The sequence below is a fragment of the Cimex lectularius genome, unplaced genomic scaffold, assembly GCF_000648675.2.
Source record: "Cimex lectularius strain Harlan isolate CLEC.00 unplaced genomic scaffold, Clec_2.1 scaffold19, whole genome shotgun sequence".
Classification (NCBI taxonomy): Eukaryota; Metazoa; Arthropoda; class Insecta; order Hemiptera; family Cimicidae; genus Cimex; species Cimex lectularius.
This window is the reverse complement of record NW_019392664.1, coordinates 3,023,979-3,096,067: the sequence shown is the minus strand read 5'-3', so window position 1 is coordinate 3,096,067 and position 72,089 is coordinate 3,023,979. Positions and strand designations below refer to the sequence as shown.

The following is a 72,089-nucleotide window of genomic DNA, read 5'->3' as shown; positions in this document are numbered from 1 at the left end:
GTACCAGCAACTCCGGCGTTTTGATGAGGTGTAAAATCGACCCAGAAGAACTCCGAGGAATGCTGGAAGAGATTTTTTGTTTTTTGCGGGTTCAACAAAAGGACGCGGCACGTGCTGAGATGAACTAGGTTCCGTCATGAAAGCGATGTATATATGCATTATGCATTCTTAATCATCTTAAGTAATAAAGCTGATCAAATATAATAACAGGGTGAAAAATGTAACTAATAATGCGTTAATTAATTTAGTCCATTTCTCTTCCTTAAACGTAACGTTAACGTCTCCTCCTTAAAAATCCTTTTTTCCATTTATATCAATGATCTGCCCGACTCCATCCAGTGTAACTATCACCTATATGCCGATGATTCCCAAATATACATATCCTTCCACCCTTCCGATCTTCACTCGGCCATTCTCAAGATCCAAAAAGACCCAACGAATGGGCCCATAAAAATTCCCTGGTCCTCAATCCGTTCAAATCCACCGCCATAATTATCGGGTCCAGACAACTCCTCAATTCCCTCCCCAGCATCCCACCTCTCATGCTAAATAACCATCCCAGCCCCTTCTGCTCTTCGGTTAAAAACCTAGGAGTAGTCTTTGACCAAAACCTTTCCTGGCATTGTCACATTGCCCAAATTTTCCGCCATTCCATTGCCTCCCTCAGCCTGTTTCGTCGGTCCTGGCTTCTCTTACCTTTCTCCACCCGCAAACTCCTTGTATCTTCCCTTGTACTTCTCTTCTTTGATTGTAGCAGTGTGGCATAAGGTGGTCTCTCGGAGGGGGAACGCGCGATTGAAGCGTATTATGAATTGTTGCGTAAGATTTGTGTACGGCACCCCACGGGGATCCCGGGTGTCGGGGTTGTATTCCCAACTTTCCTGGCTATTCCCCTCCTTCCGTGCACAGTATTTCCTAGGTTGCTTTCTTTTCCAGTCCATCCACACTCGTCGTCCTCCTTACATCATCCAATCCCTCCAATTCAACTCCTCACATCTCACTCGTAAGACCCGCTCATCCCCAATCGACCTTATCCTTCCGCAACATACAACCCATACCTTCGAAAGATCCTTTCTGATCCGAGCCCCTAAACTCTGGAACTCCCTTCCCCTTTCTATTCGTCACGCTGCCTCCTTTTCCTCCTTTAAATCCCACCTGTATAATCACCTCCTCTCCCTCCAAGCAGAGACCTCACGTTAACATTTGTTATTTTTGTTTAATATTCTCGAAATTTTCTCTTCTGGCCTGCCTTACTGGTATACATTGTGCCAAGATTCTATCTTTTTTTACTTTTAACTTCATAGAAGGAACTTCCTTTATTTATTTCATGTAAATTATTCTTAGGGGACACCAGTCCCAGAATAAAGTTATTTTTCTTCTTCTTCTTAAAAGACTAATTCCCGTATTCGATTCTGAAAACCTAATTCCTAACCATCAATTTGGGTTTCGACCTCTCCATTCCACTGTTCAGCAATACTTCAGAGTAGTCGACACTATATCCTCGGCCCTAGAAAACAAATAATACTGCTCAGCCGTATTTCTGGCCGTTACGGAAGTATTCGACCGAGTGTGGCACCCCGGCCTCCTTTATAAGTTAAAACGTATCCTCCCTCATTTCTACTATCTTATCGTCAAATCCTTCCTCTCGGATATATGGTTTAAGTAAGAATCGGCACCGATTTTTCACCTATCACCCCAACCAAAGCTCGCGTTCCACAAGGAAGTATCCTAGGCCCAATCCTCTACACCATCTACACTGCTGACATACACACACATCCAAACACACAAATCACAACCTACGCGGACTACACACTCCAATCCTATCCTAGCAAAAGAAGTACTCCAATAACACCTGAACCTCATTACCAACTGGTGCAATCTGTGGCGGATCAGGTTTAACGAACAAAACAGCCAAAAAGTTACGTTTACGCTCAAACGTCAAACCTGTCCACCAGTGCATATTTACAACAAGGTAATACCACCATCGAACCAAGTCCGCTACCTTGGGCTTTACTTAGTAGTAGACTTACTTTAAACCTACTAACAAAATTAAAACGGCAAAAGTCAAAACTAAGCATACATAACAAACTAACCGCTTACAAAACACTCATCAGACCTATTTCGACCTACGGAGCTGTGAGGCTCGGCCAAATCATCCAATATCCAACGAATTCAATCTTTTCAATTTAAAGTTCTCCGCCGTATCCTCAATGCTCCCTTCTATGTCACTAATCAAACGATCCATAAAGATCTTAAAATGCCTTTCGTGAAAGATCTTATCCGAACACGCTTCTTCACTTTCCACTCTAAACTATCCCTCCACCCTAACCAACTAGCCCTACCTCTTTCCTCAACATCTCACCCTTACAATCCTCCTCGTGAACTTCTATCTAACCCACCGAATTAACTTCCCCCCCCCCGAAATAAATAAAATAGTGTTCCAGCACTGGTTGGTTTCTCTCCCCACTGCCTCCTGGTAAATAAATAAATAAAATAAAGTTCATAATTAGATATTGGTCTTTTAACTATTATTACATGTACTTTGTGGCAATTTATTTAATTTATTGTTATCTGTACAAAATAAATATACATTGAGCAAATATAATAGTTATTACAAATCTGTAAAACCTGGAGGTAGTTGGGAGAGAAATCAGCCAATGGTGCAAACTCTTTTTTTTTTTTTTTGAGTTTTAAAATAGGCGAGGACATCTCCTTTTAGACGACGTGGAGGATTATTACGGTGGGACGTTGAGAGTTTGAGGAAGTGGGTTAAGGTGGATTGATAGTGTTAAGTGAAAATGGAGGAAGCTTGTTCGGAACAGATCCTTCACGACAGGCTTTGAAGATATTTATAGTTCATTTGATCGGTGACGTAGAAGAGAGCGTTGAGGATTCGGCTTTGGATTGAAAGTATTGTTAATGGAAACGTTATCGACCAGCAACTATTCACAATCTATTTTGTGGGTTCGGGGATGTGGTCCAACGAATGTTGTGATTGAAACTATGCCAAGCTTTCGGTGTTTTATTTGACCTTCGTCAGGCTGTATAACTCTTTTAACAACAACTACAAAACATTTTTGTGTTTTGTGAACTGATTGAATTCGTCGGATGTTGAACGATTTGGTCGAGCCAAATTCGACCCAGTAAGTACAACTCGGTCTGATGAGTGTTTTGTAAACGATGTTTTTTATGTATGCTTAGCGTTGATTTTAGTTCCAGTAGTGAGTTGTCCATATCTTTTGTTTAAGTCTTGTAATCCTAATTTTGTATATTGGTTCCATGTAAGTCTCCTATCTAATGTAAAGCCCAAAGTAGCCGACTAGGTTAGATGGAGTTATTACCTTGTGGTGTACACTAATCGGTAGGTCTGACGTAGCGTAAATGTTCTTTGTTGGCCGGGTAGACCAGTCCGTAATGAAACTCAGATGCTGCTGAATTGCACCTTTGGGTAGGATAGGATTGGATACTATTCCAGTATCGTCTCGTTGTGAGTTGTTTTTGGATGTGAAGGTAAGTCAACAGTGTAGATGGTGTAGAGGAATGAACCTATAATAATTCCTTGCGGAACGCCAGGTTTTACTTGATTGTTGGGTGAAAAATCGATGACCATTCTCACCATAAGAGGTGTGAGAGAGGATACGTTTTAACTAGTAACGAGGCTGGGGTGCCACATTCGGTCGAATGCTTAAGTAACGCCCAAAAATACGGCTGAGTATTGTTTGTTTTCTAGAGCCGAGGATATCGTGTCGACTACTCTGAAGCACTGCTGAAGAGTGTAATGTAGAGGTCGAAACCCAAATTGATGGTTAGGAATTAAACTTCTAGAGTCGAATATGGGGTTTATTCTTTTAAGGAGGAGACGTTCAAATATTTTGAATACAATAGGAAGGCGGTTCTTATTGGTCTATAGGATGGAGCCCAGAAGGATTTGTGCGGTTTTAGTTCTGGGGTAATAATAAACTAGTTCCCACAGTAGGGGAAAGGTGGTGCGCAATATTGCATTGTAAATAGTTAATCTTTTTATGTAAGGTTTTGGTTGAAGTGAAAAAGTTAGTGTAACGAGTGGGATTCGAACCTACGACCTTCGGCTAAATAGGCCGCTGATGTTCCACTTGAGTTATCGTGACTTCGATCCACTCGGACAGCATCTCCCCATCTCAATCCCACCTTTTGAATTTTCCCTCCTTTTGCCATTTGGGAAGTTCGTTTCCGAATGGATCGAAGTCACGGTAGCTCATGTTTAGAGCAGCGGCGTATTTAGTCAAAGGTCGTGGGTTCGAATCCCGCTCGTGGCACAAACTTTTTCATTTCTATTAAACTTACATAAAAAGATTAATTAATTGAAAGAAGTAGTTTGGTCAATAGACCACTAAAGATAATGGAATTGTAAATAGTTGTAATATCACTATTGTAAAATTTAAAAAAAAATGGTTGACCCGTTTATCGATGTACTGGAAATATCTGGCCATATCGAATCTACTTTCCATTGTATCAATTTGAAAAGTAATGGGGTAATTTAAAATCTGAATTGTTAATAAGACCTTTTTCCTTGATCCATGCGGCATTAGATATGCAAGGGGCGTTGAAATGGGTTTTCAAGAATCTCATCATTCCATCCGCTAAGAGCCAATAAATAACACGTGTTGATAACAAATGATCTCTATTTCAGGAGGGCATACATATACTGTAAACCTCGGATCGGCGAGATATGATTTAATAAAGCGGCTCGTTGAGTTTTATTTGATGTTTAATGGATCCAGATCGTCTTAAGTAAAAAAGGCAATAAAAATGAGGCGATGCTGAGCTCATAGCTCTTATGCTCTGGATCCGTTAACGGGGCATAACTCGGAATCTGTTGAAGTAATGAAGTCGGCCGGCTTGGACAAATCGACGATTTCCAATCCGACCTCCGAAGAGGAGACTCATCGTAGATTTTACGACTTTTCGGCTCAGTTTAATCCTCCTTGTCACCACATACTGGCCTTATACAGTGGACGTAATTCCCTAGCCTTCCCAATAAAAACATAAGCACACTACTACCGGATTTCTTCGGGTCTTAAATATTCAAATTTATCTGTAATGGTTTATTTATAGTTTGGACATTAAGCCGTTTTATTTCTATCAACCGACAAATCTGACCCGCTCAAATTATTATTCTATCAAGCTTTATCCTTGAACGCTTTAAACAGATTTGTTTTCATGTTCCCCTTCCGTTTGTTAAAGGTTAATTTTAAATATCCGTTGTGAACTACATTATATTTTGATGAAAAATTAAAAAAAAATGCCATTTTTATAGAAGCCATTTTCACTATTGTACATTTATGCCATTTCGCACTTCAATGATTTCGATAATCAAAAATAAACCCGGACCATAATGCACAACACTAAATAAATATCATATCAAATCAACGCTTTGGTAAAGCGCAATTTTGCGTCTGCTGCTGTATTCATGATGTGGAATTTGAATTTTAAACTTGTCTTAGTGACATCTAGGAATTGTATTTATATTGAGTTGCTTAAATTTTGATGTACAGTTGTCTCTTTATCATAGTCCAACGAAACACACTCAAAGCTCTCTTTTGAAGTAAGACAACTTTATGAAGCTGTTTTTAGTTGAGATGTTGAGATAAAAAAGTGAGTGTCGCGAGCGGGATTCGAACCCACGATCTTCGGCTAGATAGGCCGTAGCTCTACCACTTGAGCTATCAATCTTCAAATGTCGTGTAATCTATTTGATTCTCGGCGACAAATGAAATGGCCACGGAGAGCTTTAGTGAAGGTATACTTCATCAAAACTTATTACATTTTTCTAGTTTCGTGGGCCGCTTGACCAATTAATATCTTTCAATTAATTAAGGTTTTTATTTGATATAAAAAAAGTCAGTGACACGAGCGGGATTCGAACCACGATCTTCGGCTAGATATCACTTGAGCTATCGTGTTTTCTGAAAACTAAAATATTATTGGATTGTTATTTCTCTTGCAATTTTATTGTGAAAATATATACATTTAATATAATTTCAGTGTATTGTTTCTCTTATTTATATGTCTTACTTTATTTATACGTTATATTGTACAACAACGTCTGTATGTCTTAATTGGCCACAACAATGTGTATATAAATAATAAAAATAATAAAATAACTATTCAGAAATCGTGAGATGCGGTCTGGTGTGATGAAGGTTTCAAAAAAACATTTTCTTTATCGTGCCAACATTTCGATCTTTATTGAGATCATCTTCAGGGCCTGAGATTTACAAACATTGTTTAAATTTAAGAAATACATGTAGGATGTGAAAAAAGTGAATTTATACAATGCAATATATATGTATATATATNTATATATATATATTTTTTTTGGATTTTGAAGGGGTGGGGAAGGAAGTCGGTATAGAAAAGACATTTTTGTATAAGGCCTCGGCTTCTTTGAGGTGAAAAGAGCCGGCGAAGGGAAAAAACTTTGGTATTGGTTCGGCCAGAAATAAAATAACATTACCAAATGAGTGCACAAATATGTATGTATATGTACAGTTGCAAGTTTAGATTGACCGTTATAGTATTCGGTTATACCGCGCTTGTCGTCAATGTTTGTAGTTGGTGAAGAATTTTTTTGAACAATTTGAAATTTTCTACAGGTACTAGCAATGTTTAACTGTCACGCTGAAAGATTAGATTATTGTATGTAGTAAAGTATTGGTATTTTTTCAACTTTTTCCTCCTGCTTTTTTTGCTCCTGCCGAATATATACAAAGTACTGTTCCGATAACAAATTCACGTTAAAGGAACGTACAGTAAAATCTCTACATTTCGTACCCAATATATCGTAAGAAAGTAAGAATGTAGTGGTCATGTCGAACTTATACGATCCAACTTATCCTCCATCCCTTTGAAGGTATTTTATATTGGAATTTAAATAAAATAGAAAATTTACTATATTTAGATGAAGTTTTTAAAATGAATTTATTTTGTTCTTATACTATTGGTTAGTAAGCAGCAATATGATATATTTTTCGATTAAGAGACTTTGGCCCGGGCGGGGGTCAGACTTTCCCTCAAGGTCTGCTCTCGGGTCACCCGGAACGGAGATACCCAGGAGTAATTGCTTGGATATGGGAAACGTGACCCGGCTCTGCCCAAACGGAAGGTCGTTTTTATCCGGAGATTGTTTTATCTCTCGTGTCATTATAAATTTAATGCGTCCATCCAATAAACAACCATCGCGTAGACAGAAATGCTGAAGTTTAAGCCATACATTTTTTTGTCATGGTCATTTCCAACAAAACCAGTTTTTAAGTGGAATTCTCTATTTTTTTTTTAAATTCTCCTATAAGTTAATTTGTTGATGAAAAAATATGGAATTGATTGAGAAAAGTACGTCGTTGCGAATACGAGTCGAAAAATTGTGCAAAGGGTCGTTAGGAAGCGATTGCCCAGAAAGGCACCCGGCGTATATCTGTGATCTTGGCGTTAATGTTTCTCGGTTCTCGTTAGTATGAACATTATCCCTGCGACAGTAGTGAAATGTAAACAAAACAGAATTAATTAATCGCTTGTATAACCGGCCACGCTATGTCGCTATTAGCTATTAACTTTTTATTCGAGAAATCGCCCCTACAGTTCAAACGCTGAAACTCCGGTGGATTTATTCAAAAGGGCGTTGTTTATCGTCCGATAGGGCTTTTATTGGCTACTTAACATGCTACAAATTTCTCGCCGGCCGATCCCGCTTTATCATAGCTGCCGGTGGCACAGACCGGGAGGGTCCGGTCTTTAACAAATTACAACGGCTTATCTCAACTTGGACTATTTCCTGTTTGAAAGATTAAGAGAATTGTCTGGAAGAGGCAAAGCGCCCAGTCTTCGGTGATATCTCCCCGATAAATTGACTCGATTTGTTTAGGATAAAAATTGTCTTTCTTCCCAGTGGCATGGGCTACGATTTTTCATTGAGATATCGTCATTTTTCACTTAGGCACACTTTAAGATTAAGTTAGCATATTTGCTTCCGTTCGGCCATTATCGCTTACAATCTGCAGCATATATTCAGTGAATCAACCTCTTACAGAACATTTAACATTTTAGGCTATAATTCAATTTTACAAAATTTATTGATGACTTTAAACTTTACTGTTGATTGGAAGTTTCCAATTTGATACTTTTAGACGATATAAATGAACTTATACTATAATCTTTTTAATTTTAATTGAATAAAGAATATCACACATTCAGAATTATTTATTATTACAGGTTATATCAGCTAAAAAAAGACTATTTGATTTCTTCGTGTTCCTTCGGATGCCAAGGACAATGGGTGCAACTCAATAATCGCGTGGAACATTAGTAAGCCAATTTCCCTTTCTAGGAAATAATCGATTGTTCCATTACAATCCATTATGACATCCAAAACTCTTACTCATATGTAATCAACTCCTTTGTCTTGTAATTTGTTGATTTCCGGTCAGTTTGGTCTGCCAATCCTAGCTGTTTTGTCTCTGTCAGACGCATTTCGGCTTCTCTTCACGGACACACCAATGAAGACGGCGAGAACGACCAAAACATCTAAGGTAGACAAGGATAGGAAGCGACCAAACTACAAGTTGCAGCCCACAAATGGAATTCCCATAATTTAATTCCATTGCGTTTTTGAAAATAGTTATTATTTAAGCGATTTTGAATGTAGAGAAAGCCGATAACTTTATTAAAGAAAGTGGTAATAAATTCCAAATCATAAAGTTTTATAGCCAGGACAAAAATAAACCATAGGTGTGTCACGTACGGAGGAAAAAAATATGGAATGAACAAATTACTTTTGTAAATAAGGATTTATTAGAATTCAAGAAAGAAACCAAAACAAATTATTTAAATATTCTTAATTTTGTTTCAAACAGAAGAAAAAATAGAATAAACAAATTCTTTTAAAATGAGGGTTTATTATGATTCACAAAGGAAACCAAAACAATTATTAAAATATTCTTTTGAAATAATAATATAAAATAAAATAAAATTCTTCCTTTTTCTAAAATACAAAATAAATTGAAAGTAACTAATTATTAATATACAAAAACAAACTATTATTGAAGGTAAATTAAAAGGGAAGGCTCACCTTACGAGGCCTGGAACGCTTTTTCTTATAACATAAAATTGCACTAATTAATTTGAAAAAAACACAGCTTGGCCCTTCTCAATATGGTCCTTTCAGTCTGACCTCTGATTCAAGACTCTTCTTGTTTTAACTCTTACTCCTTTGGCCCCTCCCTCTGTGCACCTTATTGGCTTGTTGTAAGGAGAGAATTGATATATCTTCGTTTATTTTCAATTATATATTTTTTTAGATTATTTTCCCTTTTTATCCAATAATTTGTAAGGTTCCATCAAATGGGAACGTTACAAAATTTCTAAGACTCCGGCGGCAGGACACGGCCAGTGTTGTATGTGCTGATAGGGCCATCTGCTATTCTTCTTCCAAATTAAAACTTTTAATATTAACTCTTAGATTATCATTTATTATTATTTTTTTTTTTTTTTATCGTTCCAAACTTCGCATGTTTTTATTATTTATATATTTTATTTTATTTACTTATTTGTTTATTTTAAAAATATATTGACTAATTTGCAGACTAATTAAGAACAAGTATAAAATGATTTACCTAAGTTGATTTAAAATTGAAAATCGGTTTCAAAATAATAATTATACCTTGCACTCGCAAAATTACAATAAATATTTGACATTTAAATTCTCTTGTTAGTTATTATGTGTCCTAAAATTTGTTATTGATAGGATTGTTCCGAATACGGTATTGTATGGGATGTTCCTCTTCAAAGCCAAGTCCATGTCTGCTCTGGTACGGGATAACGTGGGACGATCCTCTTCAAGGCCAAGTACATTTCAGCCATGGTACCGATTGAGGTGGGATGTTCCTCTTCAGAGCCAAGTCCTTTTCGACCATTGTAAAGAATGACGTGGGATGTTCCTCTTCAGAGCCAAGTCCATGTCTGCTCTGGTACAGGATAACGTGGGACGTTCCTCTTCAAGGCCAAGTCCATTTCAGCCATGGTACTGACCTCTGATTCAAGACTCTTCTTGTTTTAACTCTTACTCCTTTGGCCCCTCCCTCTGTGCACCTTATTGGCTTGTTGTAAGGAGAGAATTGATATATCTTCGTTTATTTTCAATTATATATTTTTTTAGATTATTTTCCCTTTTTATCCAATAATTTGTAAGGTTCCATCAAATGGGAACGTTACAGGTGTAATGAGCCTATGGTATTCTTCCACCAGGATTTGAACTCATTAAGGGTCCATTTTAAGATGTATCCTCTTTTGTAGCAGATGCCAAGCCACAGTAGGGTGCAGGACCTAGAGAGTTCATGTTGGCTCCCTCTTTGGCCAAAATGTCAACCTTTTCATTGTCCCTATGCTCCCGTGCCCAGGGACCCATACCTCTGTCTTTTTGGGGTTTAAACCCCCGTTTTTGGCTCAGAGCCTACTGCACCTCCCCCAGGCAATTTTGGCTCTCTGATTAGTTTTAGTCAAATGTGAATTCCATGTGAGCCGCTGGTCGCGTGTGATCCCTAGATATTTGGACTCCTTGGAAAATGAGATCAGGGTCCCTTTTATACTTGGAGTTTTTATTCTTCCTATTGTCCTCTTCCTTGTGAATGTTATCATTATGGTTTTGTGGGGGTGAGTAGATAGCTCCTCCGTTTTGCACCACCTGTCAACCAGGTTGAGGGCTCGTTGAATACGATCCTTCACGATGTCTCCATGACTACTACGGCAAGGTCATCCCCATAGCCTATACTGTAGAATCCTTCTTGTTCCAACATTTGTAGGAGTTTGTCTACCAGAGTTGTTCATAGTAGAGGTGAGAGAACACCCCCTTATGGGCATCTCCTGGCTGTCTTAGCCCGGATGATCGCACCACGCAAAATGGATGTGATTATTCTGTTCCTTAGCTCTTCTTTACCAATTGGCATATCTTTTCAAAGAATCCCTTGTTTTTAATTGCTCTACGTAGAGAGGCTAAGGTTGCATTGTTAAAAATTCCCTCTATATCCATAAAAAGTAAAAGCTATCGCCTTGTCATTAACCTAGCTCTGTGGATCTCCCTGGTTGGCCGCGAATTGACGCTCACTGAGAGGTTTCTTCTTCAATGCTGTCTCTCAAATGTGGTTCTCTACCAGACTATCTAATGCTTTTAACATGAATGATGTGAGATTGATGTGTACGAGTTGGGCTTGTTGTCGATAAGTTGTCATACTTTTGGTATTTACACCACTCGTTTCTCTCACCATGTTTTAGGCTAGGCAGGCTCTGAATTTTCTTACTAAGAAAAGCATGAGAATCTCTTGATCTTTTTGTAGTAGCGCTGGGTAGATTCCACATTCCTTGTATGGCTAAACTTCTCAAGTGTCCAGCTTATGACTTTAGGTTTTATTGTAGCTGCCACCTCCTTTCGCTCTTCTTTTTTTTTTGTTTTGTTTTGAATGCTCAAGGATCTCTTTTGGATTATGTATACTCCTGGGATGTGATTGTCAATCAGTAGAGACAGTGTTTCTTCTTCCGTGTGTATGAAGCTTCCATTTGTCTTCGTATAGATGCTTACCTGCCTCCCTGTATCATCCTTGGGTAAGGTCTTGTGTATGTGTATGCAATTGAAATGTTTCTGTGATTTCCTCACAAAATATCCGCCACGAGTCCCGTTTAGCTTTTCGGATTTCTTTCTTGTACTGGGTCAAAGCATTTCTGTATGTATCCCACCCATTGTGGGCCTTGGATCGGTTGAATAAAGTCCTTACTCGAGCAGCTCAGTTATTCTACGGGTCTGTTACACCAGATTGATGCGTATTTAGCCTTATTTTGTCCAAGCAATTTTCTTTCTCACGGTTCTTTTGAAAAATCCAATTGGTGTTCCTCGGGTTCCTGTATGTTGTTTCTATGAGTTAGGAAGTGTTCAAATCAAATGTGATGTGACTATAATCAGAGTTTGATGGTTCCTTGGATAAATTCCAGTTTAAGATGTATTTGTCAACCCATTGGGAAGAAATTGTCAGATTTAATCTTGCCTACATCGGATGATGAAGGTGGGTTTCGAGCCTATGTTAGCAATGTTTAATCCTTCACCAGTTATGTAATCTGATAAGGACGCACGGTGGTTGTTGATGTCACTACTTCCCAATGTATTATGTTGGGCATTTGCATCGCATCCCATAACTAGTTTCAGTACCTCGCGAAGTCGTCCATCAACATGGATGGACAAAAACACTCGGGAACTGTTGCCTACTACGAGGTCTAGTTAAATCCCGTTTAAAGTTGTACAAGTATGCTTTGAAGATAAATGAAGGATTAAATAGTGCAATCCGGGGATTAGACCGTGATCCGGGGTGAGGCTCCAAGGCCGTGCGATCGTTCCGCTCCTCTTCCTTCCAATTACAGGATCGGCGAGACCGTCTGTCCGCCTGTCTAAGATCGGCGATTCATAACGAACGGCCGACTTTCTCCTCAAAACTAGAAGATCGCCTTATGATATCGGCGAAAAAAAAAGTTATATGACCTCTTATCGGTTTCATCTTTGCTTCATAACGATTTCAGCTGAGAATTAATGTAGTTCAAAGTAACAAGATTTTTTTACTGTTCGTTTAAAAATTTTAAAAGAGGTTCTTTCATTTTTTCCTATTATTGCAAATGATCGGTCTTTGCTCAAACGCGGACCAGACTCAATCAATTCTAATGACAAAATTAACCGTTAATACTCGAGCTATCATACTCTTTACCTTATACGGCCAACGTTAATGATAAAGTCAATTTGCTCGGTAGTTGCTTTTTTGCATAACGAATAGGTAAATCTGACTGATTTTATTCTGTGATTTATCTTACCAAAAGAGGAATCAACTTACATTTATTAGGTGATCTTACTACTATTACTCACTAATCTCGAGAAAACGTTATTTGAATACTCGTAAAGTAAAACTCAAACGCTGGATGAAGGATTGTTTGAAAAAAGTAGAAAAATATTCTCATCTACTACTATAGAAGAAAATCAGACTCTGCCACATTGAAGATTTTTTTTTTTTTGGTTTACGCTGGCATATTACCCATGAAGTTTTCTATTTTCAAGAAGTCTTTTCAGAGGATCTTCGGAAGAGGTCAAAACAGAAAACTTCCTTACGGTTTTCGCCGAGCTTTCGACAGTTTTATACTGTCATCTTCCCTGGTTTCCCGTATCCTTTGTTTCCCCTCGTCGTAGAGATTGTTTTATCGGTTTTTATTGATTTGATCTGTGATCCTACTTTATTGTTATTTAAACTTTAAAATAAGTTAATAGTATATGTATATGTATTTGGGAAACGTACTGTGATCATTTGTACCTGAAAAACTAAAAAAAAAGGTGGATTTTATTGGTTTTTTAGACTTATGAGATGCTGAGCCGAAAAAACCATAATGTACTTCTGTGCCCAAAACACTATGTTGTTTAATTTCCTATTAAGGTTTTAAAGCCCTGAAGATGACAGTATAAAACTGTCGAAAGCTCGGCGAAAACCGTAAGGAAATTTTCTCTGTTTTGACCTCTTCCGAAGATCCTCTGAAAAGACTTCTTGTATCCAGCAGGTCGATAATCTAGTTCATCGTTACATTTTCTATTTTCATTTTATTGTCGAGCGGGATCGGGCGACCAGGACCAGGTCCCCGCCGCGCGCCCGCACCCACTCTTTCAGCTCCATCATCTTCTCATCATCTAAATTTTCATGGATGAAGATAATCAAAAAGAAACGTTTTTCGACTTTAGAAATTCATAGATTATGTTGAAAGCTGATGGATTGTTGCTTATTAGGACAGATTGTAAGTTTATTGGTTTTGAAATGTTTGGGACTTTGCTCAGATTTTTTAGCAGTTTGTCTCTTTCATTTTCGTATTCTGGACATTCAAAAATTATGTGGGAAGGATTTGAGGGGCAATCGCAAGTGGAACAGTTCGGAGACGATGCCAAACCGATTCTCTTCTTGTAGCTACCCCATAGGCGCCATGATTTGTCTTCAGTCTAAAAATAGTAGAATAGAACTCCTTTGACATTCCTTCTGGGCTATCGCCTTCCGAAAACCATGGTTTTTTTCTTGAGCTCAGGGAACAGTAGCCTGTAATAATTGCCAACATTTGATGCGTTGTATTTTTCTTGCCACTGATTTCTACAAAACGTTTAGAAAAAGTTTTTCCCGTCATCTTTAGGAATTTTAATGTCAAGGTTGGACCTGATGTTGCAGCCTCCTTTGCAAGTGCGTCCACCGTTTCATTTTGCCACAAGCCTGCATGCCCTTTCACCCAACACAATGCCCCCCTTTTTCCCATGATTTTTGTCTCAAGCATTTTCCTACAGATTTGGGCAAAAATATAGTTTCTGCATTTATATTCTGGGGTAATGTTATTTACAATCCATCCCTAAACGTTGAAGATTTCAAGAAACTACATATTTCAAATAGTGAAATGTACCTTTGCAAAACTGTTTCAGTGGTTGAACAGTTTGAATTTTTTTTTTCTTTGTAAAAGCTCACTATTTTTTCAGCTTGTAATTTGTACTGATCGTGTCAATTTAAATTACCTTTCTTTTAAATGCATTTATAAAAAATAATAATAATACAAGGGGCGTCGGTGGCTGCAACGGTTTAGGCGTTGATACGGCGCTCATCACTGTAAGGTAAAGGTCCCGGGTTCGAATCCAGTGGCCCTGCATTCGAACCCGACATACTTACAGATTTTTTTTTTTTTTTTTAAACAAAAACACCGGTACCCCGAGGCATATAACCTCTGCTGTTGCGAACCCTCGTAAAAAATAAATAAATAAATAATACAAGCATTTAAATAGGTCGGAAGCCAAAAAGTAGGGTGATTGAGAACATTCCTATGATTCATTCTAATACCATTCTAATAAAAACCAGTTTATATAACAAAATACATTGATGCAATAAAAAATAACTTAAGTAAAATATGAAATTCTTTTATTACACGTTAATTAAATTTTTCTTATTTAAAATGGAAATAATTTTTACACACTACAATAAATATGATAAAGCTAATTTATTCCACAATTCATGAGGAGACGATTAACAATAAAATTTAAAACTTAATTACCTATTGGCACTTATTTTTACTTTGTTCTTTTTTCAATAAATTTATCAATGTTATTAATATGTAATTGTGAATATATGAAGAAACATAATCGATAAATATTCTACTATTATCTGTAGCAAAAAATGAAAATAAAATAACATAAAAATAATTTTATTTTTTTCTATGGTGCGTCGAAATCACTCAACTATATTTTTACGTAGAATAAGCATATGTGAATCAAATTTGAACGCAACTAACGTATATAATATACGTATGAAAAACTGAAAAACTTTTAGGCACTTGATTTTTTCAATCATAAAAAATTTCTGATCTTAATTTTTCTCTTTTTTTAAAGAGTTTATACTGCTGATGGTGGTTGCTGGTCGGTGAGTCGGTGACGCATGCTTGACCGCCATAGGGTCATTTAATGGGTCCGTCTTCACTCGCGGGTTTCAAACACGTTTCGGCCTTGCGCCATCTTCATCTACGAATAGTGTTTCTGTTGCCGAAATGTGTTTGGGTAATTCAACAAATTTAATGAAGACAGACCAAATACAAACTATATGCCTGTTCAACCATGGTTTATGGTGTGTTCAATGCTGTTTATGCTGTATTCTATCTAACAACAACAGTAACAAGTAACAAATAAATATAAATTGCTAAGAAAATGTAAAAAAGAAATATGATGAACTTGTCTAAGAGGATTAAATTAGATTAAATTCAAAATTGAAATTAAACACATGCACAAATCTTAAACAATCGATTTGATCAAAACTGAAGTAGAAGTTAATAAAAATTCGAAATTTTATTAAACGTAAACACAAACAAACGAGCGACCTCGTAAGCCTTTACACAATGTGTGTGGGTGGAAGGAATTTTGGCAAAGTAAAGACGCCAAAAGAACCCGGAGATCATTGGAAAACCGAAAGCTCTGATTCACTTTATAAATAAGATTAGAAGGTGAGCTAAGCCCTTTTCCTAGAGGGAGCTTAAATATTGCAAGTAGTCCGAGCTTAGATTACAAGATTAGATGTTGCCCGCCAGAGCGACATGTTGAAAAAGAAGAGCGTCGACTTTTTATTCCAAATATCACGACGGTCTCCCGACACTTGTCCTTTCTTCTTATTTCCATTAAAAATGGAAACTTATGACTCTGTTCTTATCTCCGACCACTCGCTACGAGCCTGGGTAAACAAAACGAGCATGGATTTTGTAATAAGACTCGGCCCTGGATATTTATGAATACAACTTGTTAGGTTAGGGGTTCATCAGATGACATTGGGGAAACAAACTGTACACGAACACGTTCATAGTTAACCTGTTGTTCTTAAATCTCCCAGAAAAGTAAACAACGAAAGGCAACCGTAAAGTTAATGGCTATTGGGGTGAAATTTAGGGTGGAATTAGCTTTATTTTCACCCCGGATGAGTCAGCCGTAGAAAATACAATAACGCTTTTGTGGAAACGCATCGGCCCGAGTTCGCAACGAGGGCCATTATTCCCGGTTGCTCGGTTGCAGAGGGACACGGAGGCAGTAAAACCGATCCCTGGGCGATCATGAATCAGCGGCTCACGGCATCCCAAAGGAGGCCCGGGTTGAGGAGAGCACAAAAGGACAGGGTGGTTCTACAAAACGCTCGGGGGAGGATTAAACTAGAATATCCCAACAATCTTGCCCTACTCAAACGGTTTTCTATTCATGATTCAAATAAACTTTAAAACGTGACAACATCCCAGAACTTTATATAATACATTGTGTATTTTTCAAAACTCGTCGATAGTTTGGCAGGAATGTTAAGTTAGTTATGCAACAACACTTACAAAACCGAAGAGTAAAAGCCCTGCCATCCTGCATTGCTTTTAACACTTTTCAAAGTATGCCGCCATAACCTGTTTATCCGATAACGATGAATGCTTGATACTGAAGAAAACGAATCGAAGTTAAGTGTAAGACCAGAAGAAAATGGAAGACCTGTCTAATATTTTACTTTATGAATTCGAATAAGGCACATTAAGAAAAGAGTCTGAAGTCCTTTTTAAAAAGATGGTTCCTACTCACATTAAGTTGTTTCGCAACAATCCGGATTTCGAGCCCTTTAGCTCATCGTCAGGTTGAAGGGTTTCTACAAACACGTCTCTCGACATGAATTGCAGAAGAGAACCCGCTGATACCCCCGCCAACGCGACGTTCCAATGAGGAGCTGGGTTTTTAATGGCGCTCAATTTGAACGTGCGAAAAGCGGGAATTATAACACAAATAACTATTGTAATAGTAAATACTGTAAGAAATTAATTTGTAAATTAGTGATTAAAGATAAAAGATCAAAAAAATTAGAATAATACCTTAATATTATTAAATTGTTATAAAAATAATAACAATTAAAATAATTAGTTTAATTATTTGGACGTTTAATATTATTTATATACATATTTAAAATGGGAGGGAAATAAAAACGAGAGTAAAAAAAACACTTGCCTAAGTCGAACAAATTTTCGTAATTTAAGGACCATCTAAAAGAAACAAAACATAATTTCAATTCAAATTTAAATACAACAGTGTTACATAGTTTCAACAAAGGGAAAGAATCAAATTGGTTTGAAAAATTTGAAATTAAAAAATGTAAATTAAAAAAATTAAAAAATTGAACATGGTGATAAATGCATTAATAATATAACAGATTTTGATCTACCTCACATTTTAAATATGTATATAAATAATATTAAATATCCAAATAATTAAACTAATTGAAAATTATAGTGAAAATTTTGCAGAAAGTAGTATGAGATAGTAGTAAGTGGAAGAAAGGATGCCGTTTAATATGAACAGCAAACCAGAGTGCCAAATTCCATCAAAAGCTTGGCTTACGTCAAGATAGGTCCCAGAGCACTACTGCCCCAACTCAAAAGAAGAGGAGAGGTCTACCTCACTATGTTCGATAGTTGAATGGCAGTTGCGAAAGCTAAATTGATGGTCGGGGATTATATTTTGAGAATTTAAGTTTGGAAGAACTTCATAGAATTCAATTATTAATAAGTCCATTATGTTTAGTTGTCTATTGACCAAATTACTTCTTTCAATTAAATATTCTTTTTATGTAAGGTCTTGGTCGAGATGAAAAAGTTAGTGTCACCAGCGGGATTGGAGCCTACGTTCTTCATCTCAATACGCCGCTGCTTTAGTCACTTGAGCCATCGTGACTTCACGTTAAGGTCGTGGGTTCGAATCCCGCTCGTGACACTAACTTTTTCATCTCAACCAAGACCTTACATAAAAATAATAATTACTTATAATGTAAATTTTTCGGTGGCAGTCTTTATTTCATGGTGTGTCTTAAGGGGGGGTCAGTGTAGTAATGGATTGATGGATAACAGTAATGGATGGAAATGGGAGTGCGATATGTGTGTAGTTAGTGATTGAATTCATTTTTTGATAAACACAAACAGATACACTTTATACACTAAAATTAACAGTGTTAAAATCAAGAAATAAAAATTCAGTATGCATTGACAAAATAAGCTTCAGCTGATAACCGATAATACAATTCGACTTCACATTTTACTTTAAAACTTAAAACACACTAAACCTAAAATATGTCTTTACCTGAACATTTCTAAGTTTCTCTAGACTTTACAATCAGGCTCAATCAAGACCTTACATAAAAAGAATAATTACTTATAATGTAAATTTTTTTTTGCTTTGTTTTGGAATATTCTGCAAGAGTACGGACCTATGAAATATCAAATTCCATTTTTTAGCATGACTAGAAATTCATAAAGCAATAAATACATAACAAGTAACGAGAGCAATAAAGATTGATCGACACAATAAGTACTAAGAATAAAAAATTTCGGTGCGAAAACAGCAAAGGAAAACAACAACATGAATAAATAAAGGTGCAGACCTACCAAATAACAAATTACATTTTGACAAAACTAACAATTTGAAGACACAAACTAATAAATAAATAACAAGTAACAGATGCAATAATGAACTATCAACTAACTACAATAAATACTACAGAATAAATACAGATCAAACGCTCGGGAAGCTAATAGCCGTCCTACGAGGAGGGGATCTCCGCCGGCCGCAGAAAGCCATCCCCGGGGAGGCTCTCGTCCAAATGTAAATTTTTCGGTGGCAGTCTTTATTTCATGGTGGGTCTTAAGGGGGGGGGGTCAGTGTAGTAGATTGATGGATAAAAGTAATGGATGGAAATGGGAGTGCGATATGTGTGTAGTTAGTGATTGAATTCATTTTTTGATAAACACAGACAGATACACTTTATACACTAAAATTAACAGTGTTAAAATCAAGAAATAAAAATTCAGTATGCATTGACAAAATAAGCTTCAGCTGATAACCGATAATACAATTCGACTTCACATTTTACTTTAAAACTAAAAACACACTAAACCTAAAACATGTCTTTACCTGAACATTTCTAAGTGTCTTTAGACTTTTCAATCAGGCCCAGTTGTCAGCATGCGCAAGGTGGCATCGGCGTGTTTCCCTTGCTGCGTAAAAGCATCCGACCAGGAATCGGACGTCGGAAGCTACTTCGAGTATGTCGTCCACAACCACTACATATACAAGATGAAAATACCGAAGCCCGACAAGCAGACAAGAGGCGATAGACAGATATTTCGAAGAAGGAAAAGAAGAGGTAAATATTAAGTTTTGGTTGTACGGAAAAATGATTAACTGGAAAAATGGAATTGTATGGAAGAATACTTCTCGTCTTAGGTTGGCTAATATAATTATTAAATTATTGTAATTAGTGTTATGTATGCAGGACGATCCTCTTACATACTTCTGAAATAGCGTAAAAAGAAAAATCTTATAAATTTATAACAATGTATAATTAATTATGCGTCAACAAAATTTCTTTCTTAGTTCGTTTAGTAATTTCCGTTTTTTTTCTGACTTGATGAATTTAACGTGTAATTATGATTTTAGGTATCCATCCAGATTACAGTCGGTCTAATACGGAGGGTGATCTCCGTATTGTGAAAGGCTCGGCCAGTGTGAGGGACTATAAACGCAGATCTTATCCAAAAGACGTATACGGCGAACCAAAAGAGTTTTCCAGCGAAGATGAAGGCGATTGGGAAGGTGATCGTTTTTCAAATAATGAAAGAAGCTACTCGGCCGCAGACGTGCCGAAGTATTCAGCTACAACGTCGCCGTATTGCAATGAAGATTCACTCACTCCTGGAGATCAAACGCACGACTCCAACTCGGCGTCAGATCGTTCCGACTCTTCCAAGCACATCCCACGTTACAAAGATGGCCCCGATGTTAGAAAGAAAAATAAGAAGAACAATTTCACTAGTGTGAGCATTGCAGATGCTTCCGGTAACAAAACACTTCTTAGACGCATTTGACATGTGACAAGTAAACAAATGAATACACATATTTTGTATTTTCTTCCTATTTGATATTAAAATGTGGAACAAACATTGAACAATATCTTTCAATTAATTAAGGCTTTTAGTTGAGATAAAAAAGTCAGTGTCACGGGCGGGATTCGAACCCACGATCTTCGGCTCTACCACGAGTTATCGTGACCTCGATCCATTCGGTTCGAATCCCGCTCGTGATGCTGACTTTATCTTAACTAAAAACCTTAATTAATTGGAAGATCTTAATTGGTCAAGCGGACCACAAAAACTAGTGACTTGAACAATATATTCATCTGACTTTTATCACGGTCATATATATATATACGTAGTAATATAAGTTTAACATTTTTAAGTATGAAGCGTTCTATGTGTATAATTGTCTCTAAATTATAATGTAAATGCAATTAATTATATTGATGATGTAAGGTTTGGTTGAGTCAATAAAATACTTGGGGATTCGAACTCACGACCTTCGGCTCAATACGCCGCTGCTCTAACCACCTGAGCCATCGTGATTTCCATCCATTCGGATACCAAATCTTCATCTCAACCTATCGCCTTTCGAATTTTCCATCTTTTTGCCATATTTTCAAATATCGTGTATTCAGGATTCGATTCTCGGTGACTTAAAAAGTACCAGCAAGGATCTGCTAGCGAAGGAAGTACTTCTTTAATTATTATATTAAAACATATATATGTGTTTAGTAGATAAAGATTGGTTGATTAATTCCGGGGATTTTCTATTCATAGACTGGTATTAATGATATACACTGATAGACAAAAATAAACGCACCAGCCTTTCATTATCATGCATTTAGGTTTACTCACATTTCGCATACCAAACATTTTTCCCCTTTAATACCGAGTACCTCTGGGACGAATCAAGTCCGTTAAACGCCTTTGCATTCCTTGGAAAAGATTTCTGATACAATCCTGAGGAATTCTTTCCCATTCATCACGAACAGCCGTTTCCAACACATCTAGGGTGTCATGACCTGGGTTTCGCCGTCGTACTCGTCGTTTTAGTCCGTCCTAGAGACGGGAAAGATGTTCCTATTGAAACAGTTCTTTTTATTGAACTAGTTATATATACGTTATATATATTAGTTATATATATATTTATACCTCTGTTATAGGTGATCGATAAGGCCGTGCAATGTATATAAAGGTTTCATTTCTCAGTGCAACGTAAAACAGAGAGACCTGGTACATGACTTTTATTTTGACATTTCTCATAATGAATATACCAATGATGAATTAAATACTAATATAAAGCAACGTATTACGAAAATGAAAACAAAAATAATTTTAATTTATGGTTTTAAACTGAGAATTAATCTACTCTCAAGTCCCTTGAACTGTTACTTATGTGAGAGTGAACTATTTTCAACCTACAAGTAGCGGCATCTGTGGAATGATTTATCTTGTTAAAACTGTGGATGTGGTTAATCCCCAGGCTTTTATAAAGATCTGAACCATAGACTTTACTGTGGAAATGTGTCCTGAACAGACGAATTGTGGAATTCCATATCTTGCTTAGTGCATTTTAGTGATAACTTGATGGTTAACTTTTGGTAGCTTTTCCGGTGTGATCCAATGGTTTTAGTATCAATATATAAATTAATACGTACCTTTCCGAACCTCTGCACGTATAAGTTTTACAAGAATGTTGTAGATGTAATTTTTTCAGGGTATGGCATACTGCGCCCTTTGAGGGCTATTGTATCCCCCGTTCTCTGCCTAAAGCACATCGGTGAGTCCTATTTCATCAAAAAACTTGATTAATAGGCCCGGTTTTAATGGTTGAAGCTCTTCTATGGTCACATTATACATCCCAAAACATTTCCTCCTGCGGTCTAATGTAGCTCCGCAGTTTGTTAGTAAATGTGTTGGTGTCTCTTCTGCCTCCTTGCAGAATCTACATGTGCCATCTTGGATTGTTCCAATTTTCTTTAGGTGTCCATTTAATCTACAGTGTCCTGTTAGAAATCCTGTTAGGATTCGCAGTCTGTTCCTGCTTCCTTTGACACATTCTGTGATTTCTTTCTTGCCAAAATTGGTTAGAAGATTCTTGGATTGTCTATGTCCAATGAGTGAATTCCATTGTTCCTTCATTTTCTTTTTGTCCTTCTGTCTGAGACATTTGTTAATAGTGTGGATTCCTATGCCACAGAAGGGTTCGGGTCCTATCAGCGGTGTGGCAGCTCCTTTCCTTGCAAGGGTGTCCGCTTTCTCATTGCCTTCTACTCCCATGTGTCCTGGGACCCAGCAGAGGCTGACTTTATTCTGCGTACCTAGTGTGTTTAATTTGTTTTTGCAGTTCAGCACCATCCTTGAACTAATGATACTTGAGCTTAGTGCTTTGATGGCTGTTTGAATATCTGACATGATAGCTATATTCTTATTTTTGTATCGTTTACTTAGATTGAATTGGATACATCTTTCAATTGCGTGAATCTCAGCTTGGAAGATACTGGTGTGCTTTCCCATGGGTTCTGAGTATTTGGTTCCGGGTCCAAATACTCCTGCCTCCGTACCTTCTTGTGTTCTAGATCCATCTGTGTACCAAAGGATGGTGCCATTTTTAAAGGAGTTATTTCCCTTTCCTTCCCATTCCTTTTTGGTGCCCAGATATATTCGGAATTTTTGGTTAAATTCAAACATCCTGTTCATGTCGTCTCTTGGAGCCATGAGTGATGGATGGTCTTTCCACAGTTTGTTTCTATCTCTCCGTTTCAGTTGTATTCCTGTTGGAGGTTTCTCTCTGATAAAGTTGATTGTGGTTTTTTGTACTGTCCTTTCTACCATGTGATGTAGGGGGATTAGTCCTAATATCTTTTCGACAATGTTTAAATTACCTTATTGTTGACACTATAACGCTGCCACCAGGTTTTGAGGTGTATCACAAAAAGCAAAGTGGTAAAATATTTTAGGTTTTTTTCCCCGGGTAAACAATAACAGTGCAGAGGCCAGATCAGGATAATAGGGCTTACCTTAGCTTCTTTAATTTTATCACAGCTTGTATTGAAACATGAGGTTGGCTGTTATCGTGCAGCAGGCTCCCTAGTAACATTTCTGTTAACAGGTCTGTTTATTAATTTATTATTATTAGATTCAGTTTCGGTTAATTTGTTGGCAGCTCGTGTTTAAATTGGTTTGACTTTGTAACTCTGTGGAAAAAATATTAGGGTTCTGCTTGTGTGAAAGACTCATAGACATATGACTACTGATGTGAACAGCGTCGATCGCCATGAAAGAGCCATTCTTCGACTATCTAGAAAAGAAATGCATCTTTTTTATATAACCAGAGAAATGCAAATTACTAAAAATTGGCTACTGAGGTGCGATTAGCCATACCGGGCCCCACGTGAACTTTTTAACTTTAACTGTCTTCTAGCGAACTTAAACTTTTGATTATGAAATTTGAATGATTACACCAAGACGAATAGGAACAAGTATCTAGTTGTTATTCCCACCTTACCTAGTATAAGTTATGGGCTGTGGTAGATAAGCTAGTAGTTGTATCGTAGTTGAATTGTTAGATGACCCCGCGAACGGTTTGTTCCATTTCCCACTGTTGGCATGCAATTTCGGACACTTCCCCGCCAACAAAAGAAATTCTGTTCATTCATCGACGTATTCTGGTTAATATGTATAAAACTAATAGTGATTTTTATCACGTGTACTCTAGGCGTTTAAACTGCTAAATCATTTCGAAATTAAATTTCATTTAATGTCCATAATAAACAACCTAGTTGAAATAGATGTATATAGAAAACCCACAACTACAGACACTATGATACCAGCGGATTCTTCCCACCCATGGTCCCAAAAGGCTGCTGGTTTCATTTGGCTCATAGACCGGATGTTAAAACTTCCGCTAACACCTGATAACTATAAAAAAGAATTAAAAACTATTAAAACCTTAGCAAAAAACAACGGGTATCAAGAAATATTTATTGATAGGTTGCTAGTTAAAAGAATAAAAAAATTAACTTTAAACGAATCAACAATAGGACTCAGTCACCCCACCACAAATGAATCATTAGGTTTCCGTTGTTTGCCATACATTGGTGAATTATCGGAAAAAGTTAGTAAAATTTTTAAACAAGAAGGTTTTAGAATAGCTTTTAGAAGTACGGGTTCACTTAAAAACATCCTCTCAAAACCTAAAGACAAAGTAGACAACTTGGCAAAAAGTGGGGTTTACCAACTCAATTGTAATGATTGTGATATTAAATATATAGGACAAAGCGGTAGAGAAATAAAAACAAGAGTAAAAGAACACTTGCCTAAATCGAGCAAATTTTCGGAATTTAAGGACCATCTAAAAGAAACAAAACATAATTTCAATTCAAATTTAAATACAAGAGTGTTACATAGTTTCAACAAAGGGAAAGAACTAGATTGGTTTGAGAAATTTGAAATTAAAAAATGTAAAATTGAACATGGTGATAAATGCATTAATAATATAACAGATTTTGATCTACCTCCCATTTTAAATATGTACATAAATAATATCAAACATCCAAATAATTAATTTAATTATTTTAATTGTTATTATTTTTATAGTAATTTATAGTAATATTAAGTATTTATTATTCTAATATTTATTTGTGTTATAATTTCCACGCTTCGCACGTTCAAATTGAGCGTCATAAAAAAAATCAGGTGATAATTGGAACGTCGCGTTGGCGGAGGTATCAGCGGTTCATTTTGGCAATTCATGTCGAGAGACGTGGTTGTGGAATTCCTTCAACCTGATGATGAGCTAAAAGGCTCGAAATCCGGATCGTTGCAAAACAACTTACTGTGAGTAGGAACTATCCTTTTAAAAAGTATTAAACACCACACTCACTCCATCATTTATCATTTCTATTAAATTTCATTAACTTTGATACCATTGATTTCAAAATTGTGAATCGATGTTTATGTTAAATGACTTTTTAAATTAATACTTAACATCTTTCTATTAATTAAGATTTTTAGTTGAGATAGAAAAGTCAGTGTCACGAGCAGGATTCGAACCACGATCTTCGGCTAAATACGACGCTGCTCTACCATTTGAGCTATCGTGACTTCGATCCACTCGGACACTAATTTCCCATTTCAACCCCACCTTTTGAATTTTTCCTCCTAAGGTGGGGTTGAGATGGAAAGTTAGTTAGTAGATCTAGAAAAAATCGAAGTGGTTAGAGCGTATCTAGCCGAAGGTCGTTGGTTCGAATCCCGCTCGTGACACTGATTTTTTATCTCAACTAAAAACCTTAATTAATTGAAAGATATTAATTGGTCAAGCGGACCACGAAAACTAGTGAAATTAATAATTAAATTTTTAATGTGCCAATCAGTGTGTTGAAAGTTCGACGACTGAGTCTTTTCTATCTTTTTCTCTTCATCTCTGAGTGTTTTTAATAATTTAATTTCTTAATTAAACTCCTTAAAGATTTATGTTGGATTAAATCACCTGGAAATATATAGTTGCCAATATTTGCTTTTCTGAAACGGCCGTCCGCCTTCTAAAAGAGCCGTTAATCCGAAGCGAATGTTATAATAATAAAAGTTGACATCAACTTGTCTGGTCTGACGTTTAAGTGCGACGAAATTCCAGTCTGCCGATATAGCTCCTATCTGGCTATTAATCCCGAAGGAGATTGGAATCAGGTGACGTCCGTCCTTAAAGGAGCCGAGTTTTCGCACTAATCCCGACACCCCTTTGTCAACTTCATGGTTTACAGGCCGTGGCGAAATCCTCTCGGAATTTCTCATTATGTTAACTGTCGTGATGCTATCAAAGTTAGATTTGATAACTTTTAATCCCCTCGGCCTAATAGGACGCAATTCTGGCCTAGATCCGGCGAAAACGTTATTAAACTGACGCCTCGGGAATTTAGCCACTAGTCTTGCTCGGGCCTAACACTACACGGAAAGTAATGATAATAACCTTATCATGCTTACGATTATATTGACCTTTTAAGGCGTTAGATCGTTCGATTGATGCGAATTCGATTTTCCGTATGATAAATCAATCTCCACGTCGAAATCATTTCTTGCACCAAGGAACCTCAGAGTAACGCCTAATTTTTTTCAACGAAAAATTTATCGTGTTTTTATGCTTACAGAGTAAAAGTTTCATCCATCCTGAGCAACTTGCTGAATCCACATTCATCAGAAAATATACTTTACATTCTTAATTTTGTTAAATTTGGTTTTACTTTTGAAACAAGAGAACGCAGTTTATTCTTAAACCAGCAGTTTCTTGTTTACGTTTAATTGTACGTTTTACGCATGCTTTCAGTAGCAACATCTTAGAACAGGCCAGTGGCAAGGTAAGCCTTAAAAATATATTGTCAATACATCTGATTTGGAAAGCTATTGATATGGTGGATGGAATGGATTGATGTAATGCTGTAAATCCGGTTTGACATATATTTTATAAGTCTTGTATTGTTCTTCTCATGTGCCTATTATTTCGTATTTTATGTGAACCTGAGAAGATATTACGAGCCTATAATTTGTCGTCTTTTAAAATAGTACAAAATGTGTCAGATTTGAATTCTGAGGATTGTCAAAAAATGCCTAGAAGAGACGTATTATTTATCTAGTATAATATTACACATTAGGTGCCATCATATTGTCAGTGGTCAAATTCGGTGGCATCATACCACGATTTGAAGAAGGTGGCATCATGTTGCCGTGTTTGAAGTTGGGGACATAACATTGGCAGGAGTCGTAGTTGGTGGCATGATTTGAAGCTGGGGGCATCATATTAGCGGGAGTCGAAGTTGGAGGTTTTATCATCCTCTGGTGAACTCGATTCAAGCATCATATGCACGATTTGCATCTGTACCGATCCCTGTTCGGCAATTATGCGTACCAGTGCTATGCTGATTGCTATACTCAAAAGCGGTAGAGCTCAAGTGGTATAGTAGCGGCGTATCTCGCCGAAGGTCGTGGGTTCGAATCCCGCTCGTGACACTGACTTTTGTACCTTTACCTACTCTACCGCTAGAGCTATCGTACTCCGATCCACTCGGACACTAACTTCCCATCTCTACCCCACCATTTGAATTTTCCCTCCTTTTTGCCATTTTTAACCTTAATTATTTGATAGATGTTAGATCGACAATGTAGACACATTCTATCTGTTAGGGCAAAGGTAACCAAATGGCAGCTATGAATTTAACAACTGTTTTTTGTTAACACGTATTTTTATTCTTAAATACGCATTAATTAAATCAGAGCAGTACATGTTTATGTCCATTTCGGACCTGTCCTTATACTCTCAGTAGATACATCTCCCATCCTATAATGTTGTAGGCTGTTAGACTTTAGTAGACAAGGAGGTACGAGTTGAAGCGTATCATTTGTTCCTACTTTTGGAGTGCATCGATAGCATTTTGAATGAAAGAGTTGTTCAATTTTCATTTTTTATTAACTTCAGGCACCTTATAATTTAACCAAAAAATAAAACCAAAATAAACAACAACAAGCCTTCAAGGACTGTTATAGCTCTATTTTTGGTTCTACCAATCGCCACTGGCAGCATTGCGGAAAAATGAACATTTAACATGATAAGAAAAGAAGGGGGCGTTCATGATTTTACTGGACATTTCACTGTTCGTGTTAACACGAGTTAACTTCTTATAAACATCGCGAATACCACTAATATTATTGTCGAATGTTTTGATGTTTTGAATGCCCCCTTCACGTTACTGGACATTTCTCTATTTGAGTTAACACGAGTTAACATCTTACAAACATCGTGACTCCTAATATCATTCAATTTCATCATTTCCAGAGCCAACTTGCGGAATGTGCTAATTGGTTTTGAAATTGTTTTCTTTGATAAAACAACAAATTTAAGTAAAAATTAATTATTCATTTCGTTTTCTTAACAGCATGGTTTTAAATCGAGAAGATAACGCGCGGAAAGATGCTTTCGCCAACGACGGAAATAGCGTCCGTTGCATAGCCCAAGACCTAGGTCTACCATTCACCAATGTCTACAGCGGTTTAGGGACACCGGATGTGAGACGATCGAAGAGTGGTCGACCGCGATGTATGACGGCGAGAAACGATCTTTTATTGTCCTTACCGCACTACGGAACCATCATTTAAACGCTTCCTTGATATGTAGTCAACTCCAAACGGTCCGTAAGGTGAGCTCTAAAACAATAACTAATGGAGAGGCATCGAGTAGAAAGGCAAATCAGCCAGGAGACGCTTGAAAAATGGGGGCTGTACTCTTCAGAGATGACTTTGGATTTTGACAATCAGATGACTAGACCGTGTGTGGAGAACGCTTTGCTTCATGTGCTTCAATTGTGAATCATAGCCGTTGAAAGATGGTCAGTCATGGGGTGGAATCAACAAGGTAGAGAGAGAGAGAGAGAGAGAGAGAGAGAGAGAGAGAGAGAGAGTGTGAGTGACAGACAAAGAGTCAGTGAGAGAGGGAGGGAGGGAGGGAGAGAAAGAGTGCATGCTAACGTGTTAGAATTTTTTTAAACTAGTTATGAAATGTTCCAAAGGGATGTTTCAAGTCTTGCTGTTTATAATATATTTCCTTTCGCGTCCATTTCCATCTCCATCATCCTCTTCAAGGCGTGAATGTGTTCCGGTGGGTTCTTGTGAAAAGTTTAATTGGTGCCCAAGAGTCATTTTCCACGTGGCTATCCACAAAGTAATAAATCCGGGGCCAGGCGGGGTACGACCGGGCCGATCTTTTGTGGATATTTGTCGAGATGAAGGGCCCCACCCCCGTTTTATATTCAAATCTCCCGGCACGGATAATTATTATTTCTCGGGGTGAATTATGAAGGGGCGCATAACTTGTGGAAGTCTTCTGTTTTCTTTGCCTTGAATTTCCATTTTCCGTACGCAAACTTATCTCCTCACGTCGCCTTTAAATTTATAGAGCTTTCGTACAAATAATTTAACAAACTCGAACCAACAAGTTTTTGAAACGAATACAGCTTTCATTTTCTACGAATAGGACACACTATCAAGCTGAACACTCGATATTCTATAGTTTGGTCACTTTGTGGAAGGGTTGGAATAGATTAACAAATGTTTTTAGCAACAATCCAAAAATAGGATTTCGAGCATTAAATGGTCATCACCAGGCTGAAATTTACAAACATGTCACTCAACGTGAATTGCAGGAGTGACTTGCAAACTTGCAAAATTCACTGACAATGCGACGTTCCGAGGAACAGCTGTTGTCTCATGCCGCACAATTTTGAAGTGCGAAAAATGGGGATGTAACATAACGCAAGACAATGCAAAAAATAATTTATTTGATATACATTGTATACGTTATTTTGAGAAATAAAAATTAAATAATGGAGGAGAAAATAATGAAATATAATGTAAAATTTAAATTAATTATTCTTTCTGTGTAATGTCTTGGTTGAGATAAAAAAGTCAGTGTCACGAGCAGGATTCGAACCCACTACCTTCGGCTAAATACACAGCTACTCTAGGTCGTAAGTTTGAATCCCACTGGTGACACTGACTTTTTTATCTCAACCAAGACCTTACATATAAAGAATAATTAATTGAAAGAAGTAACTTGGTAAATTGACCATTAAAACGTAAATGGATTAATTATGTAAAATTTGCAGCCTGCTGTTAGTATGGTTAACTTGTGCTTAATAGTAGGAGTTGTGAGCTGACAATAGTTTTATGCATTATAAAAAATTACTAATTTTTTACTAATTAAAAATTTTCTTCTTTAATTTTATGTTAAAAAATTAATTTATCATAAGAGAAAAAAGAATTTATATGAATTTTGTTGTGATGAATACATCTTAATACCACATCACATTATATTACAACAAGTGTTTACTTTATGAGCAATATTTTACTAAAGAATTTGTGGTTGTAGTGTACTGGAAGGCCATAATAGGGAAAATACAAAAACATAAATACATCAAAATAATTGTTTGACTTTTAGCACTTTAAAATCAATGTAAAGTTGCTTAGTGTTGTCCCTTCTTTGTTTATTTAGTAATATTTTTATTAATGAATATAACTAATAACTAAATATTATGTGTAGAGATTATACCGTTAATCGATAGTTATTCAGATATCGTGAGATGCGGTCGGGTGACAAACACTTTGAGCCCTGAAGATGATCTCAATAAAATGTCGAAACGTTGGCACGATAAAGAAAATGTTTTTCTGAAACCTACATCACACCCGCCCGCATCTCACGATATCTGAATAACTAAATATTATTCTAATAGGTATATACTGTAGAAAAAAACAATTTTAAATTAGGGGTTAATTTTTATGTCAAATATTATTTAAATACATGTTCAAAATTGGGGAGGGATATGGGGGTAATGCTTTGTTTTATTTAGATGGTTCTTAAATTCTGAAAAAATGTTATTTTTACTCAAGTGTTCGTTAATCTCGTTTTACTTACCTTACCGCTATGTATTACATATTTGATATTGCCATCATAACGAGTAAGTTTGTAAACCCTGCTTTTTGACAAGTGGTCAACCTTGTTTTTAGGATTTGAGAGGTTGTTCCTGAGTAAGCACGTACCCTAACAGCTGCTCTAAATCCTTCTCGTTCAAGAATTTTACCTAGTCTTTCCGATGGTTCCCCAATTCAAGGCAAGCAACGAAAACCTAATAATTCATTTGTAGTGTGGTAGCTGAGTCCGATTGTTGCTTCTTTAAAAGTTAATTTTTTTAAAATTAATTTTACTAACAACCCACCGATAAATAATTATTGATATACATTGTTTTTAGCTACAGTTTTAATTGTTGTCAATTGTTTATAATTATGGGTGTTAATGGGATTTTCTATGAGCCAAATAAATCCATCATCATCATGGATCCGGGGTGAGAAGAATCTGCTGGTATCATAGTGTCTTTAGATGTGGGTTTTCTATATATGTCTGTTTCAATTAGGTTATTTATTATGGACAGTTTTAAGTATAAAAAGTTTAAACAACGAATTTGATTTATTCCATGTAAAATTTATACGAAAGAATTAATTAATTGTAGGAATTCTTTTAGATCCTATATAATTTCCGACTATATACATAGAATATCGTCTACATAGCATTCCCAAAAAATTCTATATTTATCTAATTTATTGTTTGATTTGAAAATATTAAAAAAAAGTTATCCATGATTTTTTCGGCACAACGTGGGGATAATGGAGACTTGAAAACTCTTTCATTTCGTAAAATGTATTTTTAAATAATAACAATAATTAGATTCTAGGCATAGGTTTAAGAGGTCTATTATACCTTTTTTACAAATTCGTTAATTCTCTATAAAAGTTCTTCATAAGTTTTTGTTTTATTAGTTTAGTACAATCTTCTATATGGATTTTGGTAAATAAATTAGTAACATTAAATGACTCTAAAATACAGTTGTTAGGTATATTTATGTCCTGTAACGGTTTTATCAATTCTAAAGAATAATTAATACCAAATGTAGGTTTGAAATTAGTGTGGGTTTTAATTATTTTATCTATTGTCATCGCGAATTTGTGGCATAGAGAATTATAAAAGGACTCTACTGGCTGTATAGGTTGAAATGATCAACATGCTGTTTAAAAAAAGAAAAATAACTCATGCCGAAACCTTCAATGTTATAAGGAACGGTCAAAATCTGCAAAGAAAATAGATATAAATTTCTAAGAGGAAAAAGAAGATAGCTAATATCAGTTACTAGCAAAGACAGTCATAGATCAAATTTGGAATTAAGCATTTTTCAACAACAACATGACATGTCCAGATTTATGAAATTATTTTAAACTCATTATCAGTAAGCAGGACAACTACATTTAATAGAAATAATAAATTAATCTTTATGTTAGGTATTGGTAGAAATGAAAAAGTTAGTGTCACGAGCGGGATTCGAACCCACGACCTTCGGCTAGATACACCGCTGCTCTACCACTTGAGCTATCGTGACTTCGATCCGCTCGGACACCAACCTCCCACCTCAACCTGGGATGGGAAGTTGGTGTCCGAGTGGATCGAAGTCACGATAGCTCAAGTGGTAGAGCAGCGGCGTATATAGCCGAAGGTCGTGGGTTCGAATCCCACTCATGACAGTAACTTTTTCACTTCAACCAATACCATACAGCAAGATCAATTTAATCGAAAGAAGTTATTTGGTCAATCGGACCATTAAAGATAATGGAAAAATAATAAAAGTGGGGTGTATATTTCTAGTCACTTTTTGTAAAAGATGGTTCTACTTTTGAAAAGATTTTTTGTGAAATTTGTAAGTAAAACCATCCTTTATAAAAAGTGAATAAAATATATCATTGTATAGTAAAGCATTGGGCAATAAAACATTTGAGTAGGTAGAGAAAATGCAAAAGTATTGTATCAACAAGATTTTTAGTTGAGGTAACCATGTTCCGATTATTAAGAATATTGTAGATACAAATGTAAATCTATTTACACGCTATAAAACTGAATTTATTTTAAACTCTTTTTTTAAATTTAAATTTCTACTCTCACTGTCATGGGGAACTCGATATTCCGCCATCGGCGCTATGCTGTACGATGAACATTAATCACACACTCACGATAATTTAGTTATTTAAAAATATAACATAAACATATACAATTAACTATATACTTAGAGTATACTATATTTATAAGTATTATTATATTACATGCCGACGTTTCTCTTAAAAAACGGAACAGGAGTCCTAAAATTTGACGGGCCGCTTGTGTCAGGCAGATATGGCAAATCATGAATTTATTTTGGTATAATTTTAAAACTATTAATAACAGTAACTATTGGAAAGATAAGTAAAAAAACTCAGTCGGTTTCATGAATGGCAAACGTTAGTAATATGTATGTAATTTAAATGCTAAATATGTGTCAACAGAACGGTGGCAAAGATAAATGGAAAATATGTAAACGTGAAGATAACATAAAAGAGGGCTTGTCATCAGAAAAAAGAACAAATTTTTTATCATACATAAAAAAACTATTACCAAATTTATATACATATTTGATGTTGACTATGGTTTTATAGAATGGATTTTTAAAACTAGCCTGGAAGGTTTGAAATTGAATAATTTTCAGATAAAAGTTAACAATGCCTGCTATAAAGAAGTTGTACATATATTCCAACGGGAAAAGTGCACTATTGAGTGAAATAAAAACCAAATGTTTAGGAAAAAGAGATTAGTGAGTGAAATTTAATACATATTTGAAAGAAATGACGTAATTTATTATATTAATTTGTTCTAAAAGCATTACCGGAAAGAAATTACTTCGCGAGTGAATTTAATTATTGATTGCGTAAACATTATTATCCTTAAACTTTATTACAATGTGGAAAAGCCTTTGCTTCAAAGTTGTTTCAGAAAACAATTTTTTTTTATTGTTTTTTTTATACACTAAAATCATCATAATTGGACAATGGAACTTGGGTGGATTACAAATTGTACGTATTTTAAAGAAATGGCGTTTTATAATTATACTAATTTGTTCTAAAAGTTCTAAAATTACCGGAAAGAAATTACTTCGCGAGTGAATTTAATTAATGATTGCGTAAACATTATTATCCTTCAACTTTATTACAATGTGGAAAAGCCTTTGCTTCAAAGTTGTTTCAGAAAACAATTTTTTTTAATTGTTTTTTTTATACACTAAAATCATCATAATTGGGCAATGGAACTTGGAAGGATTACAAATTGTTGATATGCAGACCAAAAACTTATAACAAATTTGTATAAAAACCAACTTCTTCACAATGTATATTATATACATGATGCACATTACGTACATGATACTTCAATGAATTCAGTAACACAAAAATATAACATTGTAATAAATATGATTTAAAAAAATGTAAGAATTAAACGACACACTTTTACACAAATCTGAGTAGAATTAGAAAAATGTTAATGAAAAATAATTACTTAAAATCTTATCGAAAGAGCTATAAAACATCAACGTAAGGCATTTTACAAAAATCAAGAATAAGAAAGAAGAAAATGCAAAAGAGGAATTTCCTTAATATTCAGGATTCGTATATGTACATGGATTAACAAAGGTATTAAAAATATGCAAACTAATTTTTATAAGCCAATGTAAAGGACAAAGGAAGACATAAATTTTGAGGAGGTAAGTTAAGTAAATAAACAATAATAAAAAATTAACTGAATTAGAGAATATTTTGCTCAACTAATTAAGGCTTTTAGTTGAGATTAAAATGTCAGTGTCACGAGCGGGATTCGAACCCACGATCTTCGGCTAGATACGCCGCTGCTCTACCACTTGAGCTATCGTGACCTCGCTCCACTCAGACACTAACTTCCCATCTCAACCCCACTTTTTTAATTGTCCCTCCTTTTTGCTATTTTTCAAATATCGTGTATTCTCGACGACTAATGAAATTGCCACGGAGAGTTTTAGTGAAGATATACTTCATTGTAACTTATTAAATTCACTAGTTTTTGTGTTCCGCTTGACCTTGAATTGACATTTGAAAAATGGCAAAAAGGATAGAAAATTCAAATGGTGGGGTGGAGATGGAAGTTAGTGTCCGAGTGGATCGAGGTCACGATAGCTCAAGTGGTAGAGCAGCGGTGTATCTAGCCGAAGATCGTGGGTTCGAATCCCGCTTGTGACACTGACTTTTTATTCAACTAAAAGCCTTAATTAATTGAAAGATATTAATTGGTCAAGCGGACCACGAAAATTAGTGAATTTTGATCAACATGGAAAATAATAGCATAAATATTAAACAAGTACAAAACAAATATGTGAAGGATATACAAATATTTTAGAAATCTATAAGATTGATTTCAATTTAAAAATTTAAAAAAACATGAAAAAAATCGTAAACCTAACTTATATAATGAAAAAAAAAAAAAAAAAAACGAAAAAAATAATAAAAACGAAAAGTAGTAAATATAGAATTTTGAACTTAAGGATAAATTTCAAAGAAATATGTAAAAATTAAACAAACCAGACACAAAATACCATAACTAAAAAACGCCACTCATTTGGTACACGTAATCCATGAGAAACCTACCCCTTTTTACATTGCCGGGTCTGAAACGAGATGGGACCCTAGCAATCGTAACATAATTTAATTATGTTTAGTTTAATTTTAGATATTTAACATTAAGAAAGATTTTATTTGGAAAACCGTATGTAATTTTATATATTTTATAAACTCAAGACTGGGAGAAGGCGGATGCTACCGAAATCGATCCAAGTTAGACAAGCAGACGGTCTTTTAGTTTCACACATCCGTACTTATATTAAACTAAATACCAGGCCAAAAAATAAATATTTAATTATAAGGATTTTCGAAATTATTGTTATATCAATTATTACGATAATATAGAGGAAAAAATATAATTTTCCAGTTAACTTGATTTATTTTTTAAATTATGTACAAATTAATGAAAAAAGTGATTTTTGAAAAATAAACAGGCATTTAAGTTTTAGTGAACCGAGTTGAAAATGTTAAATAAAAAATTACATTGAGCTTTTAGTTGTTTCAAGAAAAGGAAGAAGAAAAATAGGTTTTTAAAACAATTAAACAGTAAGTTCATCGTACAAATTTTTGCATGTTACAAGTCTAGCTGTAATAGCAACCTTGTCGGTTAGAAATATACTCGTTAAACTCGTGCTAATAGTTGGGAAGCTATAATGAAATTGTATCATTTCATTGTTACAGCTGAGTTGCTATATAGTTCCCAGTTTTGGGGAGTTAGCTATTCAGGAAGGGTGAATGCTGCACAAATTTTTGAAATGCCTCTTACCATTGCTTAAAAATACACCTTATTATTGAGTGTTGGAACACCTCCACTGGTTGAAAACTAGTTGTAGTAATTTGATGACGTGTATTTCAAAAAACTCAAATGGTGACAAACTGTGTGAAATGAATGAAGCAGATTCCCAAGATTTGTTTTAGGACTGTGTGTTGATATCCCCACCGAGGTAAATTTGGCTGCACAGTTAAATGCTAACATTGATTGAGTCAGAGCATCTTTGGATTCAAGTGAATTCAAGTTTGGCCTGCTCTGTGTTGAAAGATTTAGTATTCAACCTTGAAGATTACTAGGTTTCGCTGGATATAAATACACCACTATACTGAAAGTACCGAAACAGTGTATCGGTCACTTTCCTACTTTGGTGAAATTGAAGATTTATTTATTAATTTTACAACTGCAAAAGGCAACAAGCAAAAATTATGTTATTTGTAATGATATGCACATACAAATATACATACAAAATATTTTATGCATATTTATATGCCCTTCGTGATTGATTTGAACGGCCATTATCCAATGAATGTGGTCGTAATTAACCATTGTAGAGTAAAGTCAACAGCAGTCCTAGGAGTTGCCGAAATTACAAAATCAGATGGTCCCGAGGCAAACGCGTTTCAATCTGCTTTGAGAGTTAGAAGGAAGGGTTGAGCCGGACAGGTTGCGAATTTACGGGTTATAGTAGCGGGACTGGGCCAGGGTTCGGACGTAGGGTATGTTGAGATCGGAGTGGAGCACGTAGAATGGTGCATCAATTAAAGGATTTTGTCTAAACCTATATTTTGAATATATATACGGACAGGGGAGGGTGCATAACCATCTGTACTGCGGGGCAGCGTATTTTCATTCCAAGTTCAAGCCCAGCTGCTTGGGAAAGGACTCGCAGGGGCTTAGTGGTGAGACTCCTGGCGGGTACCTAGAGAAGAGGCTGTGTTTCATTCGTGGCCATGGACCGTAGTACTTGCGCATGACCTCAGGATTACCTCCGGATTGCAGAGAACGTATGCCAGCGAGGAGCTATGACTACGCTGCCGGCGTCCGTCGAATGCGTGAGGAACGGTGGACGGGGGCAGGTGTTTGTCGGTGACACCCGTCAGAGCTGCCTTTACCGTAGGCATGGTCTTCTTTAGGGGGTGGTTAGAGATTCCACTTAAATCGAAGCCGCGGCCGTAGAGTATCCGAAGGTTAGCGGAGCCCCTACACCCAAGGAGATAGAGTTGTCTTCTCTATCTAGGGAGTGCTTGGGAGAGTAAGATGATGCATTTCGACCACCTTTTGGGTGACATTTTACGCGCGAGACTGGCAGTAGAAGTCAGCATGTCTGTAGATTTGTGGGCTTCTACACCGAACCCCATGGAAACAGAAGATTTTCCGTTCGCGGAGATTAGTCGCTCCTAACTTGAGAATCTAAAACGTGTGGTAAGGCCTCATAGGCCAAGTGCGCACGCTAAAGAACCTCAATGTTAAATGTCATTGCGACCCCAGAGGGAAATAAATATGCGAAAGATTTTGTATTGTAGGGACTGAATTTGTCAAGATTGGGACGCTTGACTGTCCCGTATAATTCAAGTCCATCGGTCCAAATTGGGATGTATAATCTTATTTTGTTGTCATGTCCGTTTGGATCTATTGTCAAACAGTCTCTTCAGCATTTTATATCTAATTACAGTCGCTTCATTGTGTGTATGTGAATTCCACGTAAGTTTTAATTAAGATTAATCGATTATATGATTTTTGAACATATTTTAAATATAAAACGAATTCAAGTTGAGGCTGTTTGTCAGCTAAGGTTAGGCTCGCATAATATAATTACGTTTAAATTGTGTAAAATTATTTCTAATAAACTGGATTGTCGAATTATTGATAGTACTGCATTATTATTATTTTTATTTGCTAAGGAAATCTACTGTAAATATTAAAATAACGTAAACAGTGTTTATTTTGAAACCTTGACGCATACGTAAAATCACAAATACTATTTTAATTTAAAACGGACTTTATTTTACTTATTATTTAGATAAAGTACGTAATAAATTGTTTTTAATTTATTATGCCGTTTAAATGAGAACAATAATAAATAATTACTACCAAAGTAACCGAAATGTTTCCTGTCCATCAACCTGAAATACACCGTTCCACAAGATTTGGTAAGAATCAAAAACTGGAGTCAAGCCAATTTCTTCGAAATGGTGATTGCTATCCTCCCGTAACCAATCGAAAGATTTCATAGGAACAATCAAACATGAAAAATCGCTTCGGTTATGCTACCATTTGTTTTACAAGAAATCACCCTCTCTCTTAAGACCGAAGAAACATAAAACAATACGTCTTGAATTTGTCTTCTAGACTAAGGTTCGCAATATACTTTTTAACATATTCTCGAAACAATTATGGTGAACGCGTTGAGTTGGTGTCCTGGATTGGATCATTAACAGGGGGAGACGTTAAAAAAACACGTGATTGCAATAATACAATATACAGGGTGTCCTTTTTAGCTGGCCCGGCTGAATTTCTCTTGAACCACAAAATGGTTTTCAGTCCATCTCTTCTGACTTTATCGCTCTGAGTGCCCGTGAAGAGTGATTAAAACGAGCAAATCTTTGCATCTTTGCGCAAGGCAGGCAATTCAAGGATGAAATGTAACCAACTTATTGTCAAAACTTTGTCTTTGTTTCATCAATTTAAAATCCAATTGCACCATTGTTGTCAGAGTAAAACATCCATTCATATGATTATTTGGTGATCGGAGATGCGGTCTGGTGTGACGTAGGTTTTAGAAAAACTTTTTTTTTTATCGTGCCAACGTTTCGATCTTTATTGAGATCATCTTCAGGGCCTGGAATTTTTAAACTTTGTTTAAATTTTACAAATACATGTATGATGTGGAAAAAATGAATTTATACAATGCTAGAAATTTTAAATTTGTACTCGCCCAAAGTGTTTGTTTTCTGTGTAGATGAGTCATTACTGTGTGTTGTGTTGTGAGTGCCAGTGAGATATTACTGTTTTGTGTCTATATACGTTGGGTGGGGACGGAAGTCGGGATAGAAAGAAATTTTTATATGAGGAGTTCCATTGAGGTGAAAGGAGCCGACAATGGGAAAAAATGGGTAATGGTTCGGCCTGATTATCCTTTCAGGATTATATAGACGGGGATAATTAGAGAAAGGAGGGGGCGTCGGTGGCCGCAACGGTTTAGGCGATGACACAGCGTTCATCACTGTAAGGTAAAGGTCCCGGTTCGAATCCAGAAGCCCTAAAAATCGAACCCGGCATTCTTACAAATGGGCTGTTTTTCAAAAACCCGTAGTTGAAATGCCCTCGTAAAAAGCAAATAATAATTACAATTAATTAAGGTTTTTGGTAGAGATAAAAAAGTCGATGGCACGAGCGGGATTCGAACCCACGATCTTCGGCTTGATACGCCACTGCTCACCACTAGAGCTATCGTGACCTCTGTGCAAAACACATCTGTGCACCTTTATCTCTTTAGTCTTGTTCTGTTTGGCGGTGGTGGAAAATAAATAATTTCTAGAGAGGAAAATTGTGAGACTAGAAGCTGAATGTATCTGCTGTTAAACCTGAATAGACGTCGGGTAAATTAAAGTAGAATTTGTTCCAACATAATTCATAGACGTTTCCTACCCTTTTGCAGCACCCAAATTGCGCATCCATACTGCCATAATTGTCAAATTAATATTAGATAAGCGGCTAAATAAGGTGCTTCAGTATTAGGGATTATTTAGCTTTTGCGATAAACAGAATGGGGTGGTATTTTTCCTGTTATCTCCCCATTTAAATTTTAGCCCCGTTGGAGGTTTCCATTTAATAGTTTTAATAATGGTTTTCTGTATTCCTCATTTTCATATGGTGGAATAGGATTAATCTCAATATCTTAGTTTTGGTGACAGAAATCTAAATTGAATGATGATTGCTATGTTCTAAATAATCAGCCACTTTCTAACTGGTGATAGGTTATGAAACTGAATGGCGATCACTTTGATCTCAACCATAGACCTTATAAAGAGATCTGAACTGTTCAATCTGCAATGAAAACGAAAATGAACTCCTTTTGCCACAATTTATGTGAAAATGGTTTAGCTGTGAAAATTGATTCTATTGTGTCCGTTCTGTAATTGATGCTGTGTTTATCCCAGTTGATGTAAACCATTTCTAAAAAGTTACGTTTATGTTTGTTTTGTTCTGTGTGTAATATTACACATAATTATTCGGAAATCGTGAGATGCGGTCTGGTGTGATGTAGTTTTCAGAAAAATATTTTCTTTATCGTGCCAACGTTTCGATCTTTATTGAGATCATCTTCAGGGTTCAAAGTGTTTGCTTTCTGCGTAATTGTGCCATTCTTGCGTGTCGTGTTGAGAGTGCCTATTGGGAACATAATTACATAATCATTAACTAACGGTCACTAAACACCACACATTCATTAAAATTATGTTTTACGATGTATAGGTTCGTATTTAAAATTTTCAACTGAATTGGACCTGAGGTACCCTGTATAATTTTTCTACAAAAAAATGTAAACATTTGAAACTATACTGAAAAATATGAAATATTGTTTTCGTTTCATTTTTCACCCTGTATACATAAAGCTAAGAAGGATTTTTTTTTTAAATGGCTACAGCGATTTAAATTAAAGAGATGACCGAAACCTCTTTATGAGCCGATATAGCATAACGGACTGAGTAAAAGTGTTCTTCGCCTTGGCTAAGGCCAACCATAAAAAGGCGCCTCTTTCCCCCATCTCTGCATAAATCCTCGGCTCTCGCCGTGTGCATTAAGGAGGCATTAATCCACATTAGTTCGTCATGTTGGGATACTTCACGCCCCATCCACGCCCCGCGTTACTTGTAACTCACTTAACTTCCGCACCGTCTGTTTATGTGAACATATAATTTCACTCCGTGTCTTATGTCTAATATATTTGCTGTTCAAAATTAGCCCGTGTTTGAAGCAAAAATCTAGTAAATGTTTAAGGACGTTCCTGGCGGGAAAGATGAAATGAAAATTAAACGGTTAGACAATTGTATTTTAAAATTATTTTGAATTTTTGTTTGATACATTATCTATAACTCCATTATATTTCGTGGTCCGATTTACCAAATACTTCTTTCAATTAATTAATCTTTACCTAAGGTATATAAAAGGAGGGAAAATTCGGAAGGTAGGTTGAGATGGGAAGTTGGTGTCCGAGTGGATCGAAGTCACGATAGCTCATGTGGTTAGAGCAGCGGCTAATTGAGCCGAAGGTCGTGGGTTCGAATCCCCAAGCTTTTTTATTTACTCAACCAAACCTTACATCATCAATATAATTAATTGTATTTACATTATAATTTAGAGACAATTATATACATATAACGCTTCATATTTATATATATATATATATATATATAAGTTAAAATGAAGCATATCCTCAATAAAGCCCTCCGTGGCCATTTCATTTGTCGTCGAGAATCAAATAGATTCCACGACATTTGAAAAATGGCAAAAAGAAGAGAAAATTCAAAAAGGTGGGGTTGAGATGGGAAGTTAGTGTCCGAGTGGATCGAAGTCACGATAGCTCAAGTGGTAGAGTAGCGGCGTATCTAGCCGAAGGTCGTGGGTTCGAATCCCGCTCGTGACACTGACTTTTTTATCTCAAGTTAAACCTTAATTAATTGAAAGATATTGTTCAATGTTTTTTCCACATTTTAATATCAAATAGGAAGAAAATACAAAATATGTGTATTCATTTGTTTACTTGTCACATGTGAAATGCGTCTAAGAAGTGTTTTGTTACCGGAAGCATCTGCAATGCTCACACTAGTGAAATTGTTCTTTTTATTTTTCTTTCTAACATCGGGGCCATCTTTGTAACGTGGGATGTGCTTGGAAGAGTCGGAACGATCTGACGTCGAGTTGGAGTCGTGCGTTTGATCTCCAGGAGTGAGTGAATCTTCATTGCAATACGGCGACGTTGTAGCTGAATACTTCGGCACGTCTGCGGCCGAGTAGCTTCTTTCATTATTTAAAAAACGATCACCTTCCCAATCGCCTTCATCTTCGCTGGAAAACTCTTTTGGTTCGCCGTATACGTCTTTTGGATAAGATCTGCGTTTATAGTCCCTCACACTGGCCGAACCTTTCACAATACGGAGATCACCCTCCGTATTAGACCGACTGTAATCTGGATGGATACCTAAAATCATAATTACACGTTAAATTCATCAAGTCAGAAAAAAAACGGAAATTACTAAACGAACTAAGAAAGAAATTTTGTTGACGCATAATTAATTATACATTGTTATAAATTTATAAGATTTTTCTTTTTACGCTATTTCAGAAGTATGTAAGAGGATCGTCCTGCATACATAACACTAATTACAATAATTTAATAATTATATTAGCCAACCTAAGACGAGAAGTATTCTTCCATACAATTCCATTTTTCCAGTTAATCATTTTTCCGTACAACCAAAACTTAATATTTACCTCTTCTTTTCCTTCTTCGAAATATCTGTCTATCGCCTCTTGTCTGCTTGTCGGGCTTCGGTATTTTCATCTTGTATATGTAGTGGTTGTGGACGACATACTCGAAGTAGCTTCCGACGTCCGATTCCTGGTCGGATGCTTTTACGCAGCAAGGGAAACACGCCGATGCCACCTTGCGCATGCTGACAACTGGGCCTGATTGAAAAGTCTAAAGACACTTAGAAATGTTCAGGTAAAGACATGTTTTAGGTTTAGTGTGTTTTTTGTTTTAAAGTAAAATGTCGAATTGTATTATCGGTTATCAGCTGAATCTTATTTTGTCAATGCATACTGAATTTTTATTTCCTGATTTTAACACTGTTAATTTTTAGTGTATAAAGTGTATCTGTTTGTGTTTATCAAAAAATGAATTCAATCGCTAATTACACACATATTGCACTCCCATTTCCATCCATTACTATTATCCATCAATCCATTACTACACTGCCCCCCCCTTAAGACTGCAATAAAGACATGAAATAAATGAAATAAAGACTGCCACCGAAAAATTTACATTATTAGTAATTATTCTTTTTATGTAAGGTCTTGGTTGAGATGAAAAAGTTAGTGTCACGAGCGGGATTCGAACCCACGACCTTAAAGTGAAGTCACGATGGCTCAAGAGTTTGGAGCAGCGGCATATTGAGCCGAAGGTCGTGGGTTCGAATCCCACTCGTGACATTAACTTTTTCATTTCAACCAATACCTTACATAAAGAATAATTAATTATTTATAAAGGTAATAATAAATACAAAATATGTAAAATACATTTTCTCATTCAAAAGAAAGAATAAAATATTTCATAATGACAAGACATAGTGGGAGTCAACCTGCTATTATTATTTTATGTACAGAAAAAATTAAACATATTAATTATAACTTTATATATGTATTCTGTAACTATTTTATCTATTTTACTCTGCATACATTAAATCTCAAATTCATCTATTTTTCTATTAAAATTTATTCATATTTATTTATATATTTTATTTAGTCATATATACAGCAAACAATAGAATCAATTTTCAGAGCTTAACCATTTTCACATAAATTGTGGCAAAAGGAGTTTTCGTTTTCCTTGCAGATTGAACAGTTCAGATCTCTTTATAAGGTCTACGGTTAAGATCAAAGCGATCGTCATTCAGTTTCATAAGCGATCAACAGTTAGAAAGTGACTGATTATTTTGAACATAGCAATCATCATTCAATTTAGATTCCTGTCACCAAAACTAAGATATTGAGATTAATCCTATTCCACCATATGAAAATGAGGAGTACAGAAAACCATTATTAACACTATTAAAGAGATACCTCCAACCGGGCTGAAAGTTAAATGGGGAGATAACAGGAAAAAATACCACCCCATTCTGTTTATCGCAAAAGCTAAATAATCCCTAATACTGAAGCACCTTATTTAGCCGCTTATCTAATATTAATTTGACAATTATGGCAGTATGGATGCGCAATTTGGGTGCCGCAAAAGCGTACAAATGTCTATGAATTATGTTGGAAGAAATTCTACTTTAATTTACCCGACGTCTGTTCAGTCTTTAACAGCAGATACATTCAGCTTCTAGTTTCACATCTCAAGAAATAATTTTCCACCACCGCCAAACAGAACAAGACTAAAGAGATAAAGGTGCACAGATCTGTGTTTTTGTAAAAATTTGAGTCGGTGGCATCGGTGGGCACAACGGTTTTGACACGGCGTTCATCAATGTAATGTAAAGGTCCCGGGTTCGAATCCAGCGGCCCTAAAATCGAAGACGGCACACTTAAAAATAGTCTTTTTTTCAAAAACCTCGAAGTTGAAATGCCCTCGTAAAAAACAAATAATAATAATATTAGGTTTTATTATTTATTTTATTTATCTCCTTTGCAATATAAGTTTCAATATCAATTAATTAAGGTTTTTAGTTGAGATAAAAAAGTCAGTGTCACGAGCTGGATTCGAACCCACGATCTTCGGCTAAATACGCCACTGCTCTACCACTTGAGCTATCGTGACCTCTATCCACTCGGACACTAACTTCCCACCTCAACCCCGCCTTTTGAATTTTCCCTCCTTTTTGCTATTTTTCGAATGTCGTGTAATCTATTTGATTCTCGGCGACAAATGAAATGGCCACGGAGAGCTTTTGTGAAGATATACGTCATTTTAACTTATTAAATTCACTAGTTTTCGTTTTCCGCTTGACCAATTAATATCTTTCAATTAATTAAGGTTTTTAGTTGAGATAAATCCCGCTTGTGACACTGACTTTTTTATCTCAACTAAAAACTTTAATTAATTGAAATATATTAATTGGTCAAGCGGGCCACAAAAACTAGTGAATTTAATAAGTTTCAATAATAATTTTTATTTTTTATTTTTGTGAGATGCACTATTGTATTTATTACCTTACCACAAGTTTAAAATCAAGTACATTTTAAATTTAACACAAAAATAAGTGTTAATTTTGTACAAAAGTTACAAATCATAAAATAAACACCTTAATTAAAAACAGATTCAAATAAAAACATTTTATGTAATTGGTAATTGGCTATCGTAGTAGAAAGCACTTCCTTTTTGCATTAATTGATGAAAGGATGAAATGTTTTCTTGCCTTCTGGTACGGCAGAATCAGACTAATCATACAGATGGCAGTGGAGAAGATCTCAAAGAATAAGAGGCCATAAGTCTGAACAAAGGTGCTTATTTTTGTTCAGAGGATGATCTCTAGGAATCATGAATGTCGGTAAGTGGTATATCAAAGGGTTCCGCGAATGTAGAGGCGGCTGCATACAACCCCGCCCCCGGGTGAGCCCCATGTTCGTAATTACCTGAGGGTGGTGGCTAAAACAATGGACTGCCATGAGAGTTCGTAGCTAGGGCGTGGTCGGATACTTGACACCAAAAGGGGAGACTCCATGTCGGCCGCGGAAAAATCCTCCATGCCATTATTCAAACAGCACATGACATTTTCTATAACAATAAGGCTATTCACGTAGGTACACGGCTGAAACAAGTGTGTTTGATGCTGGGTGATGTGAGGCGGCCGATAAAGTGAAATAGGTGTGCTTAGGACGTTAAGTAAATATGAAGAACCGTTCTCATTAACGCAGACTCCAATATAAGGTAGACGGGTCAAGGAACTCAATTAAGCCCCTTTTGCGTTTGTACTACTTTATTTCGTCTACACGAACCAATCGGTGAATTGTGTAAAACACCGTTTTCACAAAGTTCGTTTTCAGGGTCAGCCCGTCGGTTTTTTTCAGAAAGCCGCCCGTGTCAAATAGAAAAGACAATTAAAGGAGTCTATTATAAATGTTCTATGATGGAATTTAATCAAATACGGATTAAAATTAGAGGCCGTTTTCTCCTCGTCATACAGGCGATGCCAGTCATTAAAGCACGTACGGTTAGTCGTCAGACTCGACTTTCTACCAGCATAAAAACATAATGAGAGTGCGGCATAAAGGTATTAAACTAATGGCTCTTAGTATTAAAAACTAATCAACAAATTTTTCAAATAGTAGAGGAAAGGGGTTTTTATGGAGAATCCATTCAGAAATTTAAAAAACAACCGTTCCAACCAGTTAAAATTTAGATTATTATAAATGAAAAGCTCTTACATATTAAGCTTTAAAAAAATTAATTTTTTTTTGTCTGTGAAAAACTAATGAAATAAAAATGAAGAATATAGAAATTAAATTAAAAAATGCAGTAAAGGTTGCAATTTCACAATTTAATTGTACACAAACAAGAAAATTTACTAACATAAATACTAGCTTATTTGGAGGTCGTTAGATGCGGTCTGATGTGACGTAGTTTGTAGAAAAACTTTTTCTTTATGGAGCCAACGTTTCGATCTTTATTGAGATCTTCTTCAGGACGTGGGATTTATAAACATTGTTTAAATTTTACAATTAAACGTAGGATGTGAAAAAAATGAATTTATACAATACAAGAAAATTTTAGATTAAAAAAATGCTTGACAATTAGATAGATTAGATTCGATCAAAGTATTTGTACTCACTGAAAGTGCTTGTTTTCCGTGTAGATGTGTCATTTTTGTCTGTCGTGTTGAGAGTGTCAGTGAGATAATGATGTTTTCTGTTTAAAAATATATAGAGTGAAACATCCAAAATACATGAGTTATATACAAAAAACAAAGAGTAATTTCACCTCTGGGCGGGGGTAATTTTTTAATTTAACAATTTTTTCGAAATGAAAAATGTGTGTCACAGGCGGGATTCGAACCCACGACTTTCTGCTCAATACGCCGTTACTCGACCATTTGAGCTACCGTGACATTCATCGCCCATGCCACTAACTTCTCATTTCGACTCCCCGATTTATTTCAATCGCAACTCGCGGCTTCATATAGAAACACTTTTTATTAACAATTGTACTAGATTAGCGCGTCTGTGTACGATTCACAGGTGCGATTGTAGATTAATACTAACTCTTTAATTGTTTTAACAGCTTATGCTTAATTATACATCAATTAATTAAGGTTTTTAGTTGAGATAAAAAAGTCAGTGTCACGAGCTGGATTCAAACCCGCGACCTCCTGGTAGATACGTCGCTAGTCTGCCAGAGGTGGGAAGTTGGTGTCCGAGTGGATCGAAGTCACGATAGCTCAAGTGATATCAAATAGATTACATGACATTTGAAAAATGGCAAAAAGGAGGGAAAATTTAAAAAGGTGGGGTTGATATGGGAAGTTAGTGTCCGAGTGGATCGAAGTCACGAAAGCTCAAGTGGTAGAGCAGCGGCGTATCTAGCCGAAGATCGTGGGTTCGAATCCCGCTAGTGACACTGACTTTTTTTATCTCATCCAAAAACCTTACATGAAAAGAATAATTAATTACACAAAACCTTGAGTATCTTCAATTATAATATCTTATAATAAATTATTTTTGGTCAAAACATTGTACATATGTAGCTGCTGCTTGTCTTCAAAAAAATAATTTTTAGTCAAATACGATACATCCAATCACTAACACATTCACCATGCCCACTCAACTTCGTCTTCTTTTTTAGATACCATTTTGACGTTTCAAAAACTAAAGCAGCTTTACATATTGTAACTATATATCTTTCCAACAATAGCAACGGATTGTAACCGAATAATCTCGAAAATAGCCGGCGTATCTAGCCGAAGATCGTGGGTTCAAATCCCGCTCGTGACACTGACTTTTTTATCTCAACTAAAAATCTTAATTAATCGAAAGATGTTAATTGGTCAAGAGGACCAGGAATACTAGTGAACTTAATTGTACAAATAATTAATTATACACAATTTTTTCGAAATGAAAAATCTGTATCATCGAAATGATAAGTTTGTGGCGTGGTCGATCGAAATCACGGTAGCTCAAGCGGCCGAGCAGCGGCGTATGTAGCCGAAACTCGTGGGTTCGAATCCCGCCTGTGACACAGATTTTTCATTTCGTAAAAATTGTGTATAATTGAAAATTGTGTATATTTAATTGGCCAATTCTTGGTAATTAAGGTTCGATGATGTTTGAAGCAGGGCCATGTCTTCGATTTTTGCATTCATTACGTTTGTAAGTTTTAATATTATATGTAGTTATTCATATTTGTTAAAGTTGTAAATTGTTAATAATAGTTTTCATGACCTGATGAAGAGTATACTTTCCTCGAAAGCGTCACATGAGAGTGTGTGTTGTAAACACAAAATTTTAATATTAAAAGCTCAATTATATCGGGATAATTCCATTTCGAACAGAACGTTATTTAAATAACAATTTCGTTTAAAATTCAACTTTGGTGGATAAACGCCGCTCTTGCAAATGCCATTTGTCTGGATTTCCAGGGGATAAAATAACAAAAACCATTTGCCGTGTCTGAGGCTGGCCATAGAGTGCAGGTTGGACCGCTATCTCGTTCATCTCTAATTTCACGGGCCAACAGTCCTCTCTCCGCCAGGCTATCAAAAAATGCATTCTGCACTAAACCCATTCACTCTAAGCCCATAATGCTATTTTCCCAGTAAGCCACTTTGACCCGGGCCGAAAGATATTTTAGATATTCCGCCTTCTCTCTGTATTAAGCCTGTAATTTAATAACGGGGCGAATATTCATTAAAAAAAGTTTCGGGCCCGAATCAACACAAGTTCTCGCCGCCCAAAACAACCCTTCTTGGAGGAGGACAAGAAGAGAAAAATTAAATAAAACTGCCTAATATTAAAGTAACTCATCTCTCATCCGACGTGATAATAAGAGGCCCCCGTTTTTTTGAAATTGTAGGGACGAGCAGATGGTATTATGTCATTATGAGCGAGAAGCAAGTGTAACATATTCACATTAGAATTCTCTCCTAATCACCTAGACGCTCCTAATGTCTTTTGAGAAAAACTCAGGATAATTAAGAGAGAGAGAACGTTTTTCGTCCATTCCACGCTCTTTGTAACAACTCGTAAACAAGGATAGAACATTTTTTACCTTTCCTCTTAATCCATCATTTAGAAACTCAAAAAATGGTAGGTCGTACTATTTAGCCAATGTTACCGTTTTCTTATCAATAATTTTATTGTAAAAATTTTCCTTGCAATTTGAGATTTCAGTTAAATTATATGTTATAATTACAATATTACTCTAACATAATAATTGAACTATTTTATTGTTTACGAATTAAAAGTCATAAAAAATGAGTTGAACCTCGATACTGGAGAATCAAATTGTATTGCACTTTATATTACAAAATAATTTTAAAAAAATAGAAAGATAAAAATTTAATTAAAAAAAAATATTAAAAAATGACTAATTTGGCTATAATTTTTATAATTTTTATTAATTGATCACAACTTCTCAAGTATCGAAAATTAATGAAAAAATATATCTGCTAATCGAAATCCAAAATCCAAATAGCAATACTTTATCATAATCCATTATATTTAGTGGTCTGATTGAACAAATGACTTCTTTCAATTAAGTAATCTTTTTTTGTAAGGTCTTGGTTGAAATGAAAAAGCTGGTGTCACAAGCGGGATTCGAACCCAAGACCTTCGACTAAATACGCCGCCGCTCTAACCACTTGATCTATCGTGACTTCGATCCACTCGGACACCAACTTCCCACCTCAACCTACCTTTCGAATTTTCCCTCCTTGTAGCCATTTTTCAAATTTCATGTAATCAGCATTCGATTCTAGGCAACTTCCGAAATTGAAACGGGGAGCTGTTCGTGAAGTTATACTTCGTTTTACTTATTAAATCCATTATATTTAGTGGTCCGATTTACCAAATTATTTCCTTCAATTAATTTATTTTTTCATGGAAGGTCTTGGTTGAAATGAAAAAGCTAGTGTCACGAGCGGGATTCGAACCCATGAACTTCGGTTCAATACGCCGCTGATCTAACCACTTGAGCTATCGTGACTTCGATCCACTCGAACACCAACTCCCCATCTCAACCTTCCTTTCGAATTTTCCCTCCTTGTAGCCATTTTTCAAATTTCTTGTAATTAGCATTCGATTCTCGGCAACTTCCGAAGTTGAGACGGGGAGCTGTTAGTGAAGCTATACTTCGTTTTACTTATTAAATCCATTATATTTAGTGGTCCGATTTACCAAATTATTTCCTTCAATTAATTTATCTTTTCATGGAAGGTCTTAGTTGAAATGAAAAAGCTAGTGTCACGAGCGGGATTCGAACCCACGAACTTCGGTTCAATACGCCGTTGCTCTAACCACCTGAGATATCGTGACTTCGATCCACTCGGACACCAACTTCCCACCTCAACCTACCTTTCGAATTTTCCCTCCTTGTAGCCATTTTTCAAATTTCATGTAATCAGCATTCGATTCTCGCCAACTTCTGAAGTTGACACGGGGAGCTGTTAGCGAAGTTATACTTTGTTTTACTTATTAAATCCATTATATTTACTGGTCTGAATTACCAAATTATTTCTTTCAAATAATTAATCTTTTTATGTAAGGTCTTGGTTGAAAGGAAAAAAGCTAGTGTTACGAGTGGGATTTGAACACATGCTAACAAGACATTATCGAAAATTACATGAATTAATCTCTGAGAAAAGATACTTTTGCTCCCTTTGCAAAAGAGGTTTTGATTTTCTTGATGTCGACAGATCTTTAAGCCTTTCTTTTTTTATAACAAAAAGCGTAATTCATGGCTTAGGTAGAAACACAACACCTTTGAAACACGATTCTCTCCACGGTGTGACCACAGGCTGAGCAACGATCCTAGGTCTTAAAAACAATTTTAAAAATGTCCTTAATATGTTTTAGAGGTGTAAAATCTTTTAATAAAATATGTTGGTCCCAGATTTAAAAAAAATCTAACACAAAATTAATAACTAAAGCCGCCCGGACTGGGACAGTCATTATATCTTTTTCCCCAAACTAGAATTATCCAGGTCGGTATTTAACAGGTGGAAATTAGACGGAGGTTGGAAAGGAAGTCCGAGGTCTAATGTCTCAAGAATTAACTTCCATTACTAAATGCATTTTTATGGAGATGCACACAATTAACTGTTAATATCCACTGTTCATGCATTATTCACTTCCAACGGCGAAACGGCCATCGTCATAAATTGTGTTTTCATTAGGACCAATTTATTGCCGTGGCGATTTACCACTATTAAAGAAGCTCATTACGATATGCAATCTCCAGGCGGGTTTTCAATGGTGTTGATTGGGTTATTTTTTCGAAATTGAGCTCTACATTTTTTTTCGAATTAGTTGGCAAAGTTAATTGAATTTCGAGATCCCAATCCGCCGAGGAATTGCCTCTAACAAAACGATCGTCCGATCCGTACTATTAATCTCCAAACGCCATCACGCCCAAATTCCACCATGTGATAAAATTTAAATGTCAATTAAACCGGTTTACAAATTCAGGTCAATTCTTAAGATTTTATTTTTTTGAATATACTAGGAAAGAAATTATATGAACAAGAGACTAATAAATTAATAAATAACGTCACTAGTTTTCGTGGTCCTCATGATCAATTAATATCTTTCAATTTATTAAGGTTTTTAGTTGAAATAAAAAAGTCACCGTCATGAGCGGTATTCGATAGAAAAATTGCAAAAAGGAGGGAAAATTCGAAAGGTGGGTTCGAGATGAGATGTTAGTGTCCGAGATGATCGAAGTCACTATAGCTCAAGTGGTAAAGCAGCGGCGTATCTAGCCGAAGATTGTGTGTTCGAATCCCGCTCGTGACACTGCCTTTTTTATCTCAACTAAAAAACCTTAATTAATTGAAGGTTAATAATTAACGAAGAATTCTTATAAACAAATAGTAAGTACATTAAAAAATCGATTAGTAAATGTACGATTAGGAGTATAGAGTCTTCAATTAATAAAAACCTTTACAAATCAATGATGTTAATTCAATTCATTTTGATTCTAAAATTGATAACGTTGTCATTAGGTGTACTAAAAATTATCAAGAAAGGTTAGGTTAATTTCACACAATGACGCGAACGTTTATATTCTGGGATTTCTTCTTTTAGTATGCGGTTTTTGAACCTTCGATGCATGTTTCTTATAATTTTGGTTTTTCTGGCTAGTTTAGGATTCTCCAATACCAATGTTTTAACTTTTCTATAATCTTGGTAACGACCAAAGTACTTTTTCTTCATCCCGCAGACTACATGGTGTTTTTTTATCGATGTTTGACCTACGACATAGGTGCCAAACATGATACAAGAGTAAAACACAACAATAGTTCGTTAAATTCGTAATGAACTAATCTCCGTATTTAAGGTAAAATAAATTAATGAACGTAAAATGTTAAAAAAACCAGTAAAGCAAATAAGCTTTTTCCCTAATTAATAATGCTGGAAAGCTGGCAACTCAACAAATTAGCAATAACGCTTTCTAACAAAACTATGATTTTTCAAATTTAGCAGGTCTGATACAAGTCTGAAAATATGGTAAATTATTTTTAAAACGACATTTACGAAGATTAAAGATTGCGTTGCCTTATAAAAAAAATTGCTGTATAGATTTATTCTCTTTATTTGAAGGAGAAAATAAATAAATGAATAAAATAATAGAACAAACATTTTGTTGAATTTGCTATTAGTTACCAGCATTAAGAATTATTTGAAATTGATGGGGTAATTAAAGAAAAATAAAAATTGAAGCACCTCTAAAAGCACATTAAACACATTTTTAAATATTAAATACTAAAAAGACTGTGGAAAGTGGTACAACCAGTGTAAACAATCTATCAGATCACACTAGCTAAAACCTTTTTTTTTTATACCAGGGACTGGAGGAGTTCCCTCTTGAGCACTGCAGCTGAGCTGTACAGCTTATTGTACTTTATCCCGGGCTCCATGTTTTGGGGGAGGTCTTGCAACACAAATGTGAACTTGAGCCCACGTTGTATCGGTGTTCTTCCATCGAAGAAACTCATTTTTGAAGGGGTTGGGACCAAATTCAGGGTCGCTGAGATCCGATCCCGCCCCTTCCATTGATGAGTGCCGTGTCAATTTCTTTCAATTGCGGCCACCGGTCCCGTTAGGCGTCAGAAAAAGTCCAGAGGCGACGGTGGGGATCGAACCCACGACCGCGGGATCTACTAGCCGAGAGTCTGACGCCTTAACCACTCGGCTACCGCGGCCCCCCAGCTAAAACATTAAAGTGACCACAAGCATTTCTACCAACTTGTGGTTAAACTAGGATCAGTTAAACGTTAAAGTCCTCCAGATGGTGCAACGCATCCTTTCTGAACTAGGTTCGTTCAGTGAACCCGGTTTTATCCGAGAGTGGTGGAATAAGCCCTTAGGATTTGTGAGTTGATGGTTCTGTCGTTATGTTAACTAAACTATAATGTAAGGTATAACTGGTTCAAATTCGGTTCAAGACCAATTGAAAAACGCCAATTTTTGAGTTGAACTCGGTTCAGCACTAATCTGAATTTAAACCAAATTAGCGGGGCCCTAAGATACTTTTTTGATTTGGGCATTTCCGATCGTCCTGATCTGTACATCTTAGCTGTATATAGCGTTTGTTCAAAGTACTAATGGAGAAACTTCTTAATTCATTTAATTTTAGCTTGGTAGCTTACGATTTTGGCATTTTCTTTGCCGATGGAATCTCACAGTAGAAAACAAAAATTCATCAAAAAATCTTGTAGTGAAGAAGGCGAAATGCCGGACCAGGACTACAAAGGGCATAATTAAAAAAGCATCAATTATTAAACCTTACCTCGAAGTCTGCGATGTGATGAATCAATGATTTTGGCGTATCCGATCATACTGATTTGTCAAAACGCCCATTAAAGATGACATCCTGAAACGGACTTTACACACTGAAACATCAAGTCGTTTATCCAACTGCTTATTTATCTTCTATGTTAAAAAGTCACAATAAGAACTCAAGATCTCCAAATGTTTAACCACGTCGCAAAGGGATTTGATATAATTCACACTCAGACGCCAAAATGATGGCTTTTAGTCGGGTGGATCACGTTTTGGGACAATTCCAGTTTAAATATCACTGTTGAAGGCGGTTGGTACGGAGCCAATGATGTTTCCCGGCCACAGCTCCGGATGATGGCAAGTTTGATTAACGAAGTCATCTTTCAACGAGTTTTCGGATCGTTTATTTAAACAAACAAAACTTATCGGCCGAGTTAATTTACCGTGTGCAATTAATTTAGTAGCAATTAATCAATTTTTTTTTATGCTAGACACAACAATTTATGAATCCTTGTTATGCAAATGTAAGTATTAAAAATAATTCAATTTGACTAACCAAATGGTACTAAAAAAGAATGGAAGTAAAATTATTATTTATTTATTTTTATATAGATTCATTCCTTATACAAAAATATGTAAATGTATTACAAGTTATTACACATAAGAAGAGCTATCATGCTAACAATATTCATACTAATAATCATTGCACACAATATGGTGTTATTACAATAATATTCAAATGGAGAGAAGATTAAATGTTGTGATGTAAATAATAAATATAAATATATTATCGGGTTGTCCGGAAAATAATGCAGGATTTTAAGTTTTCATTAAAAAAAATCTATATAAAATATTCTGTTTACGTTTACAGGATTACTCATTTGTATGAATGTCAACACTTATTAATCCTCTTCCAAATGATATTGTTTGTTTACCTCTGTAGCATTCCGCTACTTGGAAATAATTCAGTCATCCTTATAATGTCAAAGCGAGAATTTCGTACGATTTTCTTTTACGAGTTTAAACTCGGCCGAAGCGGAGCCCAAACGGCTAGAAACATTAACCAAGTCTGGGGCAAGGGTTGTGTTAATGAGTGCACTGTGCAAAGGTGGTTTAAAAAATTTCGGGAGGGAGATTTCAGCCTTGAAGATGAAGAAGGTCGTGGAAGGCCTTCCTCTCTTAATGATGATGTTCTGCGATCAGTGGTGGAAGAAAACCCCAAAACAACTGTTCGAGAACTTGCAGAGCAACTCAAAGTCAGTAAAACGACCGTCGCTGACCACCTCAAGGCGATTGGAAAAGTGAAAAAACTCGAAAATTGGGTTCCACACTCATTAAACGATCGCCAAAAAAATCAGCGCTTTGATGTTTGTGCATCACTTCTTTGTCGAAACAAAAATGACCCATTTCTGGCCAGAATTGTTACATGTGACGAAAAGTGGATTCTCTACGATAACACTAGACGTTCTGGACAGTGGCTCGACAAAGGAGAAGCTCCAATACATTTTCCAAAGCCCCCAACTCATCAAAAAAAGGTAATGGTTACGGTATGGTGGGCTTCATTTGGTTTAATACACTACAGCTTCTTAAATCCTGGCGAAACCATCAATGCTGAATCATACTGTAACCAAATTAATACCATGCATCAGAAATTGGCAGTAATGAAGCCCTCTTTGGTCAATCGGAAAGGGCCCATTTTGTTGCATGACAACGCTCGACCACATGTGTCACGTGTAACGTCACAAAAATTATTGGAGCTTGGCTATGAAACTTTGCCTCACCCACCCTACTCTCCGGACCTCTCGCCTACTGACTACCATTTTTTTAGACACCTGGACCACTACTTACAACACATAATATTCAAAAATCAAACGGAACTGGAAAATGCATTTATTGACTTTATCAATTCTAAAAATTCTGAATTCTACTCAGACGGAATTAATAAGTTACCAACACGTTGGGAGAAATGTATTGAGAGTATGGGAAATTATTTTGATTAAAGAACATTGCTTTAAAGTAACTAGTTTCTTTTTTTTTGTTTAATACCAAAATCCTGCATTATTTTCCGGACAACCCAATATATGCACGTATAATATATATAAACGTTATATTTTGCATAGTATAAATTCACTTTTCCACATCCTAAATGTATTTGTTAAATGTAAACATTGTTTGTAAATCCCAGGCCCTGAAGATGATCTCAATAAAAGATCGAAGCGTTGGCACGATAAAGAAAATGTTTTTCTGGAACCTACATCACACCGGACCGCATCTCACGATATCTGAATAACTATCGATTAACGGTCACTAATTTCTACACAAATAAATATAAATGTCTAAATTGTCAAGATTTGTTGAGCGTATTGTAAAGTTGGTTAAGAAAAATATTAATAAAAGGATTAAATAATTTTCACGAGAGGGATGTAATTTGCGGAACACATTATTCTGTATAGCGGTGAGTTTCTACCATAATTATTATATTCTGTATATTGCATATTGTGGTGTGAAATATACAAGGTCTAATGCTGTCTGAGCTGATAAATAGTAGAGTGGAAGTTAATATTACTTAGAAGCATTTTATTAGGTTTCGTGGTCCGCTTGACCAATTCTTTTCAATTAATTAAGGTTTTAGTTAGATAAAAAAGTCAGTGTCACAAGCGGGATTCGAACCTAAGACCTTCGGCTAAATACGACGCTGCTCTACCACTTGAGCTATCGTCATTTCGATCCACTCGGTCACTAACTTGCCATCTCAACCGCACCTTTTGAATTTTCCCTCCTTTTTGCCATTTTTCAAATGTCGTGTAATCTCTTCGATTCTCGGCGACAAATGAAAAGGCCACGGAGAGCTTTAGTGAAGTGCACTTCATTTTGCTTATTACATTTTATTAGGTTTCGTGGTCCGCTTGACCAAATAAATTCTTTTCAATTAATGGCAATTGAAAAATGGCAAAAAGGACACTGACTTTTATCTCAACTGAAACCTTAATCAATTGCTTAGAAGTTGAGGGCAGGCAAAGTATGAATGATTAATTTTATAAAGTGTTAGAAAGTCGAAGTGTAAAGAGTGTGTTTTATAGGGATTAAGTTTAACTGTAATTGAAACTGGTTATTTTAAATTAAAAATGTATTTTGTATTGTCTGAAGTTACTCATTTGCACGGTGTATGGATTCCAGACTGGAGAAAAATATTCGAGTGAATATAATAATATCATGGGATTTTCCTCTAAATCTTTTGAATATGGTGAGATAAAACCTAGCGCCTTTAAACTTGTCGATTTTATTTTTATCAATATGTATTTAAATACGCTTTATAATTAAAGGTTACACCAAGATTATGGTTTATGAAGACAAATAATAGCTGTTTATGTTATAATTGTAAGTGATACAAAATTAGAACTATAGGAACTCATTTTGTTCCATTTTTCAACATTCAGCAAACTGTTTTCAATGGACCACAGATGTAGTGATGAAAATCATTAAAATTACTAATTTCTTGGTCCGCTTGACCAATTAATTTATTACAATTAATTAAGGTTTTTAGTTGAGATAAAAAAGTCAATGGCACGAGCGGGATTCGAACCCACGATGTTCGGCTAAATACGCCGCTGCTCTACCACTTGAGCTATCGTGATTTCGATCCACTCGGAAAGTAACTATCCAACTCAACCCCATCTTTTTGAATTTTCCCTCCTTTTTGCCATTTTACAAATGTGCTGTAATTTATTTGATTGTCGGCGACAAATGAAATGTCCACGGAGTGCTTTAGTGAAGGTATACTTCCTTTTAAACTTATTAAATTCACTAGTTTCGTGGTCCGCTTGACCAATTAATATCTTACAATTAATTAAGGTTAACCGAAGATCGTGGGTTCGAATCCCGCTCGTGCCATTGACTTTTTTATCTCAACTAAAAACGTTAATTAATTATAGTTATTATTATTGTTAATAGATATATTAAACAATAGTGAGGAAGATGAGCACCTTGTGCCTTGTGGAACACGGGAAGATATGTCAGATCCTATTTTTATTACTTGGAGATGAGTGACACATAGTTTGAAATCCAAGATAACATAAGACCATTGATACCTACTGCTTAAACTTTCGAAATTTATGTTTAATGGTAAACTCTGTCGAGTGCCTTTGAGAAATGTGTGTCGATGATATCAACTTTGTTTGAACAGTGGGGATATGTTTTGCATTGTAATTGATTCAAATATTTTAGAAATGTGATGAAATGTGTCCTCTCTCCCTGTTTATACAATGGCATAATAAACCCTATTTTCCATAAATCTGGAAAAACACCTTTCACCAGGGAACAATTAAATAGGTTTTGAAGAATAGCAGCCAATACAAATCTACACTGATATAGAAGTAAGGGTAGAATTCCGTCAGGTCCAGGTGATTTATCAATCTTAATAGAATTTATGTGAGAAAAGATCGCTTCTAATGAAATAATGAGTAAGTTTATAGTATGTATCGGTCAGTTAGAATGAAAATTTGGTTTATTATTAACGGTGTAGGAGTTACGTACATACTTGAAATGCTCTTTAAATAAATTGGAGGTGGAAGGCTCTTTACTGCATGTTACGCCGTTATGAACTCTGGCATTAGGTGTACCATCTCACATCTCTTTGACTTTTATAAAGCCCTTGAACTTAATATTTTCATTTACAGAGTAAATATACTTATCGTGAAAATAATTTGATAAAATCTTTTTTTATCTCAACCAAGAGCTTGCATAAAAGGAAGAATTAATCGTAAGAAGTAACTTGGTCAATTGACCACTAAAACGAAAATTGATTAATATTTAATAAGTAAAAAAAATTATCACTTCACTAAACCGTGGCCACTTTGTATGTCACTGAGAATCGAATCCTGATTACACGACATTTGAAAAATGGCAAAAAGAGGGAAAATTCAACAAACCCCTTCTTATTTCTAAATATAAAAAATGATTCCACTTTTTTCTGGACTCTATAAAATTTAATAAAAAATTAACTGTAATGCGCGAATCACTGGCAAATTAGCCTCAAATATTGACAAATTAATACATTCCCGGTCCGATTTTTGAAAGAATCGGGGTTGTTTTATTATATTATGTATGTTGTAAATCAACTGACGTAACCTCAAGATTATCAGTTGAGATCACCTACGTTTCTCCGTGGAGGACAGTAACAGAAAGAGAGGACCTAAGATATGATACCATGCGAATTGCGATTACGAAGGGACAGTCAATCTCGCAGTTACTGGCGAGAAACAAGCCAGGAAGCCGGGGAGTTTCGTCATCTTAAGACAACATCAGAAGTGGGATGGATTCAGCCCAAAGTAGTTCGTCGCCATTAGACGAAAGATATGAAAATTTTATTAACCACGAACAACGCCAGAATGATAACGATTCTTGTAACTTACGGGAAATGTCCCCGCTCGGGTCTGGTGTTACACGGTTGGAAAGTTTTATTTTTATTTATTTTTTTTTTAAATGCTTCTCGTGTTAAATTGTCATGAAAAGGTGTCACTGTAACGTTCAGAGCTACGATTTCAAGTGATATGGAATGCCTCGGTGGTGTGTAATGAGGAGTCTTGAACAGAATTTCTGTGTACGCACAATGACATTTTCTCCAGTGTATGCTCAGTACGAGTTGACTTCGGGCAATTGGTCAGCCGGGGTCTGTCTCGAGCAGTATATACACTAAACACTAGGTGGGATGGGTTCACATCCTCAGTGAGTTCAGCATAAGACAGCACATCCTCATTCACAGTTCCCGTTGCCACCTAATCCTATTACTGAATGAATATGGCTCAATTTGACAGAATTACCTATTAATTATGGGCTGAGTCGCCCGGTGGCCTTGACATTTCAACAACTGAGTGCATAAGCATGGTATAGCCGTTACCATTACATGGTCAGTGTGACTAGATTTGAGTGGCGATGTTATTACACCACTCCCGAACATGTTTTGCTCTTGTATATAATTGTATGTAGTCATAGTGATTTGGTACACAATTGCTGCACCTGTTTTCGCTTTCAGCTGTTGACGTCGAGGACGATGTCATCAGGAAGGCCGTGTTGTAAATTACAGTGACGTAACCTCAAGATTATCAGTTGAACTCACCTACGATTCTCCCTGCGGACAGTAACAGAAAGAGAGGACCTAAGGTATGATACCATGCGATTGCGAAGGGACAGTCAGTCTCGCAGTTACGGGCAGAACAGAAACAAGTCAGGAAGCCGGGGAGTTTCGACATCTTGAGACAACATAAGATATAATACTGATAGTTTTGTGTTCCTTGAGAGTGAATGTATTTATAAGCGTGAATGTTTAGTGTGATATCGCCAATGGCAGATTATTAAGAACCCCGTCGATCCTCATTTAGGTTAGCTATTTAATGATGGAAAAGGTTGTGGACCCCCACCCTATTTCGATTAATGGTATGCACGTCTACAGGCGACTTTACATTTGAGATTATATAAATCAATAACCTGTAAGATTTTTCTCAGAGTATTAATAAGCAAGTTGAAGTCATGCTGCACCTAAAATCACGTATTTCTTATTACGTATACATTAATATATTAAATTCCTAATATGTACTAGCATCGGTTATTCGAGGCCTCATTCGCAGATTTTTTTAATTTAGAAAAGATTACACATAAACAGCTGATTTTTTCAAATTTACAATTTCCATCCAAGAAAAAATATTGATAATGTCAAAATTATTACATAATAAAATCCAATGTATGCTCTATTTATACATTTACATAAATATTCATTTGCAGATGTCGAATATATATTTGATCATATTTTTAAAACTTTAGTTTACTAATCGTATTATGGTTTTTTAATGTAATTTTATTATTTTATTTGATAGTTTATGTTTTGGCGAAATGTATAAAAGACATATGATTTTATAGCAACTTTGAATATATCAAATATAACCATTGTTTTGTAGGCAAAGAATAAGCTTATAAATTTCAATTCAATTTTTTTATTTACTAAATATCACATTTATTAAAGCATGAATGTCCCGATTTTTACAGTATTTGTTTTGCTATGCTCTTATTCCTTTTGTAACGGAAAAGTAGGCGAGACGATGAAAGCACACCACGGCCGAAAGATTAAAACCCCTTCAACTGAACCTCCGAAAAAGGCGAATTATTCGGAAATGCTCGAGTTTTCTTTCCTTGTCGGTATCGAGGACGCAGTATACAAGAAAAGCCTCGGGATCGGAAGCATCATATCGATAAAGTTTGTACTGACTTCTTGTCAAACTATCGTCTACGAGCGGATGAACAAGGTGTTCCACTTGGGGGAGAACGACTTGCTACTCCGGGTGCCCCGGTTCGAAAACGGCTCCTGGAAGCTGGAATCGCACAACGTCTCTGACGCTAGAGTCCACGTGAACTGCGGAAAGATGAACTACGGCTGGATCAACGATTTTGCAGTAGTGACGACGAAAAATCAATTCGATTTGGCCAGAATACGTCTTTTTTACGTCTACTCTGCGAAAGACCCGGCGACTATTGGCGTCTACGTGAAAGAAATGGTAAATTCGAAAAAAATCTGCAGAAGCTACGACTTGCAGACTGATGAAATGAATCGGGATCTGACTGTTAACGACACGAAGGTGATCTCACTGCAGCCGGTGGAACGGTCCAATTGCATGCTGATACTCTGCACTTCGTCCGAGCGGGTCTGCACGTTCAGAGACTACGAGCCGGACAAGAGCAAGTTCTGTTTCGTCCCGGTTGAAAACGGCTCCGGCTTCTGCAACTGGAAGCTAGGCTCGCCTCTCGTCTGCGACGACTTTATTTTCGCTGTATTGTCCGAAGTCACCAACTGTAACAAGACTGGAGGCCTCTTCATTTATTCACGCGTGGAACCAGTTTTGGACACCAACCGACACATTTTTTCCTCTTCTCAGGGATCGACGATTCATCACGTCGTCGTGTTCATTTTGCCATTAGTAACCTTACATCCCTGTTTTTATGTAACACATGTTCAAAAATTTATAATTCAATAGGTAGTCAATTAAATAAATTCTTACATAGTTACTACAAACCTATGATTCAAGTACTCAAAGTATAGATTTTTTTAAAAGTAACGAAATTACTTTTACAACAGAGTAACAATTCAGAACGCACCTGCCACCTTAAGGAGGAAAAAATGAGAATAGATTTAAAACAAACAGTAGCAACAAAGATATTGTGTTTAGGTTGGACTAATGTTAATAAAAATTTTCTATTCCTATCCCATGAAAACTGTTTTTGAAACCTTTTAAATTTCCTTTTATGAAATCATTTGGTACCGTCAGAACTTAATAATTTACATATGCATTCACCCAAAAAGCTTTGCATGTTTTGTTTATATATTTATTTTTATTAAAAAAAGCAAACTGCTAAGTTAGCGAGCAGTTACCGATCAAACTATGAAGTTAAAATTATGATATCCAATTATGAACAGGGTTCAGTCTATTGCAGACAGTAAACATCACCTGTCCCGTTCAGCATTTCTCAACAGCTTTGAATCAACTTTCGCCGACAAACTTCCACTTGGATTATCAACGGTTCTAAAATGTTTATTACAAATAATTAAAGCTCGGCGGCAACAACATTCGAAATAATGATATACGAGGCAATAAATATTCGTATATCTAACAGTGCAATTTATATACCCGAAGATTATGTTACAATTAATAAATTTGATCATTTTGCATATTTAAGCATGTTAAATCAGATTTTCGTTCCATTTAAAATATTACAATGGACAAACCTGATGTTTATAATTGTCCCGCATTTTTTTTCAGAAACTAAGGGTGGTGTGATGGCGAAATCCTTTGTCCAGCGAGACTAGACGGACCCGAAGTAATCGAGTGTCGATAAGTTCAAATAAATTCTACTTCTTTTATTCTGCAGCTTAAACTGAGCGTTATTAGTCAGGCTATGATAAAGGAAGTGCTAATGAAAGAACTATTTTATTAATGGAAGTTTTGTTCAATAGCAAACACCACGTGGAAATGAAACATCTTAAACGAACTTCTTAGAAACCCCAAGATAAAAAATCCCCATCAAAGTGTCACAAAATCTACAGCTCATTTTGGCATTAGTAGAACGAGGTTCTAAATGGTAAAAATCTCGAGACATTGTTTCCCATGATATGAATAATTGAACGCTAGCAATTGAAAAGTTAAGAAATTTCTGTTTCAATGGCCACGCTCAATAATTCATTTCTTAGATGCAATGCATTTTTATTTGATGTTTTGTGGTATGGATCATGTATGCTAATCTAATGTTGTTCACTGATTAAATGCCCATCAGCATGGATGGACAGGCCAGAGCATTATCTCAATCCTAACATATATATTGAAATTGACTCTATAGCCCATTAAACCACTTATTTGTTTTCTCTGAGGGAAAAATAACCAAATTTAACAACAAACAAATGTAACAATATTTATTCAACAAATAGCCGGCACTATTGAATAAGAAATATACAGAAGCATTGTATTACAACAAGCTGTTCCCCATGAGCTATATGAACCCTAGCAACTTAAAATTCAAGCAATTTATATTTCACTGCTAATACTCAATTAGTCATTTCTTAGTTGCAATACATTGTGTTTGATGACTGAAGAATGGATCACGCATGTTAAACGACGTTGATCAGCAAGTAAACGTCCATCAAGATGGATGGAGATGCCACGATATGATCTCAATTCGAAACAATTATATTTGGTTGTATGTCTATGCATTTGATCAACAACAAGCCGACTCTAGTGAATAGCCCAGAACTATTGATGATTTCATTTACAGCGCAGTGTTAGGAACAATCAAAAAATTTAGCCTTTCCTAGGGAATCCTAGCTCACTTCCCTTATTTTCCTGCTCTATTTCTTGAACGAATTTGTTACTTTTATAAATGAATCAATTGTCAAACTATACTTCGAATATATAATCAGTTCGTATGAGGATGTATTATTTGCGTTTAATGTACATTGATGGTAACTAATAACTCAATCATATACTGCCAAGAAGGTGACCGAAGGCGTCAAAATTTGAGGTGACGCTCCGTAAAAAAAGGTTCCATATCCGATTGCATGACAAGTGACAGGCTCATTTTTATGTATAAACTGCGAACAATCAGAAGCTTGGCTGACTTCTTTACACCTCTCATGGGCTTTTTTTAAAAGAAAAAAGATTTTCTATACATTAGGTAAACCAATAAATATCATAATTTTCATTCTGTGTGTTGTTTAATGACCGTTAGTCAATGATTATTTGGAGATCGTGAGATGCGGTCTGGTGTGAAGTATGTTTTAGAAAAACATTTTCTTTATCGTGCCAACGTTTCGATCTTTATTGAGAACATCTTCAGAGCCTGGATTTACAAACATTGTTTAAATTATGTAAGATGTGGAAAAAAATAAATTTATACAATGCAAGAAACACAACATTTAACCAACGAACAAGGAAAAAATTAATGAAAATTATTATTTGGAGATAGTGAGATGCGGTCTGGTGTGAAGTAGGTTTTAGAAAAACATTTTCTTTATCATGCCAACGTTTCGATCTTTATTGAGATCATCTTCAGAGCCTGTATTTACAAACATTGTTTAAATTATGTAAGATGTGGAAAAAATGAATTTATACAATGCTAGAAACACAACATTTAACCAAAGAACAACAAGGAAAAATTTAATGAAAATTATTATTTGGAGATCGTGAGATGCGGTCGGTGTGACGTAGGTTTAGAAAAACATATTCTTTATCGTGCCAATGTTTCGATCTTTATTGAGATCATCTTCAGAGCCTGTATTTACAAACATTGTTTAAATTATGTAAGATTGGAAAAAAATGAATTTATACAATGCTAGAAACACAACATTTAACCAAAAAACAACAGAAAGATTTAATGAAAATTATTATTTGAAGATCGTGAGATGCGGTCCGGTGTGACGTAGGTTTAGAAAAACATTTTCTTTATCGTGCCAACGTAGCCACTATGTCTAGGGATTGAAACAATTTTTCGCTTCATTTTGATACTTTTTTCAATTCATTTTTTATTGCAAGGGTGATAATTTTGGTATCATGAACAAGAAAATCCACATGATCAGCATTGAGATTGTTTTTAGATGTTACCAATGCATTTCGGCTTGTGAGAGAGGTCGTCTTCAGGGCTCTTCTACTATAATTGTATTCTATTAATTTCCCGAGTGTTTCATGCAATTAAGAACTTTCCAACATGAAGTTTAGGAAGGTAAACAATCCAGTTAATCCATTTTTGGCTTGATTAGGCTCTTCTTTTTCTGATGCCATTTATATATACAGGTATGTTTTTCAACATCAAGAAGTTCTCCGTGCCCTCTAAAGGAGGAAATAGTATGATACTGACATGTTAAGCCATGACATAAAAGGAAGTCGACGTTTTGAATATGATTTTCCATCTGAGTTAAATAAGGGAAGGGCGGATTTCGAATTGATCGCGACAATTATTTGTACAGTCGTGAAATGCGTAGAACAAGGAGGAGTTTCATGAAGGTTTTTTTTTATACCAGGGGAAGAAGGGTTAAACAGCCTGTTTGCGGGCGCGAGGGACTGTTGATTTTCCCAGCCGGGTAATCCGCAGCGGCTATGCGTGCCGTCCCCATGACGACCGGGATGGTTCTGCCGCGCCGCCGCGGATTATAATGTCCGTATCATTGTTCTACAACCGGCTAAGCCGATTATCAGGCCGTATTACGACCGTCTTGAAAAGCGCCTTTTCATATCGCAACGCTGACAGATTGTTCAGTTCTCGCCAAATCCCATCAAAACATGGTTAATGGTCGAATTGTCTGGATTATGGAAATTAAACGTCCAAAGTAAAATTGACTATTGTGTTGGAAAAAGACTCCGTACACAGGTGTAAATATACGCATGAATACACCAAAGGTAGTGTTTATGCCCTTTGAACTTTGAACAGGGAGGCGTTAGTCCTTGTATGGCAGTCGGCGAGTGCACTTCTAAATTCATTGCACAGTTCGTTGATCATTTGGCCAGATCGAAATCGTGATTCCGCAGATCGTCCATAGCGGAGATAAAATGTTTATTTTTATTAATTCTCTCGCGATTTCGTGGCGAATCGACCCTCTGAAGCTCTCGCTGTTGTGTGCCGAGACGAGGTATGGGTTTCCATCCCTTATCCCATCATCGTCCAACACACTTTTCCGTTTCATTCCCCCCCCCCCTGTATCACTCGTTTTGGTGCTGTCCAGCGGCAGAAGGTGAATTCATTTTTATTTTCATTCACTATTTTTTCCCATTTATTTCCTACTGTCCACTAATACCACGCAACAGGTAGTATTATTGAGTCCTTTTTTAAAAAGATTCCTACTCACAGTAAGTTGTTTTTCAGCGATCCGGATTTCGAGCCTTTTAGCTCATCATCAGGTTGAAGGACTTCTACAACCACGTCTCTCGACATGAATTGCCAAAGTAAAACCGCTGACACCTCCGTCAACGCGACCTTCCAATTATCAGCTGATTTTTTTAATGGCGCTCAATTTGAACGTGCGAAACGCGGATTAATGATTGTGATATTAAATATATAGGACAAAGCGGTAGAGAAATAAAAACAAGAGCAAAAGAACACTTGCTTAAATCGAGCAAATTTTCGGAATTTAAGGACCATCTAAAAGAAACAAAATATTTCAATTCAAATCTAAATACAAGAGGGTTACATAGTTTCAACAAAGGGAAAGAACTAGACTGGTTTGAGAAATTTGAAATTAAAAAATGTAAAAGTGAACATGGTGATAAATGCATTAATAATATAACAGATTTTGATCTACCTCCCATTTTAAATATGTACATAAATAATATCAAACTAATTTATTTTAATTGTTATTATTTTTATAGTAATTTAATAATATTAAGTATCTACTAGTATAATATTTATTTGTGTTATAATTTCCGCGTTTCGCACGTTCAAATTGAGCGCCATTAAAAAAATCAGCTGCTAATTGGACCGTCGCGTTGGCGGAGGTATCAGCGGGTTCACTTTGGCAATTCATGTCGAGAGACGTGGTTGTAGAAGTCCTTCAACCTGATGATGAGCTAAAAGGCTCGAAATCCGGATCGTTGCAAAACAACTTACTGTGAGTAGGAACTATCTTTTTAAAAAAGGATTGAACACCACACTCACTCCACCATTTATCATTTGTATTATTGAGTTGTCCGTAAAATAATGCATTTTATGGTTATAAAAAAAAATTGATATGAATGATTTTTGACCTTTTTTTATTAAATAAAATACCCTCTACTCTCAATACACTTCTCCCAACATCATTACAACGTCTCTATATCTTCTGAAATTAGAATAGAATTTTGAGTCTTTATTATTAACACATTCTGTAAACGCACTTTCTAACTACATTTGTTCAATAAATTGTTTATGTTGTAAAACATTGTACAGGTGCCTGAAAAAATGGTAGTCGGTATGCGAGAGGTCTGGAGAATAGGCTGAATTAGGCAGAACCTCATCTAAGAATTTTCGTGTTGTCACATGTGATACACGGAGGCCGAGCGTTGTTGTTTTTCTATTGACCAAAAATAGCCTTCAATAATGCCAATTTCTCGTCCAGTGGTTCAATTTTAAAGCAGTACTTTTCGGCATTGGTTGTTTCGCCAGGATTCAAGAAGCTGTTGTAAATTAGGCAAAATGAAGCCCACCAAAGAGGCACCACCTCGTTTTTTGTCTGGCCACTGACCAGAACGTCTGTTGTTATCTTAGATAATCCTCTTTTCATCCCAACAACACTTCTAGCCAGAAAAGGTTCGGTTGTGTTTCGGTAAAGAAGAGTTAGGCAAATTTCATAAAGATGGTTTTTTCAGCGACCGGTCAATGCAAGAGGAACCCAACATGAAGACACAAGGAGAATAAGCAAAGGAGGCAAGATTTGGCAAACATACGTAATAATGCAATTGTTTTCTATACCAAAAAAAAAAAAAAATAAAAACTTCTTTTTTCAAGGTGTTACCCCTAGGGTGGTGTTGAATTAATCTGTTAATACTTTTTACAAACTTATTAAAAATTCTGAACACAAAGTGTCTCCAAGACATGGAGATCGGGAAGGTTTTAGAAATATTCAGGTAAATATTTTTGTATTCATGTAAGGCATTTAAAACTTTATGACGAAAATGTTTATGACGAAAAAAATGAAAAGTTATTAAGTATGCGTATTTAATATTTTTTCTTTTAACATAAGGACAAATAATGACTTTTAACTAACTAAAATTTGTGATTCCGGTTTTTTTCTATTTTATATGAGGTTCATCGAATAGTTCGACAAATGTTCGCCTTGAGTCTGATTTTATTCGTCGATGGAGGCATAAATTCCATGGAAGAGTATTAATGAGCCGCTCGGTCTCGTGTTCTTTTCGGCTGCGCTCATGAGTCCGTTGAACACAGAGCTCCTCGAAGTTAATTTACCTTTTAAAGGTCGTGCCGGGTCTTCTCCACTCTTCCAGGTGCATTCCAGGAAACCGCTGACCATCACCATCTGCCAACAGACCGACATTTAAAGATCATGTGAAAGTGCACGATGACGTTTGACTTTTGTCCCTTGCACCATTATTATATTGAAATAATACGTTTTTGATTCTGAATAAAAGCGTTAAGGAAATTCTTTTGTTTTCTATTTTGGTTGAACCCTCGTGATCAGAATAATTCTAGCATGATAAATTAACAGATTCATTTTTTTCATTTCATTATGAGCCTTTATATTTATTGCTTGGCTAATGAGTTGATTTATTATATGTGAACCAAGAACAATAAAAACCGAAACGTGTAGCATCGTTATTTTGAGCAATACTTTTACTAAGGAATCAAAATAATACTATTTATGTGTAGAGATTAGTGACCGTTAATCGATAGTTATTCAGATATCGTGAGATGCGGTCGGGTGTGATGTAGGTTTCAGAAAAACATTTTCTTTATCGTGCCAACGTTTCGATCTTTATTGAGATCATCTTCAGGGCCTGGGATTTAAAAACAATGTTTACATTTAACAAATACATTTAGGATGTGGAAAAGTGAATTTATACAACCCAAAATATATTTTATATTCAAACAACTATTACCAACACATTGTTCCCCTTTGTCGGCTTTTTTCACTTCAAAGAAGCCGACGCCTTACACAAAATTGTCTTTTATATACCGACTTCCTTCCCCACCCCTTCAACACCAAACATATATAAACATAAAACAGCAAAATCTCACTGGCACTCTCAACACGACACGCAAGGATGGCACAATTACACAGAAGACAAACATTTTGAATGAGTAGAAATACTTTGTTTGAATATAAAATATATTTTGCATTGTAGAAATTCACTTTTCCTAAATGTATTTGTTAAATGTAAACATTGTTTGTAAATCCCAGGCCCTGAAGATGATCTCAATAAAGATCGAAACGTTGGCACGATAAAGAAAATGTTTTTCTGAAACCTACATCAACCGCATCTCACAATATCTGAATAAATACTATTTATGTTAATTTTATTACTTGGTTGTTTCCTATAATTTTGGTCTTCGTACTCTTGGTGTTTTGATCCGTCTTATTTTGGGAGTCTGATCTGTTCTCATACAAATAAGCATGAGATAAAATAATTGTAATGGGGTAAAACGCGCGCGCGCGAGTGTGTATGTGTATAAATTAGACAAGTTATTAATTTCTCAATAAAGCAGAAAGTCCCAAACATCTTTAGAAAAATATATATACTCTCAAAAACAAAAAACGGGGCACTTGCATTTATTTGTTTATTTTCCATAATGACTGGGTACAAAGATTAATAGTTGTCTTAAAACTTGTTTATTTTAGTAGAATGTTACTAATCTATGTACACTCTTGATATTAATTAAATCAGTTTAGTTTCATCCTTCCTAGTGCCAATTTGTCGAGTGATTTAATTGGTTTTTTACATTATCTTCTTTGATGAAACAATAAATTCGAGTAAAAATTTTTTTTTTTCTTAAAAGCATGGTTTTAAGTCGAGATTTCGCCGAGATAGATTGCTTTGGCAGTATTCGTAACATAGCCCAAGCACTAACGGATTCCTTGTTAGGTCGTCAAGTAAACGGTCCGTAATGTAAGAGAGAGCTCAAATCAACATCTCGCGAGGAAACTTTAACAACGAGGGGCTGTTCTCTTCAGAGATGAGTGCCGGTTAGGTTTGTGGTAATCAGATGACCGGGGCTTGTGTGGAAAAGACTCTTTGCTTCATATGGCATGCGTGAGTCACAGTCTTTCCAAATAGATACAGTTATCGTATGGGGTGGAATCAACGTTGAATTATCAAGCAGAATCTTCTGCACTGCACTAATGTACGTTGAGGAAGTTGTTCTCAAAGCTGTAGTCCCATTCGCTCCATTTATAACTTCAAGTTAATACATGATAATTCTAAACCACATGTAGCTCGAGTTATCACCTTAAATTTGGGGATGTAGTGACTACGACAATGAATTGCCAGTACGTTCTCCTCGCATACAGAACAATTGTGGGACATGATAAAGGGACGGGTTAGACATCGTTCGCCACCAAGAAACGTTCAACAGTTTCAAACCAATCTTGTTGAAGAATGGGGTTCTATTTCACAAGACGAAATCCGGTCGCTACTTTATTCGATACCCAGGAGACTTAAAGCTGAGCGCATACTAGGTCGGTAGGGCGGCGCGGCGCGGAATTGTGAAGGTCTCCACATTATGTAGGAACTGCTCTCAGCCGCGTTGGTCTAATTTTCCCCCTCCATCTGACTAGCGCTGCGGTTTAGTGTTGCATTTCCAGGAGTCCACACGTCACAATCGTTGGCTTCGTCTTTACAAATATGGCGTCCGAGGGCAGAATATACCTGAACTCAACTACTGAACACACTAGGCCGGTGGCGCGGCGCGGAGCGGAGCCGGGTTCCACAAGTCTGGCAACTTCCCCCGGCTCCGAGCCGCGCCGCGCCGCGCCGCGCTATCGGCCTAGTGTGCGGGGTTACATTCATTTCAATGTATTCTAGGAGGGTCGGTTCCGCGCCGCGCTACCGACCGACTGTGTGCCCAGCTTAAGACCCACCGCGAAGACAAACTAATACTTAAGAGCAAGATCTGATAATAAATTGTAAAATAAGTTGTAATTAACATATCGTTAAAAATACATATAGTTTTTAATAAATGACAAAATATGAGTGTCCGATTTTCAATCAAATTTAGATTATTTGCTTCTTAACCATTTTAATATAAGAAACAATTTGGCTTTTATTTATTTTAAAAGTAACAAAACTACCAACATTAAAGAAGTAAGTTTAGTTTAGTCAAAATAAAATTTTCCATCAAATCTGATTAAATATATGTGGGTCAGCGAGTTTTGTCAATCATATACTAAAAAAATTTGTTTCAAAGAAAAATGTTTATTTTACATCTATTCCATATTTTACAACTATTTACATATTTCTATGAAGAAAAATTCCATAAAAGTATACAGGAATGTATAAATAAATAAAGAGGAAGAATGCGACTTTTGATTACTATGGCTATGAACTGATTTGACTAATACCAACCAGAAGAACGAAAATCCTCGCAAAAATTATATTTTGCCGTTCCCCCTTCATTTGTATCAACAAAAAATTCCTCTGATTCAGGAGCTTTGCCTAGATTTGGAAAAATGACCTTTCATACTGACTCATAAAGAGGGAAAAAGTGGAGTAGTCGGCTCAGGTGATTTACAGCGTTGGAAATTACATTTATAAAATTTTCTCCCCCTGCTCGTTCCAAACTTTCTGCCCCACAGACATTAGTAGATTCCCACAAAAGACATTTTATTAATTGAGCTTCTAATCATCCCGCCCTCCCGGCCCAATTATAAATTATAGAGGAAGTTCTGAATGAAGTGCTTTTTTACTGTAATTCTTTATCCCTTTACAACTACCTTTAAAGTTAATTTATTCATTAGAGTCTGTATGATAATGAATGGGTTCAGTCTTTTCTAATAACTGAAAAAAGATAACTACCCATTTTTCTGATAGGTAAATTTAATGATAATATTATTTAAATAAAACTTCACGCT

At 35.9% G+C, this 72,089-nt stretch overlaps 2 protein-coding genes and 1 non-coding gene across 3 annotated transcripts; 2 read left to right on the top strand and 1 right to left on the bottom strand.

Annotated features, from left to right (window-relative positions):
• Positions 1-19,274: 19,274 nt before the first annotated feature.
• On the top strand, positions 19,275-20,518 carry LOC106662093. The gene is made up of 2 exons (XM_014385902.2): positions 19,275-19,766; positions 20,060-20,518. The coding sequence occupies exons 1-2, from the start codon at positions 19,586-19,588 to the stop codon at positions 20,485-20,487; spliced, it is 609 nt and encodes a 202-aa protein (XP_014241388.1). The 5' UTR covers positions 19,275-19,585; the 3' UTR covers positions 20,488-20,518.
• A 12,001-nt stretch (positions 20,519-32,519) lies between these two features.
• Positions 32,520-32,592, top strand: Trnay-aua. Its single transcript has one exon. It is a non-coding gene; the product is annotated as a tRNA-Tyr (tRNA).
• A 9,406-nt stretch (positions 32,593-41,998) lies between these two features.
• Positions 41,999-43,152, bottom strand: LOC106662088. Its single transcript, XM_014385898.2, has 2 exons — positions 42,782-43,152; positions 41,999-42,488 (listed from the first exon to the last, which is right to left on the bottom strand). The coding sequence occupies exons 1-2, from the start codon at positions 42,960-42,962 to the stop codon at positions 42,007-42,009; spliced, it is 663 nt and encodes a 220-aa protein (XP_014241384.1). The 5' UTR covers positions 42,963-43,152; the 3' UTR covers positions 41,999-42,006.
• Positions 43,153-72,089: the final 28,937 nt, after the last annotated feature.

Excerpts from the sequence above, each read along its gene's own strand:
- LOC106662093 (XM_014385902.2), top strand. The coding sequence starts at position 19,586 with ATGCGCAAGGTGGCATCGGCGTGTTTCCCTTGCTGCGTAAAAGCATCC. Across the intron at positions 19,767-20,059 it reads TCGAAGAAGGAAAAGAAGAG|GTATCCATCCAGATTACAGT; the intron begins GTAAATATTAAG and ends TTATGATTTTAG.
- LOC106662088 (XM_014385898.2), bottom strand. The coding sequence starts at position 42,962 with ATGCGCAAGGTGGCATCGGCGTGTTTCCCTTGCTGCGTAAAAGCATCC. Across the intron at positions 42,489-42,781 it reads TCGAAGAAGGAAAAGAAGAG|GTATCCATCCAGATTACAGT; the intron begins GTAAATATTAAG and ends TTATGATTTTAG.